Here is a 71,118-nt window from a genome sequence, read left to right as displayed (position 1 = left end):
GGAATGGCTACAGAAAATGCGGAGAGTTAGGATGAGTGAGCGAAGTTATGCTTTGAGGGCGGGGGGGTTAAGAAAATTTGATAAATTATTTTTAAATGATTTAAAATATACAATGATTATTGGGCGTGGAGTAGATGTTTTGTTAAGATAACGGTCTCAGACAGTTGGATATGTGTAGTGATAAATTCTGCTTTATTGTATTTTGTATTATTATTTGCAATGACATTATATAACTTCAATAAAAATCTTAAAGAAAAAAAAAAAGAAAGTCAGATTATGGGGTGGAATCCACAGCGTAAGAAAAGAGTGTTTTTCTAAAGACTTTTATGGTTGAGACGGCCATCATGTGCTGCCTAGGAGGCTTGCATATAAAAGTACAAATCCCATCAATATTTTTATAAAGCTTCTAAATGAAGGTAAATCCAGTACAAAATTTAAAAGAAAGGTCATGTTGCCGGTGCCTATTTTAAGATGAAAGTGCAGGGGCTGTGTCAGTTACTCATGAAATAGTTTATTGGCTATCGATAACCAGTTATAGTGAAGCCGCCAGTGTTAAAGGTCGTACGTTACTGTCTTTGCAAAGATAGTTAAGCATGTGGTAAATATGGAAGACTGGTGGCTGATAGTTTTAGTCGAGGGAAGATGGTCATACCTGCGACAGCAGCATAAGTGGGATATTTGTGTATACTTAGTGAAAACCCCTGTGTTTGCATGAAATCACCAGTGTGCAGTGATGTTACAGGAGAGTGCTTTGATCACTGTCAATTCCAATAATGATGTATCGTATTTTTCAACAAAAAAAATCTAAAACACATGAAAATCAAAGGAATGCTGCTTATTCCATCCCAGGTTACCCCACAGTGCTACTAAATCAGCCAGCCACCCTGACAAAAGCTGAATGCCCTAGGATTGGAGTTAAAAACAGGCCATATTCAATCTTAAAAAATGTCTTAGGAACAACACAATCGACTGAAAATGTATGGACTTTAGCCCCTAACCCTGATAAAACCCAAGATTGGGGATGGGTTCCGGCTGCCCTGTCCTGCAAAAAATCAGACTGACCATACGAAGCATATTCTGCAGACCCAAATTGCAAGGTCCTGGCCCAATTAAGACCCCAAGCATCTCCTCCCACAAATCTCTTAAATTCCTAGTCTCAGTCCTCCATTACACTGTGTTCATGGAACATCAGTGGTCTCCACCAGAAAATCACCAACCTGAAGACGCACTCCTTTACATTTGGGCACAATGTAATAGCCCTTCAGGAAACATGGGCCACCCAAAATTGTCCAGAGACAGGCTTTATTGAATTTTGGAAACCGGCAATTAGAGACTGTCTCTATGGCCACCCTAAAGGTGGTTGTCGAACTACGTTTCAAAAAACCTAAAAGGCCCGATCATGCTATTGAATTTTGACAAAGACTGGTTACTTGGAGTTAAAATCAGCTCATGGAGCAAACAGCGTCCACTCCTACTCCTTATTGTCTACATTAATCCGAGCACACGCACAAAAAAGGACCATCTAACACGCTTAATAAAAATCTTGTGCGACCTGGCTGCGGATCAACCTCATTCAGACTGCATGATCACCGGAGATTTCAACACCAACCTCTTTCAGGGAAACCCTGCTGACTACGAAGGGCTTTTCCTATCTACATTAACAGAGGCAGAGGCACAGTCCAAACCACCAAATCAAACTCATTGCGGTCTGGGAGAGCTTTGTGTGTTGCAACTTTAGAGTGCCGGAATTTTGGTAATGAACGGTAGATCTATGAACGATATTCCACCAAAATGGTCTTGGACAAATGGCTGTAAACAATCTTATCTCGACTATACCATCTGCAACTCAGCCCTGTTCCAACACTTGGGCAACTTCAGTATTCATCCTCGATCGGAAAGCGACCACCGTCCACAGGTTGTTACCCTCAACGTACAGCCAAAGCATCACAAATCTGCCTCAATAACATGCACAGGAACTTATACTGAAAATCTAAAACGTCTAAGATGGAGCGAAGACATCTGCTCCAACGTTATGAAGGCATGTTTGGCCTTCATAACAGGAGGCAATGAGCTGGCGGTCTCTCCCACTGTCGCATGGTCGATGTTCTGTTCCCAATTGATAAGCCTCTTCCCAGATAAACAGCATTCCCACAAGGTTTCCTCTAGTCGCTAGTTTTCAATCTCAAGTCAAACAAGGGTACTGAAGAAATCCAGAAATAATGCCTTGCGGACCCTCATGATATCCCCAGGAAACAACGAGCTCCTGAATGCGTACAAAACCGCTCAAAAATCATTTAGGCAGGCTCTACAAAAAGATAAACAACTTCACCTAGGCCAATTCTGGTGCAAACTATTATGGGAGAGCAAAAACCGCAATTCAAGAAAATTCTGGGCCTTAATCAATCGTCATAACTCTAGTTCATCCAGCTTTGGGTTGGCAAATATTGCAGAAGCTGACTGGTCCGTCTTCCCGACAGACCACTTTAGGTCCTCAGAGGGAACAGTGCCTATAGATACATGTGTTCCTAACCTGACGAAAACACGTCCGAGTAAGAGCTGGAGCAGGCCCACTGGATGTTTAGACCCTCGTAGTGAAGATCTGCAGACCACCCAAGAAATGGTCACCAAAGTATTATCTAAAGCAAGAACAGACGGAGCTCCGGGTCCAAATGGCCTACCACAAAACTTGTTCAAATCAAATATAGTCCTTTGGTTGGGATACCTAACTAACCTCTTCAATTTTGCATTAAGAAGCTCAACCATTCCGGACTCTTGGCGAAGTGCAATAATCCATCCGATCTATAAGTCAGGTTCCCATGCCTCTCCAAACAGCTATAGACTAATTGCCCTCCTAGACATCGAGGCTAAGCACCATGCAGGTATTCTACTGGAGGAGCTGAGAACATGGGCAGAGCAGAATAACCTGATCCCAATGAACCAAACCGGTTTCACCGCTAATTCCGGCACTTTGACTAACTTACTGACACTGTCCATAATTGTTGACAAAGCACTTACTACATCTAGGGCTCTCTTTTGTTGCTTTGTAGATTTTAAAGCCGCCTTCGATCTGGTCCCCAGGGCTGCTCTATGGGAAAAACTAAAAAAATGGGGGATCCCAGCAAAACTCCTGGAGGCGATTATCCAATTGCACTCAGGCACATGGGTTCAAGTGAAGTTGGGGTCCGGCACACATCTCTCTCTGAAAATCATGACAACTAGAGGTGTCAAACAGGGATGTGTTCTGGCCCCACTTCGTTTTAATCTGTTTATAGCAGATTTGCCAGCCACCCTAGAAGAAACAAACAGCCACCCACCCAAGATGGGAGGTTTGCCAATAAGTAACCTTCTATACGCCAACGACTTGGTCCTTTTCAGTCTCACACGGGTAGGGCTGCAAAGGCTTTTAAATAAACTTAAACTACACAGCTATACCACCATGAACAGCTTAGAGGTTAATTTAAAGAAAACCCAAGTGGTTACCTTCGGAAGAAAACGTAACCTCGGTGGCGGATGGCTGTACAACAACATGAGCCTTTCAACAGGAAATACATATAAATACTTAGGGTTCAACTTTGACTCCAGGGGTAACTTTGCCAACAGCGCAATGAAATTTCAGTAAAAGCCATTACCCTTCAGGTGACCCTCTCTAAGCTCTCAAAAAATCTGTCTGGCCCAAGTTCATCACCACTATTGGAAGTTATGAGAGCAAAAATCGGGCCGACTCTGTCGTACGGCATTGAGATTTTCAGGGGTAAACTAAATACAAATTTAAACCAACACGTGACCAAAATCTAAAAAAAAGTCCTGCACATGCCTAAAACTGCCTCTGCCTCCCAGATCAGACTAGAATTGGGCTTATTAAATTATGAAGTTTCTAACATCGGCACATATCTAAATCTGTGCCACAAACTCAGACAAGCAGACACAGGCTCATTGGAGTCATTAGTTTGGTTAGATATCTCCCAGAAAAACCCAGGTGGCTCTTACGGCCGTTTTTTTAAGGATTCCACCCGGGAAATGTCTGCGGGCGACCTATGGGCCCTCAACCCCAGCATGACAGCATTTAAAACCAGCATTAAGAAATGTGTCAGAATGAGGTCCCTTATTATTGATAAAGCTCACTTCGCTAAACGCAGACACGCTTGGGCAATAATGAATTCTTACGGGCGGTTATCTCTTGCTTCCTATTTGTCCTGCACTTACTCCTTGTACTTAAAACTCAGCTTTATGGCTATCAGACTGGGTGACTGGCAATTTCTAAAAGATTTGCCCTCTTGGCGTCGCACAACAGAAGATTTATTGTGTAGAGGGTGTGGCAAGACGGCTGAAACCTTGGAGCATGTGGTCTGTCTTTGCCCCGCCCTTATGTCACAGCGCAGACGAAAACTGAAAACTGAGTGGAATAGGCTGGGAATTCGGACCTGCAGACAGGCAATTATTACAGCTCTGACCCCTGAAAATACAGCTTTAAACATAGGCCTTACAACTTTTATACGTTATGCATACCGTAATTTTACTCAGTAACCGGAAGGGCTCGCCAATGCCTTCTTCTTTTTAATTAATAGTTTACACTAAACTGCACTTTATTTTTATGCTGCTAAAACTGTTTTTATCTGACCGTACCTTATCATAACCTGTTGCTATTTGCTGAACATCAGATTGTATTTACCAGCTCAACATTGATAGTTGTTAGTACCACAAACCTCTTGTGTTTTAACGCCATGTTGACTTTGCTGTTTTGCACATTATGTTTTTTAATCACCCATATGTAATTGAAGCCCCCCATTGCAATTTGGAAGATTCTTACTTTTTTTTTGAAAATTCTTTATTGTCAGGAGCTCAAAAGAGATATTCATACTTTCATTCGTTAGTTGCAGTTACATATCATTAGCATGTGTCCCCAAGAGGATAAAAACTTAACATATTTTGCATCAGCAACTATCAGTGTCGGTCACGGCCATGTATTAGAACAGTGAATAAAAACAATCATATACATATCACGGCCCAGTTTTGCCCCTTATCCATAAAGAATACCCCGATAATGCAATTTTGATACATTTGTCCGACATCAACAATATGAAGTTTTAGAAAAAACAAAAAACATTAAAACCCAACTATAGTCATCATTGTGCAATTGAGTGTGTTCATCTACATATAATTTCCTACAGGCTCAGTTGTTCAGCATTTCGCCTACGTTAGCGGTGCGTACCCGCATCCTCCCGGCCCCCCCTTCATCATGCTGGCATATCCTCTGCTACTAGTCCTCGTCATCCTCTGATTCCGAGTCCTCACCCTCTGGCAAGGCCTCACACGGTTCGCCCCTATATTTGTTCCATGGTGTCCACACCTTATTCCACTTGCGGGGGCAAGCTCTTAATACATACACTGCTCTTTCCTTCACCATTAGGAGGTCCATGTTTCTTATCCACCCTGCCACCGTCGGCAACTCCGGGGCGCCCCACCTCTGTGCAATGTCTCGTTTGGCCACTGTCACCGCCAGTGTGACCCACAGTTGTCCATACCTGTTTAAGTCTGTAGGGTCCCAGATGTTCAGCAGGCACTTACGGGGTTCCGGCAGGACAGATACATTGATGGCCTGTGAGACTGTACGCATAATCTGCCTCCATAGTTCCCTGATTTGTGGACATTCCCATAACGTGTGGAGGAGAGTTCCCTCCTCCCCGCATCCCCTGAGGCAGTATGGGTGTGGTGCCCTCTGTATTCTGTGTAGTAGTGTGCGGGTGTAGTAGGTGCGATGTAACACCTTGAGCTGCACTAGGCGGAATCTAGCCGAAATGCCTACTTCCCGTGTCGAGGCAAGTGCCTCGTTCCATTCCGTATCATCCATTTCACCCAATTCTCCCTCCCATTTTTCTTTAAGTTTTTGTGCGGGATCTGGCAGGTTATTAATCAGTTTTTTGTACGTGAGTGAGGTCGCTTTTTGCTCCATAAATTCGGTCAGTAGCCTGTCTTCCAGTGGCGATGATTCTGGGAGTGCGGTGTCTGGTGGGATTGCTTGCATTAGAGCATGCCTGATTTGTACATATCGGTATGTTTCAGTGGGGCTCAGGCCGTATAGTCGTTGGAGCTGTGGGAAAGGAACAACCGTGCCTTTGTCCCAGAGGTCCCCCACCAACGAGATTCCTATGTCGTCCCATCGCGCAAACCCCTTACATGTCCGCAGGTTACCCAGTGTTTTAGTGTCCCACAACGGAGTTAGCCTGGTGATTTTACCCTTCCATCCTAGGCGTGATTGTGCCGCATGCCAGAGTGTCGCCGTGTGAAACGTTGGGCCAAGTAAGGCTTTCACTTGCGGGTAGTTATACAGCACTCAAAGCATACCCTCAGTCCCCAGTTGTGACCAATCCGCCTTATATGCGGGGTCCTCCCGTGAGACGTGGATCCAATGATTAATAACCTTAAGCTGTGACGCCCAGTAATATAGTTGGAGATTGGGTAATGCAATCCCCCCCTCGTACCAGCTCTTCACCAATTTAGTCTGCGCTATCCGTGCTGGGCCATTACTCCATAGCAAACTGGAAACCAAAGCCGCTACCTGTCGGAAGTACCGTGGGTTAACTACATAAGGGGAGTTTTCAAGCACATAGAGAAATCTTGGGAGAGCCATCATTTTATAGAGCGCCGCTCGCCCTAGGAGGGTCAGCGGCAGTGCAGCCCAATACTTGACATTAGCACGCAATCGTTGCAGAGGTGGCTGTAAGTTTTCGGTATAGAACTGTTTAGCATCGGTCGTCACAAAAATACCCAGGTACTTAAATGAAGAGGTGGTTATCTTGAGGGGACAGTCGGCTGGCAGCACCGGACCTGGGCCCTTGAGGACATAGAGTATGGACTTGGACCAGTTCAAGGTATAGCCCGAGGCCTTGCCATGGTCATCGCAGACGGCCAACAGGGCGGGGACCCCTTCATTCGGTCCGGTCATGTAGATCAGCATGTCGTCTGCATATAAGGAGACCTTGTCCTCCCACCCGTCTTCCCAAGTGATGCCCCGGAATAGCGGCGTCGCTCTGAGCAGGATTGCCAGCGGTTCCAGCACTATCGCAAACAGAAGGGGCGATAGCGGGCACCCTTGTCTAGTTCCCCTCCCCAGTGGAAAGGTTGACGATATGTGACCATTTGCAACCACCTGCGCCACCGGTAGGGTGTAGAGTAGTCGCACCCACGCAAGATATTGTGGGCCAAAACCCATTCGGGTCAGGACAGCAAACAGGTACTCCCACTCTACCAGATCAAACGCCATTTTGGCATCTAGTGAGAGTATCACAGCCTGTTCTGTAAGAAGATGCGCCCGCGCCAGTACCCCATGCACCCTCCGCAGGTTCCGCGCTGTGCTCCTGTGAGGCATGAAGCCCGATTGGTCAGGGTGTATCAGGGTACTCAGATGCTTGGTCAGACGACTGGCCAGGAGTTTCGCCAGGATCTTTGCTTCTGTGTTGAGCAGGGAAATGGGTCGGTACGAGGCGCAGTCTGTCGGTGGCTTGGCTGGTTTGGGGATGGCTACGATGGTGGCCGTGCGTTGGTCGAGTGGAAGCAGTGCCTTTTTCGCGCTGTCTTTGTACATGTCCAAGAGAGGCTTGGCCAGCACCGAGTCCACCGCTTTATACCATTCCACAGGAATCCCGTTGGGGCCTAGAGCCTTGCCGGACTGCAACGCCTGTATCGCTAACTGGATCTCTCCCTCTGTCAGGTCAGCATCAAGTTCCTGCCGTGCTTCAGGTGTGAGCACAGGGATAGAAATGTGACTGAGTGACGCTATGACCTCCTGTTCTGTGACCGGCCGTGTCGGTGTGTAGATCCCCTGGAAGTGGTGAGCTAGTGTGTGGACTATCCGTTCCGGGTGAGTCTGCAGCTGTCCCCCCGCATCGTATAGTCGTTGTATCCCCCTGTTACTGCCGCCCCGCTTGTCCAGCCATGCCAGCATCTTCCCTGCCTTATCACCCACATCGTAGATGCGGTGTGCGGTGTTCGCAAGGTGCCCTTTAGTGATTGTAGTGAGGTGTGCCTGGTGCTGCTGCTGACGGAGCTGTAGCTCATGTGCGGTGTCAGGGGTGGGGTCCGCCATGTGTGCATTGTTCGCCGTGTGTAATGCCAATTCCAAATTAGCCAGTTCAGCTCTGGATTCCCTTTTATACCTAGTAATGGCCGATATGGACGCCCCTCGCAGGACCGTTTTGTATGCCTCCCACAGTACCGAGGGTGAGGTGACCGATCCCGTGTTCTCATTGAAATAGTGTGTCGTTGTCAACTTAAGTTTCTTCCTGATACTGGGTATCTGCAGATAATTGGGATAAATCGGGTACAGTCTAGCTCGCTTATGTTCTTTGGTAGAAAGGTGAAGGGAGATCGGGGAGTGGTCAGAGATGCCTCTCGGCAGAATTTCCAGCCCATCCACTGAGCCCAGCCCTACCCCCAGAAAGAAGAAGAAGTCAATACGTGAAAGGCTATCGTGGGGTGCTGAGTAGTGCGTGTAGTGCTTCGCCGTGGGGTTCAGGTGACGCCATACATCCGTGAGGCCCATGGCCGTCAGGAATCCAGGAAGCGTGGTAGCTCCTCTCTGGCGATCCCATATGGGAAAGGTGTCTAGTAGGGGGTCTGTTATAGCATTGAAGTCTCCCCCAAGGATCATATCACCTTCTGGGAGATCGATGAGAAACTGGCCAAGTGCTGGTAGTGCTGTAGAATGAAGTGCTGGGGGGATGTATACAGATACCACATTCAGGGCCCTCCCCTCCCACTGGCCAGAGAGTGCCGCAAACCGCCCCTGATCATCTGTCTTGTGGCTAGTGACTAAAAAGGATGAGTTGTTCTTGAGGAGTATCCCGGTGCCTCTGGAGCCTGAGGTGAATTCGGAGTGTACTGCCATGGTGTAGCCACGCCTGTTCAGTGCTTTGCAAGTGGTCCCCGCTAGATGTGTTTCCTGTAGCAGCACTAGTTCAGATTTATGACGTTTAATAGTTTGCAGCACCAAACCACGCTTAATTTTGTCCCCCAACCCCCTGACATTCCATGTAAGTAGCTTTAGCGGGGGCACCAGTGTCGTTACAGGAGTGCCCTCAGTGGGTGCTGCTTGGTCTCGTTGTACCATTTGGGTTCACGACCCATGATATCAATGTGCAACAATGTGGTGAAGCCAGTGTGCGGAGCCGCGCGCCGTGATGCCTGTCGCCGGCGGCTAGTAATGTAACTGCGCCTTGTACAATCGCAATGATGACCAGTAAACTTAACTTTAACTTTAACATCACAACTCTTATCCCCCCACCCCCTCCCTGCTCCCCTGCACCACGGACGAAATCCCGCCTGCATCCCCAACTTGGCAGAGTGCTTCTGTCCCCCCCCTATCTAGTCTTACTTGCTTGTGGGGTTGGTGAGTCCCCTACAGGCACCGGCCATAATCCGCCCTACTCAGTTCCATCGGCCCGAAGTCCCAAGGGCTGTGTCCAGATCGTGTTGTATACAGCTCAGGTAGTCAACCCCTGCTAGGCTGACCAGAATCAAACGGGTCCCTCTCAAGATCAGAGTCTATTCCCCCGGCTGCGCCCTGTTCAGTAGCCGGGCTGGCCGCCCCGTGGTCTGTCGTCCTCTCACTGCGGCGGTCTTGGCGCTCCTTGTGCGGTCGTTGGGGTTTGCCCACCGGTCTCCAGCCATTCTCGTGCCACCTCAGGGGTGTCGAAAAACCACGTCTTCCCCTCAGCCACAATCCGCAGTTTGGCGGGGAAGAGCATCGAATAGGGCAGGCCCCTGTCACGTAGCGTCTTTTTAACTTCAGTGAAGGATTTTCTACGTCTGGCCACCTCGGCCGTGTAGTCTGGGAAGAATGCCAGAGTGGAGTTTTGAATTTTCACAGGCGGTGCCACCCTGGCTGCTTGCAGAATGGCGTCCCTGTCCCTAAAGTTGAAGAGTCTAGCCAACACCGGCCGCGGTGAGGCTCCTGGTTTGGCCGCACCCCCAGGGACGCGGTGCGCTCTCTCGATGGAGAAGAAGTTGGACAGGCCTTTAGGCTGCAGTTTGGTCTTGATAAGGTCTTCGATGTATAGGTCCATGGCCCCCTTCCCCTCCGATTCCGGAAGGCCTAGGATGCGGACGTTATTTCTTCTTGAGCACCCTTCCTGGTCATCCAATTTTTCTTGTAGTTGCTTGGTGGTCTTCTCCAGTCGCTCCATCGCCACCTGTAGATCTGAGGTGTCTTCAAGGAGTGACTTTGTGACTACCTCCACTTGAGACACCCTCTCTGACATTTTCTTAAAGTCTGCTCTCAGCAGGTTCACCTCGGTGGAAATGGTGCCCACTGTCGCCTGGACCTCAGTGAGGGTTTTCATAATGGCTTCCAGTGTAACTTTCCCAGTCCCATTTGCGTCTGAGGAGGCACCGGTGGAATGACGCCCAGGCCCCTGCGAGTGGCCGCTCTGGGAATAGGCAAATTTATCAAGCTTCGCTTGCGTCGTTGTGCTCCTCGTGTTTTTGCCTGCCATTACGCTGTGTTTGGCTCCGCACTGTCCGGTCCGTCCAGTGGTTCTTGGCCCGGCCTCCCACCGTTTTCACCGTTCCCTGGGCGTGCGCCGTTGAAGCAGATGGCAAAAGTTCGGATCGTGGCGCACCGCAGCCCCTTGATGCCAGGCCTGGGTCGCACTCCGCTTGGAGTTCAGTCTTATGTTTCAGCCACGTGTGAGGCCCTCGCCTCCGTGGTCACTGCAGTTAGAATCAATATGAGGTCATGCTGCGCCGCCGGCGGCGTCCGCGCTATGGGTACTTCGCAGGTTTCTTTCACTCAGGGCGGTGCCCCCTCCACGTGGGTCGCACTGCCGTTCCCCAAGCCTTTTACGGGTGCTTTGGTCGCAGGCGCCGCTAAGCTGCGAGCGTCCCTCCTTCCCAACGCTGTCTCGGGCCAGAGTTCAGAGCTGCGGGGGGGCTGCGCCGACCCAGGCGCCCTCCGCCCTACCTTGTCGTGCGTGTGAGGCGCCCGCCCGGCAGCGCAGTCTTAGGATGGCTCCTCCGCTGTGCAGGGACTCCTCCGCCCCCGAGGGCGCCTATGTTGCGTCTCGGAGGGACTGGCGGTCGATCCCAGGTGCAGCGCTGTGTTGAGACCTGCCGTCTGGCGGTGAGACGTGGGCGCCGGCTGGAGCCGACTTCCTCCGGCCGGGTAGGGTGGACTTCCGGTCGGGCACCCCCAGTACTTCAGGTCGGTGCTGCTGGGCTGTCGGAGGCCTCACCTCGCCGTCGCCGAACGGAGCACTTCTCGGCGTCGGATTTGCACCGGGGGCGGCTTGATGTGCGCCGCTTGGTTCCTGGAGCCGATTTCACCCCTTCGGGCGGGTTAGTGTACGGATGAGCAGACGGATTTTTGCGCGGGCCGGTCAGCCTTGCGGAGCTCCCGAGTTAAGCTGCCGCCATGTTCGGCAGTTGGCCACGCCCCCCGGAAGATTCTTACTTAATCATTGTTGTTTACGTTGAGTTTCCTCTTTCTTTCTCAATAATGTGTATTGCTGTTGGAATCTTCAAGGTGCTCTTTTAAGGATATTTTATATCCAAATAAAGAGTATTATTATTATTATTATTATTATTATTATTACAAAGGAATGCTGCAAAGCTTTTAACATGCTGACTCAGTAAATGACAGTAAATACAATTCTGTTTTTAAAATACACCTCCTGTCAGCTGAGTGCATTTTGTTCAGAAAGGGCTGCTTGATTTAGTTACTAATAAAATAGTCTGAGGGTTATAAAAACACAGTTGGTGTGAAGCAGCCAGTGTTGAAAGCTGTACGTTACCTTCTTTGCAAGGATATCTAAACGTTTTAGATCTTAATAACAAACTGGTGGCTGACAGGTTGGGGGAAGTCAGTCTTCACTGCAATGGCATTTGTGATATAATACCTACCAAAAACATTCTGCTCAGGCCAAAAGCATTTACATGGAATCAAGCATGCATGCTGGAAATACAAGAGCGCACTTTAATCTACACAAAATCTAAGCAAGATATACTGTATTTCCCATAAAAATCTAGTACATAATATTGCATCAGAAAGGAGTGTAATAAAAAGCAAAATCATGGCATTGCTGCTTATTGACAATATAGTCCATTTTGGAAAAGAGAAAAGCTGTGTACCAAATCCATCACTACCTCTTCCTCGACTGCAAACAGACCAGAACCATCTGTATTTGCGCTTGCCCGAGGCCACGAAGTGGCCATCAAGAGGGCGGGCTCCTAGTCACAGGGGCTGCCCCGCCCCTGTATGACAAGCCTCTCCTCTCCCGGGCAGGCTTTCCCGGTTGGAGGAGGCAGGTCCATGACGCGCGTCCGGGGCGGCTGGGAGGAGCCGCCAGTAGTTCTGGACGTGCCCTAGGCGGAATGCCTCAGCATCTCGAGTTGACTTTATTCTTTAAGGAACTTTCCATTCTCTCTCATATCCCAGCTGCTCCAGGGTACATATGATTTGATTGCGTAGTCTGCCCTTTAGGACCCGTGGTTTACACATCATTGTTTTCCCAAGTTGTTGAAACACGCTTTGCCCAGATTAATTCGGCTGGCACGCGCCATTGGACGCCCTGGGTTAGCCGCTGGTCGGCCTCTGGCTTTGGCTGTCGGTGAGTGTTGTTGTGTCCTTTAGTCCACATTCAAACTTTTGTTAGAATGTAAACGACCAGACTCCTGGTCGTGAGAGTTAATCTTTTACGACTGCCCTTTATGCCTTCCCCCCTTCAACGTGCCCTTCTCCCAACGGCTCCCCCCGCTCTAACCCTAGGTGGCCGCGAATCATACCTTACGTTGTAGTCTTGCACGTGGTGCAGAAGGGCAGGATGTTTCGGAGTATGGGTGTAATACATTGTATTTAAAGCCTCGGTAAGTGCCACTCTATGAACACCGTGTGTGGCGGTTCATGGGTGATACTTACGTGTGGAGTTTGATGGACTGGAGAGGGATGGGATGTTGTTAACTTGCATTTATATATTTTAATCGCGGGTATGATACTTTATTGCATGGATACCGGTTTTCCGACAACTCTAGTCATTTATTACCAGTTCGAATCCTTTGATTCGATCCCATGTCGGCGGACACGTTGAGATGTCTGGCGGTCGCGTTAATGTTTAGGCTTTCATAAACAGGGCTACTAATCACTCTGGTTTATTGCTGCAATATGTCTCAGACCCAGGCTCTTGTCTCCTGCCCTATTAGCCCAGTGGGGGCTAGGCCAATTACTCACACAGTGGGTCACAGTAGGTCTTGCTTCTACACCGGTCTCTGACTGGAATTTTGGTCAGGGTGATTCAAAAGATGATTGTAGGCATAGGGTGTCTTAACTATGATGGGTTTTAGATGGCCACGCAGGGGGTTTACCCCTAACGGTTGTCTAGTTGGTCGTATGGAGACTAGTTGAGCAGCAGTGGCTGAGCGTGAGAGTAACTGTATTTTGAAGTAGATGCTCGAGCTGGTTTGTTTTCTCATACCTGATGAGCTTGCTTAGAATAGTCACACTTGCCAGCGGGGGTGCAGCTCACTACCATGTGTATTGAGCGGCGCTAACGGTAGCTCTATCAACCCTAGATAGCCAAGTGGGTTTTCGGTTTTTGGTGTTGCAATCAGTGTTTTCTTAGGCATGTTTTCTGTTATTAAAGCTGCTGTCTTTCGTGGGCTGGTCCGTTTTCGCCACAGTAGGGGCTAGCCGCTAACTGGTATTTTGTCGAGGTATAGTAGGTGCGTGTTTTTATACTCCTTCCGTTACCTATGAGTGCATATCAGGTTGGGTATCTTCCTTATCTGGGGGGGGCAGGTGCGAGGTGCTTTGTCTGTCGACTGCGTACGTGCGGTATGGTAGCTCCTTTGTCTGCACTTGCATAGGTCATGGGGTGCTTTTAGCCAGGGTACCTGGGTCTGCACTCAGGCCATGAACATCATGGACCGTGTGTTTCGCCAGCCTCTCACAGGCTAGCAGCGCAAGCAGTTGCAGCGTGTCGCTATGTGGTTCAGTCTCTGTTACAGTACTCGCCCCGGTAGTGAGAATCCTTTCACCCCCCCCTCCATTCTCAGCTTTGGTGCCACCCCCTCCAAACATCAGGCATAGCGTCTGCACTGGGTGCCCCTCCTTGGTAACGGGCAGTCCTGAGTAGCAAGGCTGTCCTGCTTTGGCGCCGGGGTGGTGCGCACTGCGAGAAGCCTGTTTTCGTGGTGCCTTTCCTTCGGTAGTTGGAATCTGGGGTCCAGTTGTGGCGTCGGGTGGCGTGCTGGGTGAGAAGTTGTTTCGGATTTGGCTTATGCAAAATCTCACTGCTTGGCTTCATGGTCCGCGTGCCACCAGGTGTCAGGCATGTGGCCCTCCGGCATGTCCTATTGCAGTTGGCACCATTAATGCATTCTTTATGGCTGTGTGGAAACCTATATTTGCCAGCTGAATTTCTTACGTATAGCAGATTTGCCGCTGGGCCTTCTCCTGTGGCGCAAAATCGGTAGGGCCCCCCCCCACCCACTTTGGCCAGCTTTCGTTCCATACTGTCTTGACAGGGTATGACGGTTTGGAAACCCGTCTAGGATATGCCTAAATTAGGATATTTAGCAATTTCTAGGTCTAGCCCTGAGCTGATAGGATCACTCCCCCCCTTGTGCATATCAAACTCCGGGGGCCTTAACCAAGAGGTATAGTCAGTCTTTATACGAACAATTCTGGGTCCGGCACTGTTGGAATGGAAGAGAAGGCCTCGGGCAATTGTCCATTCGCTCTTCCTTATACTGCTGTCTGTTTATCCAAGGCTTTGGAACTTGGAAGGCAGCCCATCTGCTGTGCCATCAGTTCCGGAGCACATGCTGCTTCTCAGTGGTATGTAGAGTCTCTGTTGCAAGCCCTAGTGGTGCATGGCAACCACAGCCCGTGCCTGGACTGCCAATGATTACTGCATGCGTGGCCCCCAAAAGACTCTCAATATGGAATTGCTCACGAAGTGATTTTCAGCGGTTAGGTTAACCCAGATTACTCTGATTGTTCTATCTGGTATCCTACCCCCCCTTTCTTTTTCGCGTCTTCGCTACGTTTGGGGGGTGGCTTTGCACAAGGGGCCCCTATCTTGATTGGACACACGGCTTCCCTTTCTCGGTTAGGGTGGTTGGGCGCCCCTGGCGTGCGAGGGAGCAGCCTTTTGCATGCACCTAGTTAGCTTTGGTTTCCTGTTGCCCCTCTCTAGGTGAGTAGTTGGCCTCAGGTGGGTATCTCCGATTTGGGAGCACCTTGGTTCAGCTTTTAAATGCCTTTGGGCGAGGGTCGAAGTCGACCTATAGACAAGCTTTTGCTAGGTAGCTTGGTCTTGCTGCCTCCAAGCTATACTAGGGGACAGGTGATTTCAGCTGCTTTCCTTGGCAATCGGTATATTTATATGTGAATCCACCACACAAGTTTTGCTGAATCTGAAATAGCCCCTGTACTTTGCTCGTGCATAGTTGCACACGCACACTCAAAGCACAGTTCCCAGCTGCTTTGCGAGTTAGTAACCTATAGACGAGCTTTTCTTATGTAGCATGGTCTATGCTGCCGCCAGGCTATTCTAGGGGACATGTGATTCAGCTGCTTTCTTTGCAATCCTGTATATCAAAGGTAAATCCACCACAGAAGTTATACTAAATTAAGCATTTAGCACTGAAAGATCCCCTGTACTTTGCTTGTGTATAGTCGCACAAGCACACTCAAAGCGCAGTTCACAGCTGCATTGTGAGTATCAAGTTTCGGCAAAAGTTGTACACCACGGGGTGTAGTTTGCTAATGCTTGTGCGAAGGCGTGTGGTGGGTCCCAGTGGCAGGCGCTGGCCCTTCGGTTTAGATTAAGTAGCAACAGCAGTAGGGGAGGCCTCCTCTTTACTTCTTTTGTCTCCAGGGGCTATGTCCCCTTGAACCTGGGTTGGCCTACACTTCGGCAGGCTTGTCATGTTACAGGCTGGGATCGAAAGGGGCTCCTGGTTCCAGTCCTAGCTACCCCCTTTTGAGGTGGTTGTAAGTCAACCACGCAGTTTATCTATTTTTAGGTAGCGTGGCCTAGGCTGCTTCTAGACTTAATTTTGTGGCCAGGTGTTAATACCTTTTCAATACTGTATACCTATATCAGGACAGTGTCCAAGTTATAGTTTATGTATTGTTCCCTCCTAAGCCCCGGTGCTCCTGAGTTATCAGCACAAGCGTCACATAGGCACACTGTTTGTGGAGACCTGTGTTACAGTAGTACTTGCAACTTAGCGGGGCGTAGCCCGCTGACGCTTTGTTGGAAGGGTGAGGTTGAGTTTCGGGGCATGTGCTGGAACGCCTTTGGTTTATTTCAAGGTACCTTCAGCAGTAGGTGCCCCTCCGCTTCACTTTGTCGTTTACCTGGTAGCATGTCCTCACAAACCAGGGTTGGTTTGGTGGGGCGCTAGCATAGTGAGGCAATTTTTGAGACCCTGGAAGAGAATCTACAGTGCCTTGATAGATTCTCCCAACGTAGGGGCCTGGTTTTCATCAAAAATGAAACGATGCAGGACGAGGTTGGGCTTAGCAGTTGGCATTCATCTCACGCCTGTGGGGCTTAGACCTGTCCCTCCTCGGTCGGAGAGAGGAAGCGCATAAGGGGACCTAGAGACGGTCTGGATGCGCTGCTTTTCATGGTAAAGGAAGGAAGCAGTTATTATTGCACTTCTGAGCAAAGGTTGCAGGTAAAAGAGAGTAGCAGTGGTGGGGGCCCGTGCAGCAGCGGGTACCACCGCACGGACTGTGGCGGAGTTACTGGGCGATCCGGAAGAAGAGAGGTGCAAAAACTGTACTTCGGCGGGCACATAGGGGTGCCAGAGCATAACCTCAGAGCCTAACCTGTAACCTTATGGGAGGTGCAGGAACTCGTGTCGGCGCCCCAGTAGTCCTTCGGGCGGTTGTGGGCCTGTGCCACCGGGGGTTTGCCAAGTCACGCCCGCAATGGGCGTGTCAGTATAATTATGGTAATTGTGCAGCAGTTGGGTGGTTTGCCACTGTGCTGTTTGGCTCAACAGGCGGGCAGGTGGCGAGAATGCGGCCTGCCCTAGGATCGCCCATAAGTTAACCCACCATCATTACATATGTTGTATGTAATAAACCTGCAGAAATTTTTTCCCAAACTTAACACTTGTGTCTGTGTGTTATTTGCGGGTTTGGGCATTGTGGGGCGGGGGTTCTGGTGGCCCTGATGTGACTATGCGCTTGCCCGAGGCCACGCAGTGGCCATCAAGAGGGCGGGCTCCTAGTCACAGGGGGCTGCCCCGCCCCTGTATGACAAGCCTCTCCTCTCCCGGGCAGGCTTTCCCGGTTGGAGGAGGCAGGTCCATGACTCACGTCCGGGGCGGCTGGGAGGAGCCGCCAGGGGTACTTTACTCCTCTGCCCCTGTTGGGAGGCCTCTGTGCCGCTCCGGACGCCGTCGCACGGTCTCGTTGGGACACTCTTTACCCACCCTTCCTCGAACCCAGAGTGTCTGATTGAGGGGGGCTCTTGGGGAGCTTTAATGTGTTCCTTTATCGTTGCAGGCAGAGTTACTGGGCGATCCGGAAGAAGAGAGGTGCAAAAACTGTACTTCGGCGGGCACATACGGGTGCCAGAGCCTAACCTCAGAGCCTAACCTGTAACCTCATGGGAGGTGCAGGAATTCGTGTCGGCGCCCCAGTAGTCCTTCGGGCGGTTGTGGGCCTGTGCAACCGGGGGTTTGCCAAGTCACGCCCCGCAATGGGCATGTCAGTATAATTATGGTAATTGTGCAGCAGTTGGGTGGTTCGCCACTGTGCTGTTTGGCTCAACAGGCGGGCAGGTGGCGAGAATGTGGCCTGCCCTTGGATCGCCCACAAGTTAACCCACCTTCATTACATATGTTGTATGTAATAAACCTGCAGCAATTTTTTACTAAACTTAACACTTGTGTCTGTGTGTTATTTGCGGGTTTGGGCATTGTGGGGCGGGGGTTCTGGTGGCCCTGATGTGACTATGTTTTATTGATGTTTGTCTGCTGAGGGCAAAGGGGGCAGAGTGGCTAGCCGTAATCGAAAGCTCCCCATGGACCAATATAACCCCTTTAGAATTGCAAACCCTCTGCTGAGATTAACAGAGGCTGACATAAATCAACACATGCGCTGACATTATAGAAGAGACTCTTTGTTCCCGACAAATAAACAAAGGAAATTTCAAAGCCTCACATGCTAACTTAATATCAAAATGTAATGAACAAAGTGGAATATAAAAAAAACAAATCTCTCATCAATCGTGCACCTTAACCCCTTCGCCGGGTGGCAAATTCCGCCATGGTGCGAGGGGGGGCAGGGCTGGGCGTGGCGCTCAGGTACCCAGGGCGGCTTCCGGCCATCATAAATCATGGTGGGCGTGTTATCATGATGGCCGCGAGCGATCCGAACTCCGCCCACTGATTAATTCTCCTGCACAGGCGGGGAATTAACTGCGTGTGGGCGGAGCCGCAATGTTCGGCCGGCTGCCGGTGTTCTAACTATATCACCACCCCCGTCGTTTTGTACACCCCCTACGTCAGAGGGGTGCCGATACATGCATGTTCTGCCTGTATAGTTGCGCTCCCCCATCTGGTTCTGTACCCTCTCCTTGCGCATGCGTGAACAGGCCCACTACTACCACGGGGCACTTGGAAGCCAGGAGGGCAGAGCATGCAAAGGCAGCGCCGCTGCTGAGGAGGTGGAAACAGGCCTCTTCAGCAGCGCGGGCGGCACCTGGCCGCACTATGCTTTAAGATGCCCCTTGGTTCAGCCCCCCCTTCCCTAGAGGAGCCTGAACCAAGGGAGGGGGGGGTAGTGATAGGGAATGGAGGCAGGGAAGGAGCTGGACCAGCAGACCCCAAGTCATAAATCTCATCTTAGGACTTCGGCAGGGAGATACGGTGGGTTATTGAAGCGCAGGCGTCGGGCACAGGGCCCTCTTTCTCCTGGGAATGGTACCAGAGACGAGAGGTGCTGTTACTGCATACTGTGAGGTGAGGAGGGGTGGAGAGGGCTGCAGGAGCACTGGGGCTTGGGTGGGATGAAGTGCCGAGGAACAGGGTGAAAAGGCGGGAGAGACGTGGACAGCTTGCAGGGGGTGCTCTGGAAAAATGTGCAGAAAAAAGCGCCTTCCACAAACTATACTTTCATATCACAAAACTGACGTTTGGTTGTCAACCTTGAGGACTAAACTGTCTCTATATTTTTATAATTAACAATTGAACTTTGTGAGGACACCTTCCTGTGGGAATTAAGTCACCGCTTGTCCAAACATCAGGACAAGAAGCACAGATCCTGAGGTATTGTGAAATAAAAGCATTGTTGGGAAATAATAACTGTGTAACATGGTTGTCACATGAAGACTGCAATTCAGAGCATAGCCTTGCAAGCAGGGGTTGTCATCATTAAGTGAACAATGGCCAAGCTCAGCAGAGGTGAACTGCAGTGAGAGTGCAAAGCAAGTAACTCAGTGCCATACAGAGATGGCACCTACCATGGCGTAGAGATGGTGTGCTGAAGGTGGTACCTACCATGTTGCTCTCTTGTTTCAACAACTGTAAACCAGGATGTCTAGTACTCTGGGGGTGGGGGGGCGGGGGAGGTGGAGGGCTCTTTTCTGCTCTTTATATTTATGGTCCTGACAGGATTCCGCGGAAGCGTCTGATCCTCACATGCAGTCGGTCTAACACCGCTTACACATCAAGTTTGTCCAAAAAAGAGTAGCGTGTGCAGTATTTTTATTTCTACATCTCCTGGCTATGATGATGTCTGTTTTCGAAGGGGAAAGTGAGCGGCTCTCCAAATCAGACAAGACCCCTCCCAAGCCCAGAGGCCGCCGTGCCTTCGATATTAAAGTACAGATTCCTAGGTGATGGCAGGTCCCAGGATGTGACTTCTTGCAACCACAGGTGTAGTGACGTTTGGATACCACTCTCTCCCCTCAAATGTCTTATACGTGATAATGCGCCCGAGTCGGGCGGGAGACTCCCGATTTTTACAGCAGGAAATAAGAAACTTTTTGTTGCTTCACACCTGAAATTGCCTTCACTACAATGGAAGTCAGTGGAAAAAATAAACTCCCCCGTATTTTCTACAAAACTTTCCTCTTCTCAAATGTTGGCACATATGTCAGGTGCACGGTTTTCTGGCTGCAGGTGAATTTAACTGGTTTTCGCCTTATGTGGGATGATGAAATGCGGAGGGTGGTCGACATAGGGGTTAAACCCTCTGCAGACATCTGTGTGCTACTTGGAGGTCACCGGCTCCACATATCTGGTGGTCCTCAGTCTGAGGTGATAGCGTGCCACTGGGGGTGTAAAGGCAACACCTGTTATTTACAGCATTACAAAAACGCAGCATCCATGATGACAAGCATCTTATGCCGAATCAAACATTGTTATTCGTCACAGGAGGTCATGTTGAGTTTTTTAGTGTAGGAGTATATAAGAATATTCAGAATCTGTAACTACTACTTGAGGTACACCGGCTATTTTACTCAGCTGAACATACTCTTAACCCCATTCCGTCCAAAAGATGGACCTCGTTTTATTCTGAAATTGATAAGGAAACAAACCCTTTAAAGGCAGCTTTTTGGGCGCCTTTTATGGCTACGAACCCCTAGAGGTCATATTTGTATTTGTATTTATTTATTTGTAAAGCGCAAACATTCATCCTGAGAGGACATCACGGCGCTGAAGAACATTGCAAGTGATTTGGCATCGGCTCTGTTTGAAAATTATTGATCTGACCTGGGGAAGGTCATATGGTGGCATAGAGTTGTTACCTTGGCTAAGGCAAGCCTTTAGCTGTATCCAGGCCCTAATGTGACTGTGTCTGGCCAGCATCATGGATCCTTTGGTGCACCTTAAAAACCAGCATTGCAAAAAGCCAATACCAATAAATCTGGCTGTAATCTGTGAAGGGTTTCCAAGACCCTTTCTGCGTGACCAGGTTGGCATTTTTAATTATGCCACTACTGTTAGTTTTGTCAATACTTGTTTTGCACACAGCACACACAATTACAACACGGACCCAGATACAGCTAACATTTAACAAGCATTGGAAATGCAATAGGTCGCGGATTTATTTGAGTTAGAGCTAATCGCATTGTAAATGGCAATGTCTTTTATCCATGTGTTATGGAGTGTATGCATGTGGTGTGTAGTGGAATTATGTGGGTTGGATTTGAGTTGTAGCAATTGTGGCATGCTGCGCTTTAGATGAAAATGTGTAAAAGTAAAGTGCACCATATTGAGATTGCTACAATAGTTAATTGTAAATGCGTTAACAATTGATGTGTGCACTGATGGCTGGTGGTGTGTGTGCCTGTAGAAATTGTGCACTGATGGCTGGTGGTGTGTGTGCCTGGTGGAAGCGTGCACTGACGGCTGGTGGTGTGTGTGTGTGTGGTTGTGTGTGTGGTGGTGAGTGTGTGGTGGTGAGAATGTGGTGTCCGAGTGTGTGTGTGGTGGTGTCTGTGTGTGTGGTGTATGTGGTCTTATGTGTGTGGTCTTATGTGTGTGTGGTGGACTTAGTTCCAGTTTTTGTACCCTGCACACTCACACACTGCCCCTACACACCCACACAATGTTCACCCTGCACGCTCACACAATGTTAACCCTGCATACTCACACACTGCTTACCCTGCACACTCACACACTGCTCACCCTGCACACTCACACACTGCTCACCCTACGTAATGCGAAAAGACCTAGCTCTGCCCTTTGGCCTGTGTTGTAATCGTACAGTAGGTTGTGAGTAGTTGGACTTTAAAAGTTGGGGCATTCCTCACAGAGGGCCGGCTGCCTTTATGAAGCTCCCAAGACACGTGTTCCCCTGTTGATTGTTTTAGCTCCTGTGTGTCAGTGCACTGTGTAAGCGCACACGCATACCATGCTCTCTCTGGAACACTCACTCTGCAGAGTCACTCTCACTCTGCAGTCACTCTCACTCTGCAGTCACTCTCACTCTGCAGTCACTCTCACTTTGCCGTCACTCTCACTCTGCTGTCACTCTCACTCTGCTGTCACTCTCACGTCACTCTCACTCTGCTGTCACTCTCACTCTGCTGTCACTCTCACTCTGCTGTCACTCTCACTCTGCTGTCACTCTCACTCTGCTGTCACTCTCACTCTGCAGTCACTCTCACTCTGCTGTCACTCTCACTCTGCAGTCACTCTCACTCTGCAGTCACTCTCACTCTGCAGTCACTCTCACTCTGCAGTCACTCTCACTCTGCAGTCACTCTCTCAGACGGCTGGTGGTGTGTGTGCCTGGTGAAAGCGTGTAATGAAGGCTGGTGTTGTATGTGCTTGGTGAAAGCATGCACTGATGGCTGGTGGTGTGTGTGTGTTCCTGGTGAAAGCGTGCAGTGACGGCTGGTGTTGTGTGTGCCTGTTGAAAGTGTATACCGACGGCTGGTGGTGTGTGTGTGTGTGTGTGCCTGGTGAGTGTGTGGTGGTGAGTGTGTGGTAATGAGTGTGTGTGTGGTGTTGTGTGTGTGTGGTGTTGTGTGTGTGTGTTGTGTGTGGTGTTGTGTTGCATCTGTGGTGTGGTGTGTGTCTGTGTGGTGTGTGTCTGTGTGGTGTGTGCCTGTGTGGTGTTGTGTGATCCTCTGTGAGACACCGGGGTCTGTCGTCTGGAATGGAAGCTTTGGTCAGATGGGGGAGCATGGAAATGTTGCGCTCCTGTGAAAGAGCTGGCAGGTGATTGGGGTCCCCTTAGAAGGCAAAGACTCTGAAAGCAGTGCCCCTGTCTTTAACACCACCATACCAGTGTGCCTCAAGTAGCATGTGCCAGGTCTTCTACAACGCTGGGGCAGAGAGGAGAGGAGAGGCAGGACAACGCAGGGGCAGAGAGAAGAGGCAGGACAACGCAGGGGCAACGAGGAGAGGCAGGACACAACGCAGGGACAGAGATCAGAGGCAAGTGACAACGCAGGGGCAGAGAGGAGAGGCAGGACACAACACAGCGGCGGAGAGGAGAGGCAGGACACAACGCAGGGGCAGAGAGGAGAGGCAGGTGACAACACAGGGGCAGAGAGGAGAGGCAGGACACAACGCAGGGGCAGAGAGGAGAGGCAGGACACAACGCAGGGGCAGAGAGGAGATGCAGGACAACGCAAGTGCAGAGAGGAGAGGCAGGACAACGCAGGGGCAGAGAGGAGAGGCAAGACACAATGCAGAGGCAGAGTGGAGAGGCAGGACAACGCAGGGGCAGAGAGGAGAGGCAAGATACAACGCAGGGGCAGAGAGGAGAGGCAAGACACAACACAGGGGCAGACAGGAGAGGCAAGACACAACGCAGTGGCGGAGAGGAGAGGCAGGACACAACGCTAGGGGGGAGAGGTGAGGCAGGACACAACGCAGGGACTGAGAGGAGAGGCAGGTGACAACGCAGGGGCAGAGAGGAAAGGCAGGACACAACGCAGGGGCAGAAAGGAGAGGCATCTGGAGGGGAGAGCTAACTATGGGAAAGGGCAGGGACATGAGCGGCTTTGAGCGGCTTTGAAATGGGGCTGGGGCTAATGGGGACATTAGCAACATAAAAGGGAATTAAGAAGGTAGAAATAAATGAAGTGAAATTAGAGAAAAGGTCCCCCTTAGAAGGCAAAGACTCTGAAAGCAGTGCCCCTGTCTTTAACACCACCACACCAGTGTGCCTCAAGTAACATGTGCCAGGTCTTCTACAACGCAGGGGCAGAGAGGAGAGGAGAGGAGAGGAGAGGAGAGGAGAGGAGAGGAGAGGAGAGGAGAGGAGAGGAGAGGAGAGGAGAGGCAGGACAACGCAGGGGCAGAGAGGAGATGCAGGACAACGCAAGTGCAGAGAGGAGATGCAGGACACAACGCAGGGGCAGAGATCAGAGGCAAGTGACAACGCAGGGGCAGAGAGGAGAGGCAGGACACAACGCAGGGGCAGAGAGGAGATGCAGGACACGCAAGTGCAGAGAGGAGATGCAGGACACAACGCAGGGGCAGAGATCAGAGGCAAGTGACAACGCAAGTGCAGAGAGGAGAGGCAGGACAACGCAGGGGCAGAGAGGAGAGGCAGGACAACGCAGGGGCAGAGAGGAGAGGCAGGACACAAAGCAGGGGCAGAGATCAGAGGCAAGTGACAACGCAGGGGCAGAGAGGAGAGGCAGGACACAACGCAGGGGCAGAGAGGAGAGGAAGGTGACAACGCAGGGGCAGAGAGGAGAGGCAGGACACAACGCAGGGGCAGAGAGGAGATGCAGGACAACGCAAGTGCAGAGAGGAGAGGCAGGACAACGCAGGGGCAGAGAGGAGAGGCAGGACAACGCAGGGGCAGAGAGGAGAGGCAGGACAACGCAAGTGCAGAGAGGAGAGGCAAGACACAACACAGGGGCAGACAGGAGAGGCAAGACACAATGCAGAGGCAGAGTGGAGAGGCAGGACAACGCAGGGGCAGAGAGGAGAGGCAAGACACAACGCAGGGGCAGAGAGGAGAGGCAAGACACAACACAGGGGCAGACAGGAGAGGCAAGACAATTTAGGGGCAGAGAGGAGAGGCAAGACACAACGCAGTGGCGGAGAGGAGAGGCAGGACACAACGCTAGGGGGGAGAGGTGAGGCAGGACACAACGCAGTGACTGAGAGGAGAGGCAGGTGACAACGCAGGGGCAGAGAGGAAAGACAGGAAACAACGCAGGGGCAGAAAGGAGAGGCATCTGGAGGGGAGAGTTAACTATGGGAAAGGGCAGGGACATGAGCGGCTTTGAAATGGGGCTGGGGCTAATGGGGACATTAGCAACATAAAAGGGATTTAAGAAGGTAGAAAAAAATAAAGTGAAATTAGAGAAAAGGTGGTGAGAGGAAACATACCAGAAAGATAGAGGTGTGCTATTGGAATGAGAGGGGGTGCTTGAGGCGTGGAAAGAGAAGGAAGAACATGGAAACTGGAAAACGAGAAGAAGAGCATTGGCAGGTGGAGAGGCAGGGACTCAGAAAGGTGGGTGCCTTTTACAGAGTAGGAGAGGGCAAGGAAAACTAGAAGGGAGAGCGGCACGCGGGGAAAGAACCCGATAGAGCTGAAATTGTGCATTCAGGAGAGCAGAGAAGGCCAAATAGGGAAGTGAGGGGCGGGGACAGGGAGGAACAGGACGGGAATGGGCAGAGCAGGCCTATAATAGGGAGAAAAACATGCGCAGAAATATAAAAGGGCGGGGGAGAGACAGACAGGCAGAATAAAAAAGAAAAGGTGGTGCGAGGCAGAAAATGTGCAATAGGGTAGATGGTCTCTTGTATCCTGGAGAAGATAGGGGAAGAAAAAGTGGAATAAGATACGGCTTGTGGTGAAGAGCAGGGCAGGCGGGAGACAGGGACGTGGAACTGGTGAGAGGAAAGGGGCAGTGTAGATCGCACAGAAGGCGAGGGAGAGAGGATAAGCGAAATCAGTGGTGAGGGAACGGGTTGCAGAGAAGGTGCTGAAGAGAGATAGAGGGAGAAGGGTGGTGGTGACCGGTGCGGGGGCTGGGGTTGGACAGGCGGTTAGGGAGGGGTAGGATTGCAGCAAGAGAAGCAGAAGGGTGGAAGGGGGCGAGAGGGAAGGAGAGCTGCAGCCCTGGAAGATACAGCATTTTGTTTTACACTCAACATGTTCATTGATAGAAATGTCCCTGAAAAGGAGCAACCTCTCTGACCTTGCTGGTCCGAGTAAGAAGCGATCTACAAATCCTGCGTGGGTTGCATTTGCCAAGACCTGTTAACTCCGATCCGGAAGCCGACACCACCGACAGCGATAGCCTTTGTGGCACAGCTCGTGCTCCACTCCTGGTCATCGTCCATGCCCCAGAGTCCACGTGGCAGCGGAGACAAGCTTCACGACAACCACCTGAGTGCGCACGACATCGCCTGGTTCCTTCCTGGTCCCATCCTGGTCACTGGATAGTGACCCAGACTCTGTCCCCTCTGCTTTCAGGTACTCTACATCTCCCATCCACCCTTGGATCCAACCGGACTCTTCTCTCCTGTCCGCCTGCAGCATCTTCATCTCCAGGCTCCATAGATCTCCACGACGAAATCCGACACACTTTGGCACCTATGCACCCGCTTCCTGTGGGTGAGGTAACGATCTAACACCAGTGCTCCTGTAGTGGTTTACACCTCTAGTGTCCTAGTTTGAAGTGGTTTAATTCTATTCCAGTCGGAAGACTTCCAAAACAGTAACTTTCTAACTTTTACGCACCATTGACTGCATTGGTACATGCGTGTGCTTTTAGCGGTGCACCCGAAACCGGCAGCCAATACTCCTGTCCTAACTGCTGTTAGTCCAGTGTAGTCCCAGCGATTCACAAGGCCCTAGGCCTTACCATTGTTTGAGAAGTGGTTCTTATACCACCTATTTAGTATATGGTTTGAGTGGCCACCGGCCCTATCCATAATCGTGCAACTTGTGTATGTTTAACTGTGCTTTTGTTTAAACGCTTGTGCCTCTGGACTCATAAAGAGTACAGAGGATTATTCTAGTAATAAATACATATATTTTTATAATATATAACCTGTGTGGTGTCCTTCGTTTGGTATTACAGGATTGCATATGGTAAAACAGCTGGCTTCACATGCCCTCTTGAGTTAAGCCTAAGACTGCTTAGTCCATGCTACCCCTAGGATAGCTGGTCTATAAGGTTGACTTTACAACCACCACCATAAGGGATTGTTTGGACTGATACAAGGTGCTCACTAGAATAGTGAACATCATACATCAGGCCAACTTCTCACAGGAACTGTCTACAGTATATTACCACGGAGAACGCGTAGCATCCTAGGGCATGTGTATGATAAAAGTCACGTATATTAGCCATAGGGCTCTGTACTCGAGGTGGAAGGCGGGAGGCTGGCAGCATTCTGGAACATGATAGTGCCCTATTATTATTACCACCACCCATTTATAGGTCGACCTGTGCAGCGCATGCGTTGCTCTGCGAGGCATAGTGTATTCAGGTGGGCACTTGAAGCTTCACTCACTCTCTGCCCATATTTTTCATTGGCTTGTGTCATTGTCCTTTGTGGCCGCCATCTTAAGGTCAGGCAGCTGGGTTCAGGTTGGTCCGTGCTGAATCCCCCAGAGTCAGGGTATATTCCGAGGCACACACTCACAATGTCAGGGGGGCCCTCAGCATCCGTGGGAGACCCCAACCACCAACATCAGAGGTCTCCTACTGGTGCGCCCTGCAGGGGCTATGTATTGACCGCTACAGGCAGGCAGTTGCGCTGATTGTTATCACGCTGCAATAGCCACTGGATAGATGGGAGTCTCTGTCGCTTTTTTATTTCAGAGTGCTGGGTTGGAGTTAATTGGATGCTGGGTTGGAGATGGATGGATGCTGGGTTGGGGATGGATGGATGCTGGGTTGGGGATGTATGGCTGTTCCTGGGACTTCAACCGCTGCCGTGGGGAGTTTCAAATAAAAAAACATATTATATCGTGCGCATGCGTGCAAGGACACGCATGCGCACTAAAACGGCAGAACACGGGGAGCTTAAAAATACTTGTATGAAGCCAAAAGTACATTGTGTGGTTGCGTAGGATAGTGCGCATGCGCACACAAGAGTGGGGAGCGCATACAGACGGGGAGCAGGGAACCACGGAACACCGGCACGTTTGTGAGACAAACGCATGCATGGCTTCTGTCACGTGGATCCCAATAACCGTTTTAGCTTTGTTGTGAAGGACGCGATACTCTAGCCCTTATGCGTTGTGCAAGAGCAGAGACTACTTTGGCATCCATCTTTGTGAGGGATGCGGCCTGTTATTTCGATGAGAAGACCAAATTTTCAGCGGCCATCTTTTTGTGTGACGCCTGCCTCCCCGGCCGCCATCGTAGCATGGGGAGCGCGGCCGCTCGTCTACCACCCAAGAAGCCATTGTTATGCGGGGCGTGCGACGCTGCGACCGGTTACCGTTAGAAAGAAATGAAGGACTTCGACATCATATTAGATAAATGCGCCGGTTATGGGCGCTCCTGGAAACGCACGCACGTGAGTGTGGACTATCTGTGGATCAGGCTTTCCCGGGGGTATAAATGGGGGAGGGGGGGTGATAAAGATAAGAGATGAAAAGTGACTCCCGGTTCTCTTCTCCTGTGACGATCTGCTGTTCTCTTCCACCCCGCCTACATCTTTAACTCCCTGTTCTCTTCTCATGTGCTGTTCTGCTGTTCTCATCCACCCCACCTCCTTCTTTAACTCCCTGTTCTCTTCTGCTGTGCTAATCTGCGGCTCTCTTCCACCTCACCTCCTTCTCTAACTCCCTGTTCTCTTCTCTTCTCCTGTGCTGATCTGTTGCTCTCTTCCACCCCGCCTCCTTCTTTAACTCCCTGTTAACTTCTGCTGATCTGCTGCTCTCTTCCACCCACCTCCTTATCTAACTCCCTGATCTCTTCTATTTTCTCGTGCTGATCTGCTGCTCTCTTCCACCCTGCCTCCTTCTCTAACTCCCTGTTCTCTTCTCCTGTGCCAATATGCTGTTCTCTTCCTCCCCGCCTCCTTCTTTAACTCCCTGTTCTCTTCTCCTGTGCTGATCTGTTCCTCTCTTCCACCCACCTCCTTATCTAACTCCCTGTTCTCTTCTCTTTTTTCGTGCTGATCTGCTGCTCTCTTCCACCCTGCCTCCTTCTCTAACTCCCTGTTCTCTTCTCCTGTGCTGATCTGCTGCTCTCTTCCACCCGCCTCCTTCTTTAACTCCCTGTTTTCTGCTCCTGTGCTAATCAGCTGTTCTGTTCCAACCGCCTCTTTCTCTAACTCCCTGTTCTCTTCCCCTGTGCTGATCTGCTGCTCTCTTCCACCCACCTCCTTCTCCAACTCCCTGTTCACTTCTCTTCTCCAGAGCTGATCTGCTGCTCTCTTCCACCCCACCTCCTTCTTTAACTCCCTGTTCTCTTCTCCTTTGCTAATCTGCTGCTCTCTTCCACCCCACCTCCTTCTTCAACTCCCTGTTCTCTTCTCCTGTGACGATCTGCTGCTCTCACCCACCCACCTCCTTCTTTAACTCCCTGTTCTCTTCTCTCTTGCTGATCTGCTGTTCTCTTCCACCCCACCTCCTTCTCTACCTCCCTGTTCTCTACTCCTGTGTTGATCTGCTGCTCTTTTCCACCGCCTCCTTCTTTAACTCCCTGTTCTCTTCTGCTGTGCTGATCTGCTGCTCTCTTCCACATGCATCCTTCTCTAACTGCGCACACACACATACAACTACACACACACAACCGCACGAACACACACAACCACACCACACACACAATCGCACACACAACCACACACACAACCACACACACAATCACACACAACCACACACACAACCACACACACACAACCGCACATACAACCACACACACATACAACTACACATACATACAACCACACGCACAAACACACACACACAACACACACACACACACACAACCACACACATCTATCTATCGCCCTCACTCTATCTATCGCCCTAACTCTATCTGTCACCCTCACTCTATCTATCCGTCACCCTCACTCTATCTGTCTGTCGCCCTCACTCTGTCTGTCGCCCTCACTCTATCTGTCGCCTCACTCTATCTGTCGCCCTCACTCTATCTATCGCCCTCACTCTATCTATCGCCCTCACTCTATCTATCGCCCTCACTCTATCTATCTATCGCCCTCACTCTATCTATCGCCCTCACTCTCTATCTATCAATCTATCTATCTATCTATCTGCCTCGCTCTATCTATCTATCTGTCTATCTATCTATCGCCCTCACTCTACCTATCTATCGCCCTCACTCTATCGCCCTCACTCTATCTATCTATCTATCGCCCTCACTCTTTCTATCTATCTATCTATTGCCGTCACTATCTATCTATCTATCTATCTATCGCCCTCTATCTATCTATCTATCTATCTATCTATCTATCTATCTATCTATCTATCTATCTATCTGTCTATCTATCTATCGCCCTCACTCTATCACCCTCACTCTACCTATCTATCGCCCTCACTCTATCGCCCTCACTCTATCTATCTATCGCCCTCACTCTATCTATCTATCTATCTATCTATTGCTGTCACTCTATCTATCTATCTATCGCCCTCTATCTATCTATCTATCTATCTATCTATCTATCTATCTATCTATCTATCTATCTATCTATCGCCCTCATTCTATCTAGCTATCTAACTATCTATCTATCTCCCTCACTCTATCTATCTATCACCCTCACTCTATCTATCTATCGCCCTCACTCTATCTATCTATCTATCTATCTATCTATCTATCTATCTATCTATCTATCTATCTATCTATCGCCCTCACTCTATCTATCGCCCTCACTCTATCTATCTATCGCCTTCACTCTATCTGTCTATCTATCTCTCTATCGCCCTCACTCTATGTATCTATCTATCTATCTATCTATCTATCTATCTATCTATCTATCTATCTATCTATCTATCTATCTATCTATCTATCTATCTATCTATCTATCTATCTATATCTATCGCCCTCACTCTATCTATCGCCCTCACTCTATCTATCTCATTCTGTACTCCACCACCTGGTCTTCTAAAATTACAGCCCTGCCACCTTACATGCCTTCTCCAAAGGTGCCAGGATACAGGAATCCTGCAATGATCTATCATCTCCAATGTTGCCTTCAGAGGTTTCTGGGAGAGGGGATCTTTGAAGTGGATGCAATTTGTTTTTATAGCTGACCCACTCCACAGTGTCAGAAATTAGGCCAAATTAAATGCAGGGGTGCAGGTTGTCAGCTGGTTGCCATGCCTGCTTCCAGCAGGCAGGTCATAGCTGCTGAGTCCGCCAGTGGTGCCAGTCAGCAGTTATTATAGACTGATTGGCCATGCGATGGGGGTTTCAGGCCAGTGGTGGATTGGATATTTGTATAGCCGTGCTGTCCCTGTGGTCCTGTCTTTTGCTGTGCAATGCCTGTTTAGCAGAACACAGCACCACTGTTTGTAGATGGACATTTCCGAGAGTTTTCATTTCTATTACCTACAAACATAGCACCTACTTTAGTAGACTGCAAGTACAACCCCCAGAGTTTGGTTGTCCTATTGAATGGTCAAAGATCCTCTGTTCAATGGTACTCATTTTATCGACCTTAGAAGTATGAAAAGCTATGTAAACTCATGTGGAATCAAACAAGTGAACATGTGAGTATAGGAGAGCAAACACAGATCCTTGGTGTAGGCACATTAGCTCCTTGGGCCACCAGTGTAATACATAACTGTTACCATACCACATGTCCCAGTAAGATAGCGGTGTTCGGACTGTGTAGTGACACACACAGTAGAGTGTTTTACTGCTACTGCCTGTCTTCAGAGCAGCCTGTGACCGAAAAGGGGGCTCTCTGTAAGCTCACTGGCTCCTAGCAGCCACTGCAAACCATCCTGAGTGCTCGGGTGGCAGCTATATAAATATTCCATTGCCACCAGCTGAAACCGTAAAAGTCAGCAGTTCAGTATTATATTGATATAGCTCTCCCTACCAAGTGTACCTCCCTGAACCCGCGGCGCCGGTATATAGTAGTGCAGCTGACTTGCTGTGGCTGCTATTAATAAATACACTTGATGCTTTCATCGTTCTGAGCTGCCTGTGCCTCTGCCTTTAGTTTACTGTGTCTGCCTTGGCTGGCAGCTATGTGGTAAACGCTGCTCAAGCAGGAGTAGTGTTCGCCGCTGGATCTTGAAAGCGCATGCGTGCAATCACACGCATGCGCACTAAACGGCAAGAAGAGTGGGGAGCTTAAAAATACATGCAGCCAAGACATGGGGTTTCCACGCATGCGCATAATGATGCGCATGCGTGGAAACGCGGGGGTGTAAAGACAGATGGGGTGGGTCTATTGATAGTACACCGGCTGTCATGAGCACACGTCTACTGTGACTCATGACGGCCGGGAGCCGTCCTGTGCATGGATGTGGTTAAAACACATATGAAAAAAAATGAAAACCTCACAGCGTTTACAGGGTGACTCAAAAAATAAATGTAATCATAATAACAATAAACAACGAGGTCATTGGCAAATCTTCAGGACATGGGGCTTTGTGTTTTTATTTAATTAAGACACAATCTGACACACTAAAACTCTAGCCTACAGAGGTCACTGCACACTATTCACCTCCAATTCCTCTGCTGCCGGCTTCTCACAAATTTCTGAATCCACTGCATCAAGTTCTAACAGCCTCTCATGTAAGCACCACATAGATGCCGACATTTTAAGACAGGGACGTGGGACATTTAAAATAAAAAAATCAGGAGAATGAAAATCCCCCATTCACTTCTATTGTAAAAAATGCAATTTCAGGCGGGAGACAGCTCAAATAATGCCATTTTCTGCTTGAAAAATCCGTAGCCTCCCGCCTGAATCGGGTCCATTGGTATGTACGGCACCAAAGAGCTTGAAAACGTCCCAGACAAGCCGTGCATGGACGCATAAAGCCCAAGGAATAAAGTTACTCATAACAGTGCCCTTTTTTATTAGAAATGGCACCATTTGTTTTCCTTAATTTTATGTGAGTATATATATCAGTCTCCTATTCTCGTACTTGGTCGAAGCAGCTTTAGAGACTCAGCAGAGGCACCCCCCACATGGTCGCACCGCCCGAATCCCAATAAATTCAGACCACACCAGTTTGTTTTATGGAAGAATTGAGGCCGCAGTTTATTAGGCATTATCACTTACAAGCGATCCTTTACACGCCATTATTTCTGTCTGGCGACTGTGCGCTCTTACACCACCAGCTCTGCACTGTGCCCTACATTCAGTGCGGCTCTCTTTTCCAAAGTGACTTGTCCCCGTCCTTAACCACCAATGCCTCTGCACTGAGCCCTACATTCAGTGCAGCTATCATTGCCAAGGCAACCCCCCTCACTGGGACACACCTTTTCCTTTCTCTCCGGGCAAGCTTCTGCTTCCGGCCCGACCTGGTAACCTTTTACCTCCGGTTTCCACACACTCCTTGGGTAAGCGTCTGCTTTTGCATCCGGTGTCCACTCACTCCCGGGTAACCAGCCGGTTCCCACCCGGCCGGGTGACCTTTTCACTTCCGGGGCCCACACATTCCCTTCCGGTTTGGCGTTTGACCCCGCCCCCGTCCGAGTTGCGCAATTAATTGTTTACTTCCGGTTCACCTGAACACAGGGAGCTCGGGGAGCTTGCCAGTGACCCACTGGGTCCTGACTGCCCCATTTGTAGTCTGAGCCCGCTGTGCCACCTGCTTTTTGTATTCTTCTTGGATCGCTTTGTAAGTACCGCCATGCCTCGCCGGGAGCTATCGCTGCCTGCGAGGCCCCCCCCATGCCTTAACTGCGGCCCCATTCCTGCAAACTACCAACAGCCCCTTGCATACAACACTGCTAGCTTATTTTGTAGCAGGACATCCGTCCCAGTGTCAGAAAGGTACACCCCATCTGCTCTGTAATAGTGCGGCTGCCGCAAGTTAATCAGAGTGTGCCTGATAATCCCTAAGCCTGCCCCCTTTAGAAATTTGGCCAACAAGCTATGTAGCCTCTTCCTTGACAACTCCATGCCATTTTGGGAGCGCGCACCAGCCAATACCATTCTAGGAATGATCTCGGACCATACCATTTCCGTTGAGCCCATGCACTTGGCTAACTTGGTGAGATCCTTCTTTAATGTGTGAAGCAGGTCACCCCACACCATCTCTGGAAGATCATTTCCCCCTAGATGAATTACTAAAATACTCAGATCCTTCGCACCTGCGTGCAATTCCTCAATGACACCCCACAATTCTCACCAGCGCAAGTCCTCTTTTCCGAACCATTGCACCCTTGTCCGTTGAAATGGGAACGTAGCATACCACCCAAGACAGTGAGCTCTGTTGGGCGCCCTGGACACGTATGAGTGTCCGATGACCCACACTGTTTTGTATTCTGTGGATTAGAACAGAAGCACGGAAATGTTGAGTACACGTCACCCATCATCCTTTTATTATACGTAAAGCTTTCTGTACAGAATGTATATCAGATCCTCTAATTGAATCGCCTCAACCCATGTCTTTTCCAATTCATTATTTGTCTGATGTTGAGCGAATCTACACCTTAAACTTGTCTGATTCCCATCTGCCTATCTTTTTTATTCCTTTAGCGGACATGCCCTCCTGGAAGGCTGTGGTGGCTGCCCCAATGCGAAATGAATGTGTAGTGTAGGGACACCTTTGGAGCCCGGCTATTTGCACCGTTGCTGCTAACACCCTTTTAAACTGATAAAGTGTTAACGGAGTCCCATCCCTGTGACTGAGGAGGTAGCTGTTGCTGTCAGCACCTTCCCGCTCCTGCATGTACCCTGTTAAAAGTGTCACTGGGCAATACGAGCTGTGCCTCTCCATCTTGTTCAGTGTGATGCACTGTCCCCTTCCCACCTGATCTGTCTTAGATTGTCGCACCTGAAGGGAAACCTGGTGTGTGCCTATGGATATGTCCCTCACTAACATGGCCCTGCTGCTTTTATCCCCTTTTGCCCTGGCTATTAGTTCACTGATGCGAAAGGCCCCAAAAAAGGCCAGGGAAAATGTTAGCCTGAACAACTTACTCTCATATTCAGAGTAACACACCCTAGCGATGGTGTCCATTAAAATTTTTAGTGTGTTAAAATCAATTGGGGACATGTTGTCCTGCTTCTTGCCTTCCTTTTTGGCCTACCCTTTCAAGGCTGCCCTAAGCACAAAACCCTTAGTCGGATCCTCCAAACCCCTTTACTTTGAATAGTATGCCATTGCCGCGAGGTGCTCCCCCACCCATGACCTGGATTTTCCGGCCCCCTTGGCCCATACCACAAACTTTTTGACCCGCATCCCCAGTTGCTGCCCATTGTCCGGAAGCCCGGGGGCCTCCGGCGTCATGTTTCGAAAAGTGTCCACACAGCGCCGATACCGTTGTCTTGTTCCCACCGCTAAAGCCTCTTCAGCCATATTCTGTAGTTCCTTTTCTAATGCATTAGTCTCCAGTAATCCTCTTTGAAGGGAGTCATTTCTTGCCCATTAATTCTTGAACGTCTTTCAATGTTGCCTTCTCCTTTGCCAATACCTTTTTGATAGCTGCTGCAAAGTCCTGTACTTTCCCCACTGGGAGGCGTGACTCCCCTTCCTCCGAATCTAACTCTATCTCCAAGAATGTCAACTTAGTTGTGGGGCCTTCAGTTTTTTCTGCTGCTAATGGAACTCCCAAGCCCTGTGATACGACCTTGAAGGCCTCCAACGCCTGAGCACATTCGGTTGAGTCGGCCTCACCTACAAACAAAAAGTCATCCAGATAATGGAGCTTGCCACCCACTGGTTGGACTTTGTTCGTGGCCCACTCTTAAAAGGAACTAAATGCCTCAAAGTAAGCGCACGAAACCGAACAACCCATGGCATACACTTGTCATAATACAACCTATCCTTGAACTGGAACCCCAGCAAATGAAAGCTGTCTGGATGCACTGGTAACAGCCTGAAAGCTGCCTCAATATCAGCTTTTGCCATAAGGGCTCCCTTCCCCGCCTGCCTGACTAACTCGATGGCTTCGTCAAATGTTGCATAGGAGACCGTGCAAATATCCTGGCTTAGCCAGTCATTTACTGAGTTACCTTTGGGATAAGAGAGGTGGTGAATCATTCTGTATTTGCCTGCCTCCTTTTTTGGAACAATGCCTAGCGGAGAAACAATGAAGTTCCCTAACGGGGCGGAGTCAAATGGGCCCGCTATTCTTCCTAGCTGCAGCTCCTTTTGTATTTTTTTCTGCCACCACTTCTGGAAGTTCCTCCGCTGAGCGGAGGTTCTTAGATGATCTGCCCGCTAAAGGACCACTGTAAGGTATTTTGAACCCTTCCTTGAAACCCCAAAACAGGAGTTCCCTCTCCTCAATCTTTGGGTATCCATTCAAAAGTGTTGCTAGCAATTCAAAATTTATTGGGGATGGGCCTTTTGTAACCTGGCCCAGACTATGGCTGGCCCATGAAGGTGGTGCCCGCTGCAACTCTAACGAGTGTTTTGCATGCCACAGCGGGATGGTCTCCGCCACACTGGGCGCACCCATGCCGAAATCTGCATTGTACCCCCCAGGTGCAATTGCCAGCGTTGAACAGCCGGCATGTATTATCCCTTTGTTTACGTTGCAGCGGCTGTTTGAAATCGTCTGCCCCCTTTGGCCCTCGAAATGCCTACTGTTGCTCCTGTGGGGGCTGCTGCTGCCTACCCATCATCTGCCCCTGTCCTATCCCTGACCCTGAGGCATTATCCATTGTCCTCATGTAGTTTTGACTCTGCTCCCCTTGATGACCCGCTGTCATTTGCCCTGCGCCCGTTGGGAAGCCTACCGTCCTCAGTGGCTGCTGGCCCCTGCCCCGGTTGAATTGCCCATGTGCGAGCCCATCGCTGCCTTGTTGTAGCTGCCCCCCCCGCCTGCATTGTGGACGTTGGACACCCGGTGCCCGCCTGCTGGTCAGGCCCCACCTGTGTGAACTGTTACCCTACTGATCCCAATTGCTGTTGCAGCGTCTGTCCTCCACTTGCCTGATGCTGCATTGGACCTGTCCATGTATGTTGCTGCCCCCGCTACCCAGATGGGACTGTTGACACGCCCCAACTACCGCCCCTTGATCCTGGGACCCCACCATTGATCCATTGCCCGCGTATGCTACCCCCTGCTGAAACTGTACCTGTCCCATTTACTGCTGTGTGCCTCTTGCCCTTACTTGTTGACCCAACCCATATTGTGCGCTCACCAGCAAATGTGCCTGTGTATTATTAGCCTGCCAACCCTGTCCCGCCGACGTTGCGCCCCAGTGTTGTACACCATTGTCTGCGCCCGCCAAACCTATACCATAACCTGCTTTGGACTCCATCTGTTCCATCCATTCCTTAGCCTCTCTTTCATCCCACGACATTGCAGGTGACTCCTCCATGCGCTGGCGGAAGTTGAGGTCGTATTGGAGCCATCCCATGCCTCCATATCGCCTGAACCTGTCCAGGATGGCCTGGTTGTATCTATTCAACGCTGGACCCTGCTCAGGGAACTTCTCTAACATTATTGCTGCTAGCAGTGCAAAGGCGTCTAACCAGTTGTTAATGTTCTCCTTTGGCCTGATCCTCTTCCTATCCTTGCCTTCTCTGCCGGGTCCAGAAACCCGTAGCGTGTCTACCTCCCTGCGCACATGCTCCAGTAGTGTGAAAATATCAATGAACTCCCTCCTCCAAACTCTCTCTTTCACCTCCAGAGGTATGTGCCATGCTTCTGACCGTGTCTTGTTCAGCCCCCATAGCCCTACCTTCCTTGGCAGTGTTGTATTTCTGTCAATATCTTGTGATGCCCTTGACAAGGGATCTCTTCCCAGGATTGTGGAGCTACTTTTTACAGCCTGAGCCGCCCCTCTCCTTCCCGCCCCTACCTCGCCCCCCTGTTCCCTGCTCCCTCTCTCCCAGACTTGCATTGGGGAACCCTCCTGTGACCCGCCTTTTGTTGTCTCTTCATCAACCACCGCCGCCTCCCCATTCTTTTTACCAGAGGGCTTATGCTAATTATCCACCAGTTTTCTAATGACTTCTGAAAACTCACCTAAGGAACCCCTTTTCGCTGTTAATGCCCCTTGTTTACTCGACTGGTCTTTGTCCTCTACCATTTGCCTAATTGGCCCGAACGCCCGCAAACTTGCCGCAGCCTGTGCATCATCACCCATAAATGCCGTTGCTGTTATGTCCTCTGTAGGCAACCTTGCCTTTTTGGCTCCTGCGACAGCACCACCCCGCCCCCTCGCCTTCTTTTCCATACGCCGTTTTTCCCCACGTGTCGCAGCATAGGTATGGCCATTACTAGGAAAAACGTCCCCTTGTAACTCCTCTACGTCCTTGCATTGTCCAACGCCTTCTGGAGCCTGTCCTTGCATTTGCGCCATTGCCAGCTCCCAATCTTCCCAATTCTTTGCCTTTGCTATTGCTGCAAAGGTGGCCCACAGTTGTTGTTCATACTGGCCGCCGCGGTATTCCAACCCCGGGACCACCGCGCTAGGTCCAGCCTCCTCGTATGCTGCTAGTTCCAATGCACCGCAGTGAAACATTCCCTCCTCTCCCATCCTTATCAGGTGTGCCTGGAACAATCCAGTTTCTGTTGCTGACCTAAAATTGAAAAACTGTGTTAACCTTGCAAGCAGCTGTTGTTAATGCCTTTTCTGCATGCGAACTCCTTTAGCCCACTGGTGGTGCCGCCCCGACCTCAGAGGTGCCCCGGCCTTGCTGTGGTGTCCTCCGCCCCCCCTTCCCCGCGGTGTTCCATGACTTTGCCTCGCATCACCCCCTTGTCCTTTGACTCACCTTCCGTCACGTCACGACCCCTTGTGCTCGTTCCTGACCCTTTGCCCCAGTCAGTGACCTCCGCCACTACTGGCCCCACTCTGTTCGTTGCTCTGCCCTTCGCCGTCCACTGTCTTCGAACCGCGCTCACTCTATAATAGAAACCACATGTTAGTTCTGGCCATTGGACACCCATATGTATTGCTGACACTTTTTTTTGTTGTTGTCCCCAACCCTTGCGGCAGCCTCTCTGTCTGTGCCTATGACACACCCTTAACCCATTATTGTCCTTCTCCCTGCCCCCCCTGCGCCCCCCCCCCTACCCTTGCCGGCCCTGGTGGAGTCGCGCTGGGGAAGGGGGCGGGGGGGTGCTAGGAGTTCACCATTCTCCCAACTCGCCCCCCACCCCAAACCCCCGGCCTGAGCCTTGCCCGCTCTCCCCAGTGCCGGATACCACCTCCGCTCCCGTGCCCCCCCCCCCCCCCCTCCGCAATTGTCATCCCTGTTGCCCTTCCTTCTTCGTGAAGCGCTCCCCTTGTTCAGTCAAGTCTGCCCTACACAGAACTCGCCCCCACCTCCCGTGCCGTCTGTGGGCCAGCAGCCCTGGCTGCTACTCTTTCATGCGCACACACGTTGCCCCCCCAAGTACCCAACCGGTCTTTGAAGACCATCTGCGCATTCACGATACTCTGTTCTTCCTGCCCTTCTAAGAGGCCCGAGGCTCCACTCTGCCTATTACTTAAAAATACAGCCCCCCCTCGGCTGATATTAACCTGCCGAGAATTACCGAGTAATTCGCGATGACAGGCACAGCCGCTGGGAAAGTGGGAAGTGTTTCATTATTTCGGTGTATCTTTGGAAGCATTGCTATTGTCTCCACTGTGTGCTTTCTGCCAGGTGCGTCCTTGCAAAGGCAGCTTTGCGCCAGCCTACACGCCCGCACGCCCCCTTGCCGTGCTGGGAACGATCCTTTGGCGCCTTCTCCCCCTTGGTTAATGATTTTTTTTTTTTAGCCTTACCTCCAAGGCTCGCCCCCCCCTCACCCCCCCTGAGGACCCACCCACCGTGGCCCCCCCTCACTGCGCCATACCGCCCCCCCAGAATTCCTTCCCCCCCCCCCCCCCCCCCCCCCCCCCCCAGAAGACTCTCCTCTTTTATTCATTCTTGGCGCCCCGCCGCCCCCGGGCAAAGCCCGCGCCACACCAACACGCACATACAATTAATTAATGGCTTGCAATCCCCCCCCCCCCATGTGCTTGGCTGGGGTGAGGTGAGCATGGCAGGGAGGAAGGGTGGGGGGGGGGGTCCTGCGCCCAGCCGGGGTGGTCCGAGGTCTAAGAGGTGGGGGTGTTTAGCAATGGACATGTGATTGGCACCTGCAGCTCGCTCCATCCACCCGCAGCAGGGGTGGGTGATCTGGGCAGGTCCTGGCGGTGCAGTGGGCTCTAGCGCAGGGCGCCTAGAAGCGGGGCTGGTGCAGGCGCTGCAGCGCGCTAAGTGTGCGGAGGACATCACTTAGAATAATTCCTGCGTGTGTCGCTCGTGTCTGTACTTTAAAGTTTGTGTTGTTTCTTTGGCTCTAGTTCCCCTCTAGTTGTTATCCCCCCCCCCCCCCCCGCTCCGGTTCTTTTTCACAGTGTTTATCCCCCCCCCCCCCCTGTCCGACTGGCGGTAATTCTAAACCGAGATTCCCTATAAAGTGATTTCTCCGGCTGCCTTTCCACTATCTCTTCCCGTGGCCTTGAAGGGGACGTTCTCGCGCATCCAATACTCCCTCCGCATCTCCTCTCTATCCCTGAAATGATAACGCTGCGCCTGCAAACATACTGCAGGACCCAGTGAGTGATACTAGTCCAGGTGTGAAATCGAGGCAGCAGACCTCCGCATCACACGCCTGTCCCTCCCGACCCCCTTAAACAGCCCTTTTTGGGTTTTCGTATTTCTGTCTCGTGTTAGCCCCCACCCCACCGTGGCTCGCACCTCTGCCATTAAAAACAATAAGCACATGTGTCGGCATTCTCTGTTGCGTTGTTTCTTTTGACGTCATTTGAATTAAAAAGAATCGAATCGAGCAAACTTTTGAAATAGGTAGAATGCGGCTGCAGCGCGGAGGACGATGGACGCGCCTAGATGCAAATGTTTCCACCTTTATTCATGTGAAATGTAAACAAGTTATGCATCGAAATATGAACCTAACTTTACACCAGATGTAAAAGTGTGCACTAATCGGGTCAGGGTGCCGTTTAATGTCCTCATGTGCTCCTTTCATACATGCGGGTCCCCCAGTAAGCGGCGTTCGGCTGCCATGGCTTGTTATTCTGAGTCGGGTGCTAAAAGGGGGTGGGGGGGGGCTGGCCACTAGTTTGGGGGGTGGGGGGGCAGTGTACAGAGACCCTAGGGTACAGGGAGTTGTATTGACGCGAACGATGGTGGCCCAGAGGCTAAGGAATGACAATGGCTCAGCATTTCAACCCAGTCTCCTCCTATTATCCCACTCGTTACCCCACAGCATGGGTCAGACGAGCCTTCCTCTTGTGTTAACACGGCTCGTATTACGAGGAGTAGCCCCTGAACTTTTAAGACCAGAACCCCGGGGCCCCCTGGGGTCGGAGTGTCTCTCACAGACAGTGACTCGCTGACGTTGGCAACCCCCCCCCCCCTACCTAATGCTTCAAAGCGCATTGAAACCCAAAACATTCAACTCTTAAACACCAAAACCAACTGAGCATCCGCAGCGATACTGTACCCAAAGAAAACACGAAAGCACAGACGGCAGCCCGCGCATCAGCTGTGTCGAGCAGCACGCGCCGAACACCATCCCACCGTGAAGGGTATCGAGTGAACTGCCTGTCGTGTGTACTTTATTAGTTCGGAGGGAGTTTCGTTCAATTTGCCCAAAGTCGTCATATTCCCCCTCAACACCTCCACGTTACACACCGGGGGCCTTATTTATGAAGGGCTTGCGCCACCGGTGCGTCACTTTTTTCCATTTTAAAAGTGACGCACCGGCGGCGCAGGACCTTCGTAAATAAGGCCCAGGGTGCGCACGTCCCCTTCCTACCTTTCCTTTCCTGCTAAATCCGAGTGATACTTTGGCCCCAGTCCTCGCTTGTGAGTGGATCGAGACCCTAGTAATGACCCTTGGTTCGGCCCCCCCACTCCCCAGGGGGAGGGGGACAGTGGCTGGACGGGGGTCTCAGTGGAGGCCACAGAGGGTGGAAGTAATATGCCCCTTGGTTCGGCCCCCCCACTCCCCAGTGGGAGGGGGACCGTGGCTGGACCGGGGGTCTCAGTGGAGGCCACAGAGGGTGGAAGTAATATGCCCCTTGGTTCGGCCCCCCGACTCCCCAGGGGGAGGGGGACCGTGGCTGGACCGGGGGTCTCAGTGGAGGCCACAGAGGGTGGAAGTAATATGCCCCTTGGTTCGGCCCCCCCACTCCCCAGTGGGAGGGGGACCGTGGCTGGACCGGGGGTCTCAGTGGAGGCCACAGAGGGTGGAAGTAATATGCCCCTTGGTTCGGCCCCCCGACTCCCCAGGGGGAGGGGGACCGTGGCTGGACCGGGGGTCTCAGTGGAGGCCACAGAGGGTGGAAGTAATATGTCCCTTGGTTCGGCCCCCCCACTCCCCAGTGGGAGGGGGACCGTGGCTGGACCGGGGGTCTCAGTGGAGGCCACCCCCGGGGGCAGAACCCGAGCACCAATGATTGGCGGGAGATAAGGGGAGCAAAGGCAGGAAAGAGACAGAGCGGCCCACCAAGCATTGGGGCCGGGCCAGCTCAGCCATAAATTTAAGGTCGGAATGTGGTGGGGGATAGGGGCTATTTAAGGGGGGGCACCGGGCTCAAGGCCCTCTTTCTCCGGGGAATCTTGGCAGGAGAAGAGGTGCGGCGTCGACAGAGTGCGAGGTGAGGTGGGGGGAGGGAGGGATCTGGGGTGGGCCTGCAGTGTAGTGTGTACAGAGGAGAATGTGTGGGTAGCAAGGGTGGGGGGCGGTGCGGGGGCTGGGGGCGCAGATGAACAAGGGGGGGAAGGGATGCCATGAGAGAGTCTGCAATATTGTGAAATGGAAGGAGGGGTGGGAGTAGCAAGTTAAAGACTCCCGCAATATTAACAAGCGATGGATGGGGGAAGGGGACTTCTGTGGAAGTGGGGGGCGGGGGGGGCGCTGGGGTCCGTGGTGCGGGCTTTAATGGCACGTGACGGTGGGGTGAGGCTCCTACAGCGGAGGGCGAGGCGGCGTGTAGGGGAAGGGTGTCAAGGTGCCCAGGCACCAACAATAGCAGAGGGGGGGGGCGAGCACGAAGTCCTGGGGAGGGGGGGCCCACGGGAGGACTCGAGCGCAAGGTTAGAATAAGGAAGGGCATGGAGGGAGGGGGGGCCAGGAGTAGAGGGTGTGCTCTTCCATGGGGGGGCTGAAGGATATTCAAGGATGTCAAGGATTGGGGATGTGAGCCAGCATAAGTGTGTAAAAGTGTACCCCCCCCCCCCCCCCTCAGGCGGCGGGTAGAAGGAGGTCGGAGTGGGAGGGCTGGATGCTGGTTTAAAGGTGACTGAGATGGGGGCGGGTAGTAGATGCCTCTTAGTGTCATGGGGCTGAGGATCGAAGTTGGCGTATCAAGAGGGGGGGCTGGTTCTGGGCACTGGGGGCTCTGTTTTTGAGGGAAGGCGCAGCCTCCGGGCGTCAAGCGGATGAGTAGGAATAGCAGAGGGAACTGTCACTGTTCTGTCCGGCGGTATGAAGGTGGAGAAATAAAAATAGGTTTAAGTTAAAAGTCGAATAAGTACCAACGCATAAAGGGCGGCACCAAGCGGAACTCACATACAGGCTTTTCATTGGCGATAAACTGCCCCCCAGCGAACTCACTCTGTGACCTTCTCGAGGCTGAAAGGCTAAGTCGCAGTACGTTGATTTGCCTTCATTTACAGCGCTTAGAGGATGGGGGGAGGTTGGGGGAGGGTGGGTAAGGAAGGTGCGGAGGGACGATGGGAGGCGCAAGAACGGACATACAAGGAGGGCGGAAAAGGGCGCCAAGAGAGGAGGCATAATGGGGGTCGGATGGCAGGGCAAAGGAGGGATGAAGAGGGTTTGGGGTCGTCCAGGAGAAAGACAGTGGTGAGATAGGGTTATGGGCGCGGGCGAGAGACGTGCAGTGAAGTGTCATTCGGAGAATAGGCCTCCAATGCGAAGGGAGTGGAATTAAGAGGAGCTAAACATGTGTCGCATCAGCAGTTGTGTGATTGGCGCTCGTGGCGAATAGGCACTAAAGGTATATGGCAGGAATGAGGCATAGATGGGGTAGCACGGAACTTGGTGGCCTTTGGGGGGTCCTAGCAGAATGAACGGAATAAGTTTCACCTCGCCATGAAGGGATAACACGAAGTTGAACTATGGAGGCTTAGAATGTCCGGCGCGGTCCCAGTGAAATTCAGGCGGGTTTGGGCTGAGGGGGGGGGGGGGGGGGAGGGTGCGAGAGGAACAGGGGGCGGGGGCCGGTAGGGGTCGGGACGGGGCGGCCAGGGAAGACACAGCGTAGGGGTTAGTGACAGGAGACAGGGAATGAGGGTAAGGGCTGGTGAATTGGGGGGGGGGGGGGGCGCTCCACCAGGCATGGCAGGGAGCGGTAGATAAGGGGAGTGGGGGGGGGGGCGGAGGGATGCAGGGAGCCCTGGAAGTGGCGGCAAGGAGTTGGGAAACCTCCTCTCACCCCCTCCCACCCACCCCCCCCATAGTCGAATAAGGAGGCAAGTGTCAGCAGAAACACAGATCGGCAGTTGTAGTGAAGGGAGTGTGTAACGCGGATGTGCGGGGGGGGGGGGGGGGGGGGGGGGGGGAATGACGACTTTGTGCAAATTGAACTCCTTCCGAGTTAATAAAGTACATAACGTTCATATGTGGGATGGTGTTCGACGCAACTGATACGCGGGCTGCCGTTGTATCTCGTGTTTTTCTTTGGTTACAGTATTGCTGCAGATGCGCAGTAACATTGGTTCTGGTGTTTAAGAGTCAATGTTTGGGTTTCAAGGCGCTTTGTAGCATTAGGTACGGTTCATGCATTCTAATGTTAGAATGTTATTCACCATGTTATTCATAGATGAATAAATGAAGGTGTGATGAGAAGTGCGCATTCGTCGGCGGGGGGAGGGGGGGGGGGAGCTGGGCAGCTCTCGAAGCAGTGGGGGCTCTGTTTTCGAAGGGGGGCCTCGGGAGATGACGAAAGGTGGAGGGGCGCAGTGCGGGCGGCGGCAGGGTCCCGGACTGCGGGGGTCGAAGGAAAGATATGCGGGAGGGCTGTCGTCGGCGGGGGGGGGGGGGGGGGGGAGCTGGGCAGCTCTCGAAGCAGTGGGGGCTCTGTTTTCGAAGGGGGGCCTCGGGAGATGACGAAAGGTGGAGGGGCGCAGTGCGGGCGTCGACAGGGTCCCGGACTGCGGGGGTCGAAGGAAAGATATGCGGGAGGGCTGATGGACGAAAGTCAGGGGTTATTGGATTGTGCATTTTGTGTGGCGCGGACTTTGCCCGGGGTGTCAGGGCGCTTCACGAAAGGGGGCAGGGGTGAAATATAGCGAGGAACATTGCAAAAGAGCGGATTGCGAAGGCACACGTTACGTTACAAAAGGTGGTGGTGACAATTGCGAGCAAGAAAAATACATGAGGCTGCGGGGCGAGCGCAATAAGCGAAAGTTGAACTCGAAAGCATTGGTCCCAGGAAGGGGGGGGGGGCACAGATCGGCAGTTGAAGTGAACACAAGAGGGGGCAGAGAGAAGATGGCATGGCACACCGCTGGCGGCATCAACGCCCCACTGCCCCCCTAGGGTCCTCTGCGGACACCAGTGAGGGTGGGGGCCCTGGGGGGAGAGCTGCCTGGTCCGATCGTAGGAATGGGCTGGAGCGGGCGGCGGGCAGCACCTGGGTTACAGGCCGCGGCTCCGGGCATCCGCGGGATAAAGGAATGGACAAGGGGTGACGGGCGTCGGCGCGGGCCCTTCATTCCTCCTGGCTAGATTGGGATGGGCTTCAGTGCTGGGGGCGCTGGGGGGGGGGGGGGGGGGGTCAATGCGGGGTCCGGCGCTGTCGCAACGCCTTCTTTGGGCCACTGTCAGTGCGCGTTGATGCATAATTGTTGTACGTTTCTGTGAGGTTTCAACGGCGACAGAGGGGAGGAGGGGGATCAAAGGGAGGGTAGGTGCGAAGTCGTGGATAGGGGCGTACACGTGAAGGCCTGGACGCGCCAATAAGAGCTTGAGAAGGGGGGGGGGGGGCGGATTCGAGTTGTGGGCGAGCTGGTCGGTTTGGAGGATGCGGGGATGGCGAGGCGCGGGAGCACAGGGGCGGAGTTTCAAGGCGAAGGGACGTGCAGTTTTATTTATGTCATTGGCGCGTTTTATATAGTGCAGACTTTACCCAAAGGTGTGAGTGCTTCACAGATAAGGTTAATAGTGTGGCTTGTGGCGTTTTTGGATGAGGAAGTCTCTGCAGAAGTGCGCCAAGGAAGACAACATTAAGAAAACAAGCATTGGAAATGCAATAGGGCTCGCATTAGGAAAGTTTGAGCTATTGGTCTTATAAATGAATTTTTTTTTATTTATGTGTTATTTTTTAAACTAGCTAAATTAATAGCTTTGTCATTTACAATGCCAATAGTTATAACTTTCGCAAACACCTATAGCATTTGTAATGCAACATGTTTTGTATTTACGTGACTTAGATGTATTGATATTACAAATAACAATGCTTTTAATTTTTGTAAATAATTAATACTTAAATAAGTTATTTAATTTGTAATGGCAATAGCTTAAACTTTTGTAAATAACTTTTGTCAAGATTATGTTCAGTGTTTTATATTGTGACAAAAATCCAAGAACAGAAGTGAAATATTAACATCTTTTTGTGATTTGTAATAAAGCATGAAAGCTTGAAAACGCTTGAAACATTGAAAGAACATATTTGAACCAGTGATGCTGTGGTTGGGATGAGTGATGCTGTGGTTATGCTGAGTGATGCTGTGGTTGCGCTGAGTGATGCTGTGGTTGCGCTGAGTGATGCTGTGGTTGCGCTGAGTGATGCTGTTGTTGCGCTGAGTGATGCTGTGGTTGCGCTGAGCGATGCTGTGGATTCGCTGAGTGGTGTGTGCATCGGTGGAGCTTAGTGGGTGCATTGGTGGAGCTGTGTGGTGGGTGCATTGGTGGAGCCTAGTTGGAGCATCGGTGGAGCTGTGTGGTGGATGCTTCGGTGGAGCTGTGTGGTGGGTGCCTCGGCAGAGCTGTGTGGTGGGTGCATCGGTGGAGCTGTGTGGTGGGTGCCTCGGTGGAGCTGTGTGTTGGGTGCATCGGTGGAGCTGTGTGTTGGGTGCATCGGTGGAGCTGTGTCGGTGGAGCTGTGTGGTGGGTGCATCGTGGAGCTGGGTGGTGGGTGCATCGGTGGAGCTGTGTCGGTGGAGCTGTGTGGTGGCTGCATCGGTGGAGCTGTGTGGTGGTTGCATCGGTGGAGCTGTGTGGTGGGTGCATCGGTTGAGCTGTGTGGTGGGTGCATCGGTGGAGCTGTGTGGTGGGTCGTTCGGTGGAGCTGTGTAGTGGGTGCATCTGTGGAGCTTTGTGGTGGGTGCCTCTGTAGAGCTGTGTGGTGGGTGCATCGTGGAGCTGTGTGGTGGGTGGCTTGGTGGAGCTGTATGGTGGGTGGCTCGGTGGAGCTGTGTGTTGGGTGCATCGGTGGAGCTGTGTCGGTGGAGCTGTGTGGTGGGTGCATCGTGGAGCTGGGTGGTGGGTGCATTGGTGGAGCTGTGTCGGTGGAGCTGTGTGGTGGCTGCATCGGTGGAGCTGTGTGGTGGTTGCATCGGTGGAGCTGTGTCGTGGGTGCATCGGTGGAGCTGTGTGGTGGGTCGTTCGGTGGAGCTGTGTAGTGGGTGCATCTGTGGAGCTTTGTGGTGGGTGCCTCTGTAGAACTGTGTGGTGGGTGCATCGTGGAGCTGTGTGGTGGGTGGCTTGGTAGAGCTGTATGGTGGGTGGCTCGGTGGAGCTGTGTGTTGGGTGCATTGGTGGAGCTGTGTCGGTGGAGCTGTGTGGTGGGTGCATCGGTGGAGCTGTGTCGGTGGAGCTGTGTGGTGGCTGCATCGGTGGAGCTGTGTGGTGGGTGCATCGGTGGAGCTGTGTGGTGGGTGCATCGGTGGAGCTGTGTGGTGGGTGCATCGGTGGAGCTGTGTAGGTGGGTGCATCAGTGGAGCTGTGTGGTGGGTGCATCGGTGGAGCTGTGTAGGTGGAGCTGTGTGGTGGGTGCATCAGTGGAGCTGTGTGGTGGGTGCATTGGTGGGCGCATCGGGGGAGCTGTGTCGGTGGAGATGTGTGGTGGCTGCATGTGTGGAGCTGTGTGGTGGGTGCATCAATGGAGCTGTGTGGTGGGTGCATCGGAGGAGCTGTGTAGGTGGAGCTGTGTGGTGGGTGCATCGGTGGAGCTGTGTGGTGGGTGCATTGGTGGAGCTGGGTTGTGGGTGCATCGGTGGAGCTGTGTCGGTGGAGCTGTGTGGTGGCTGCATGGGTGTAGCTGTGTGGTGGGTACATTGGTGAAGCTGTGTGGTGGGTGCATCGGTGGAGCTTAGTGGGTGCATTAGTGGAGCTGTGTGGTTGGTGCATCGGTGGAGCTGTGTGGTTGGTGCATCGGTGGAGCTGTGTGGTGGGTGCATCGGTGGAGCTGTGTAGGTGGAGCTGTGTGGTGGGTGCATCTGTAGAGCTGTGTGTGGGTGCCTCGGTGGAGCTGTGTGGTGGGTGCATAGGTGGAGCTGTGTGGTGGGTGGCTCGGTGGAGCTGTGTGTTGGGTGCATCGGTGGAGCTGTGTCGGTGGAGCTGTGTGGTGGGTGCATCGTGGAGCTGGGTGGTGGGTGCATCAGTGGAGCTGTGTCGGTGGAGCTGTGTGGTGGCTGCATCGGTGGAGCTGTGTGGTGGTTGCATCGGTGGAGCTGTGTGGTGGGTGCATCGGTGGAGCTGTGTGGTGGGTGCATCGGTGGAGCTGTGTGGTGGGTCGTTCGGTGGAGCTGTGTAGTGGGTGCATCTGTGGAGCTTTGTGGTGGGTCCCTCTGTAGAGCTGTGTGGTGGGTGCATCGTGGAGCTGTGTGGTGGGTGGCTTGGTGGAGCTTTATGGTGGGTGGCTCGGTGGAGCTGTGTGTTGTGTGAATCGGTGGAGCTGTGTCGGTGGAGCTGTGTGGTGGGTGCATCGGTGGAGCTGTGTCGGTGGAGCTGTGTGGTGGGTGCATCGGTGGAGCTGTGTGGTGGGTGCATCGGTGGAGCTGTGTGGTGGGTGCATCGGTGGAGCTGTGTGGTGGGTGCATCGGTGGAGCTGTGTGGTGGGTCGTTCGGTGGAGCTGTGTGGTGGGTGCATCGGTGGAGCTGTGTGGTGGGTGCATCGGTGGAGCTGGGTGCATCTGTGGAGCTGTGTGGTGGGTGCCTTGGTGGAGCTGTGTGTTGGGTGCATCGGTGGAGCTGTGTCGGTGGAGCTGTGTGGTGGGTGCATCGTGGAGCTGGGTGGTGGGTGCATCGGTGGAGCTGTGTCGGTGGAGCTGTGTGGTGGGTGCCTCGGCGGAGCTGTGTGGTGGGTGCATCAGCGGAGCTGTGTGGTGGGTGCATCGGTGGAGCTGTGTGGTGGGTGGCTTGGTGGAGCTTTATGGTGGGTGGCTCGGTGGAGCTGTGTGTTGGGTGAATCGGTGGAGCTGTGTCGGTGGAGCTGTGTGGTGGGTGCATCGGTGGAGCTGTGTCGGTGGAGCTGTGTGGTGGCTGCATCGGTGGAGCTGTGTGGTGGGTGCATCGGTGGAGCTGTGTGGTGGGTGCATCGGTGGAGCTGTGTGGTGGGTGCATCGGTGGAGCTGTGTGGTGGGTCGTTCGGTGGAGCTGTGTGGTGGGTCGTTCGGTGGAACTGTGTGGTGGGTGCATCGGTGGAGCTGTGTAGGTGGGTGCATCAGTGGAGCTGTGTGGTGGGTGCATCGGTGGAGCTGTGTAGGTGGAGCTGTGTGGTGGGTGCATCAGTGGAGCTGTGTGGTGGGTGCATTGGTGGTGGTGGGTGCATCGGGGGAGCTGTGTCGCTGGAGATGTGTGGTGGCTGCATGTGTGGAGCTGTGTGGTGGGTGCATCAATGGAGCTGTGTGGTGGGTGCATCGGAGGAGCTGTGTAGGTGGAGCTGTGTGGTGGGTGCATCGGTGGAGCTGTGTGGTGGGTGCATTGGTGGAGCTGAGTGGTGGGTCGTTCGGTGGAGCTGTGTGGTGGGTGCCTTGGTGGAGCTGTGGGGTGGGTGCCTTGGTGGAGCTGTGTGGTGGGTGCATATGTGGAGCTGTGTGGTGGGTGCATCTGTGGAGCTTTGTGGTGGGTGCCTCGGTAGAGCTGTGTGGTGGGTGCCTCGGTAGAGCTGTGTGGTGGGTGGCTTGGTGGAGCTGTATGGTGGGTGGCTCAGTGGAGCTGTGTGTTGGGTGCATCGGTGGAGCTGTGTTGGTGGAGCTGTGTGGTGGGTGCATCGTGGAGCTGGGTGGTGGGTGCATCGGTGGAGCTGTGTCGGTGGAGCTGTGTGGTGGCTGCATTGGTGGAGCTGTGTGGTGGTTGCATCGGTGGAGCTGTGTGGTGGGTGCATCGGTGGAGCTGTGTGGTGGGTGCATCGGTGGAGCTGTGTGGTGGGTCGTTCGGTGGAGCTGTGTGGTGGGTGCATCTGTGGAGCTTTGTGGTGGGTGCCTCTGTAGAGCTGTGTGGTGGGTGCATCGTGGAGCTGTGTGGTGGGTGGCTTGGTGGAGCTGTATGGTGGGTGGCTCGATGGAGCTGTGTGTTGGGTGCATCGGTGGAGCTGTGTCGGTGGAGCTGTGTGGTGGGTGCATCGTGGAGCTGGGTGGTAGGTGCATCGGTGGAGCTGTGTCGGTGGAGCTGTGTGGTGGGTGCATCGGAGGAGCTGTGTGGTGGGTCGTTCGGTGGAGCTGTGTAGTGGGTGCATCTGTGGAGCTTTGTGGTGGTTGCCTCTGTAGAGCTGTGTGGTGGGTGCACCGTGGAGCTGTGTGGTGGGTGGCTTGGTGGAGCTGTATAGTGGGTGGCTGGGTGGAGCTGTGTGTTGGGTGCATCAGTGGAGCTGTGTCGGTGGAGCTGTGTGGTGGGTGCATCAGTGGAGCTGTGTCGGTGGAGCTGTGTGGTGGGTGCATCGGTGGAGCTGTGTGGTGGGTCCTTCGGTGGAGCTGTGTGGTGGGTGCATCGGTGGAGCTGTGTGGTGGGTACATCGGTGGAGCTGTGTAGGTGGGTGCATTAGTGGAGCTGTGTGGTGGGTGCATCGGTGGAGCTGTGTAGGTGGAGCTGTGTGGTGGGTGCATCAGTGGAGCTGTGTGGTGGGTGCATTGGTGGTGGTGGGTGCATCGGGGGAGCTGTGTCGGTGGAGATGTGTGGTGGCTGCATGTGTGGATCTGTGTGGTGGGTGCATCAATGGAGCTGTGTGGTGGGTGCATTGGTGGAGCTGGGTTGTGGGTGCATCGGTGGAGCTGTGTCGGTGGAGCTGTGTGGTGGCTGCATGGGTGTAGCTGTGTGGTGGGTACATTGGTGAAGCTGTGTGGTGGGTGCATCGGTGGAGCTTAGTGGGTGCATTGGTGGAGCTGTGTGGTTGGTGCATCGCTGGAGCTGTGGGGTTGGTGCATCGGTGGAGCTGTGTGGTGGGTGCATCGGTGGAGCTGTGTAGGTGGAGCTGTGTGGTGGGTGCATCTGTAGAACTGTGTGGGGGTGCCGCGGTGGAGCTGTGTGGTGGGTGCATAGGTGGAGCTGTGTGGCTCGGTGGAGCTGTGTGTTGGGTGCATCGGTGGAGCTGTGTGGTGGGTGCATCGGTGGAGCTGTGTGGTGGGTCGTTCGGTGGAGCTGTGTAGTGGGTGCATCTGTGGAGCTTTGTGGTGGGTGCCTCTGTAGAGCTGTGTGGTGGGTGCATCGTGGAGCTGTGTGGTGGGTGGCTTGGTGGAGCTGTATGGTGGGTGGCTCGGTGGAGCTGTGTGTTGGGTGCATCAGTGGAGCTGTGTCGGTGGAGCTGTGTGGTGGGTGCATCGGTGGAGCTGTGTCGGTGGAGCTGTGTGGTGGCTGCATCGGTGGAGCTGTGTGGTGGGTGCATCGGTGGAGCTGTGTGGTGGGTGCATCGGTGGAGCTGTGTGGTGGGTGCATCGGTGGAGCTGTGTGGTGGGTCGTTCGGTGGAGCTGTGTGGTGGGTGCATCGGTGGAGCGTTGTGGTGGGTGCATTGGTGGAGCTGTGTAGGTGGGTGCATCAGTGGAGCTGTGTGGTGGGTGCATCGGTGGAGCTGTGTAGGTGGAGCTGTGTGGTGGGTGCATCAGTGGAGCTGTGTGGTGGGTGCATTGATGGTGGTGGGTGCATCGGGGGAGCTGTGTCGGTGGAGATGTGTGGTGGCTGCATGTGTGGAGCTGTGTGGTGGGTGCATCAATGGAGCTGTGGGGTGGGTGCATCGGAGGAGCTGTGTAGGTGGAGCTGTGTGGTGGGTGCATCGGTGGAGCTGTGTGGTGGGTGCATTGGTGGAGCTGGGTTGTGGGTGCATCGGTGGAGCTGTGTCGGTAAGGCTGTGTGGTGGCTGCATGGGTGTAGCTGTGTGGTGGGTACATTGGTGAAGCTGTGTGGTGGGTGCATCGGTGGAGCTTAGTGGGTGCATTGGTGGAGCTGTGTGGTGGGTGCATCGGTGGAGCTGTGTGGTTGGTGCATCGGTGGAGCTGTGTGGTTGGTGCATCGGTGGAGCTGTGTGGTGGGTGCATCGGTGGAGCTGTGTAGGTGGAGCTGTGTGGTGGGTGCATCTGTAGAGCTGTGTGGGGGTGCCTCGGTGAAGCTGTGTGGTGGGTGCATAGGTGGAGCTGTGTGGTGGGTGCATCAGTGGAGCTGTGTGGTAGGTGCCTCGGTGGAGCTGTGTATGTGGGTGCCTCGGTGGAGCTGTGTGGGGGGTGCATCGGTGGAGCTGTGTGGTGGGTGCATAGGTGGAGCTGTGTGGTGGGTGCATAGGTGGAGCTGTGTGGTGGGTGCATAGGTGGAGCTGTGTGGTGGGTGCATCAGTGGAGCTGTGTGGTGGGTGCATCGGTGGAGCTGTGTAGGTGGAGCTGTGTGGTGGGTGCATAGGTGGAGCTGTGTGGTGGGTGCCTCGGTGGAGCTGTGTGGTGGGTGCATAGGTGGAGCTGTGTGGTAGGTGCATAGGTGGAGCTGTGTGGTGGGTGCATAGGTGGAGCTGTGTGGTGGGTGCATAGGTGGAGCTGTGTGGTGGGTGCATCAGTGGAGCTGTGTGGTGGGTGCATCGGTGGAGCTGTGTAGGTGGAGCTGTGTGGTGGGTGCATCTGTAGAGCTGTGTGGGGGTGCCTCGGTGGAGCTGTGTGATGGGTGCATAGGTGGAGCTGTGTGGTGGGTGCATCAGTGGAGCTGTGTGGTAGGTGCCTCGGTGGAGCTGTGTATGTGGGTGCCTCGGTGGAGCTGTGTGGTGGGTGCATCGGTGGAGCTGTGTGGTTGGTGCATCGGTGGAGCTGTGTGGTTGGTGCATCGGTGGAGCTGTGTGGTGGGTGCATCGGTGGAGCTGTGTAGGTGGAGCTGTGTGGTGGGTGCATCTGTAGAGCTGTGTGGGGGTGCCTCGGTGGAGCTGTGTGGTGGGTGCATAGGTGGAGCTGTGTGGTGGGTGCATCAGTGGAGCTGTGTGGTAGGTGCCTCGGTGGAGCTGTGTATGTGGGTGCCTCGGTGGAGCTGTGTGGGGGGTGCATCGGTGGAGCTGTGTGGTGGGTGCATAGGTGGAGCTGTGTGGTGGGTGCATAGGTGGAGCTGTGTGGTGGATGCATCAGTGGAGCTGTGTGGTGGGTGCATCGGTGGAGCTGTGTAGGTGGAGCTGTGTGGTGGGTGCATCTGTAGAGCTGTGTGGGTGTGCCTCGGTGGAGCTGTGTGGTGGGTGCATAGGTGGAGCTGTGTGGTGGGTGCCTCGGTGGAGCTGTGTGGTGGGTGCATAGGTGGAGCTGTGTGGTGGGTGCACCGGTGGAGCTGTGTGGTGGGTGCATAGGTGGAGCTGTGTGGTGGGTGCATAGATGGAGCTGTGTGGTGGGTGCCTCAGTGGAGCTGTGTGGTGGGTGCATCGGTGGAGCTGTGTAGGTGGAGCTGTGTGGTGGGTGCATCTGTAGAGCTGTGTGGTGGGTGTATAGGTGGAGCTGTGTGGTGGGTGCATCAGTGGAGCTGTGTGGTGGGTGCATCGGTGGAGCTGTGTGGTGTGTGCATCAGTGGAGCTGTGTGGTGGGTGCATCGGTGGAGCTGTGTAGGTGGAGCTGTGTGGTGGGTGCATCTGTAGAGCTGTGTGGTGGGTGCATAGGTGGAGCTGTGTGGTGGGTGCATCAGTGGAGCTGTGTGGTGGGTGCATCGGTGGAGCTGTGTGGTGGGTGCATCGATGGAGCTGTGTGGTGGGTGCATCAGTGGAGCTGTGTGGTGGGTGCATCAGTGGAGCTGTGTAGTGGGTGCATAGGTGGAGCTGTGTGGTGGGTGCATCAGTGGAGCTGTGTGGTGGGTGCATCAGTGGAGCTGTGTGGTGGGTGCATAGGTGGAGCTGTGTGGTGGGTGCATCAGTGGAGCTGTGTGGTGGGTGCATAGGTGGAGCTGTGTGGTGGGTGCATCAGTGGAGCTGTGTGGTGGGTGCATCTGTAGAGCTGTGTGGTGGGTGCATCAGTGGAGCTGTGTGGTGGGTGCATCAGTGGAGCTGTGTAGTGGGTGCATCAGTGGAGCTGTGTCGGTGGAGCTGTGTGGTGGTTGCATCAGTGGAGCTGTGTGGTGGGTGCATCGGTGGAGCTGTGTGGTGGGTGCATCGGTGGAGCTGGGTGGTGGGTGCATCAGTGGAGCTGTGTGGAGCGTGCATCGGTGGAGCTGGGTGGTGGGTGCATTTGTGGAGCTGTGTGGTGGGTGCATCTGTGGAGCTGTGTCAGTGGAGCTGTGTGGTGGTTGCATCAGTGGAGCTGTGTGGTGGGGGCATCTGGAGCTCTGTGGTGGGGGCATCTGTGGAGCTCTGTGGTGGGGGCATCTGTGGAGCTCTGTGGTGGGTGCATTGGTGGAGCTGTGTCGGTGGAGCTGTATGGTGGTTGCATCAGTGGAGCTGTGTGGTGGGTGCATCGGTGGAGCTGTGTGGTGGGTGCCTCGGTGGAGCTGTGTGGTGGGTGCATCAGCGGAGCTGTGTGGTGGGTGCATCGGCGGAGCTGTGTGGTGGGTGCATCGGCGGAGCTGTGTGGTGGGTGCATCGGCGGAGCTGTGTGGTGGGTGCATCGGTGGAGCTGTGTGGTGGGTGCATCTGTGGAGCTGTGTGGTGGGTGCCTCGGTGGAGCTGTGTGGTGGGTGCCTCGGTGTAGCTGTGTGCTGGGTGCCTCAGCGGAGCTGTGTGGTGGGTGCATCAGTGGAGCTGTGTGGTGGGTGCATCGGCGGAGCTGTGTGGTGGGTGCATCGGCGGAGCTGTGTGGTGGGTGCATCGGTGGAGCTGTGTGGTGGGTGCATCGGTGGAGCTGTGTGGTGGGTGCATCGGTGGAGCTGTGTGGTGGGTGCATCTGTGGAGCTGTGTGGTGGGTGCCTCGGTGGAGCTGTGTGGTGGGTGCCTCGGTGTAGCTGTGTGCTGGGTGCATCGGTGGAGCTGTGTGGTGGGTGCCTCGGTGGAGCTGTGTGGTGGGTGCCTCGGTGGAGCTGTATGGTGGGTGCCTCGGTGGAGCTGTGTGGTGGGTGCATCGGTGGAGCTGTGTGGTGGGTGCCTCGGTGGAGCTGTGTGGTGGGGGCATCTGTGGAGCTCTGTGGTGGGAGCATCTGTGGAGCTGTGTCGGTGGAGCTGTATGGTGGTTGCATCAGTGGAGCTGTGTGGTGGGTGCATCGGTGGAGCTGTGTGGTGGTTGGATCAGTGGAGCTCTGTGGTGAGTGCATCGGTGGAGCTGTAGCGGTGGAGCTGTGTGGTGGGTGCATAGGTGGAGCTGTGTGGTGGGTGCATCGGTGGAGCTGTGTGGTGGGTGCCTCGGTGGAGCTGTGTGGTGGGTGCCTCGGTGGAGCTGTGTGGTGGGTGCCTCGGTGGAGCTGTGTGGTGGGTGCCTCGGTGGAGCTGTGTGGTGGGTGCCTCGGTGGAGCTGTGTGGTGGGTGCCTCGGTGGAGCTGTGTGGTGGGTGCATCGGTGGAACTGTGTGGTGGGTGCATTGGTGGAGCTGTGTAGGTGGAGCTGTGTGGTGGGTGCCTTGGTGGAGCTGTGTGGTGGGTGCCTCGGTGGAGCTGTATGGTGGGTGCCTCGGTGGAGCTGTGTGGTGGGTGCATCGGTGGAGCTGTGTGGTGGGTGCCTCGGTGGAGCTGTGTGGTGGGGGCATCTGTGGAGCTCTGTGGTGGGAGCATCTGTGGAGCTGTGTCGGTGGAGCTGTATGGTGGTTGCATCAGTGGAGCTGTGTGGTGGGTGCATCGGTGGAGCTGTGTGGTGGTTGGATCAGTGGAGCTCTGTGGTGAGTGCATCGGTGGAGCTGTAGCGGTGGAGCTGTGTGCTGGGTGCATCGGTGGAGCTGTGTGGTGGGTGCCTCGGTGGAGCTGTATGGTGGGTGCTTCGGTGGAGCTGTATGGTGGGTGCCTCGGTGGAGCTGTGTGGTGGGTGCATCGGTGGAGCTGTGTGGTGGGTGCCTCGGTGGAGCTGTGTGGTGGGGGCATCTGTGGAGCTCTGTGGTGGGAGCATCTGTGGAGCTGTTTCGGTGGAGCTGTATGGTGGTTGCATCAGTGGAGCTGTGTGGTGGGTGCATCGGTGGAGCTGTGTGGTGGTTGGATCAGTGGAGCTCTGTGGTGAGTGCATCGGTGGAGCTGTAGCGGTGGAGCTGTGTGGTGGGTGCATAGGTGGAGCTGTGTGGTGGGTGCATCGGTGGAGCTGTGTGGTGGGTGCCTCGGTGGAGCTGTGTGGTGGGTGCCTCGGTGGAGCTGTGTGGTGGGTGCCTCGGTGGAGCTGTGTGGTGGGTGCCTCGGTGGAGCTGTGTGGTGGGTGCCTCGGTGGAGCTGTGTGGTGGGTGCCTCGGTGGAACTGTGTGGTGGGTGCATTGGTGGAGCTGTGTAGGTGGAGCTGTGTGGTGGGTGCCTTGGTGGAGCTGTATGGTGGGTGCCTTGGTGGAGCTGTGTGGTGGGTGCATCGGTGGAGCTGTGTGGTGGGTGCCTCGGTGGAGCTGTGTGGTGGGTGCATCGGTGGAACTGTGTGGTGGGTGCATCGGTGGAGCTGTGTAGGTGGAGCTGTGTGGTGGGTGCCTTGGTGGAGCTGTATGGTGGGTGCATCGGTGGAGCTGTGTGGTGGGTGCCTCTGTGGAGCTGTGTGGTGGGTGCATTGGTGGAGCTGTGTCAGTGGAGCTGTGTGGTGGGTGCATCGGTGGAGCTGTGTGGTGGGTGGCTCTGTGGAGCTGTGTGGTGGGTGCATCGGTGGAACTGTGTGGTGGGTGCATCGGTGGAGCTGTGTAGGTGGAGCTGTGTGGTGGGTGCCTTGGTGGAGCTGTGTGGTGGGTGCATCGGTGGAGCTGTGTGGTGGGTGCCTCTGTGGAGCTGTGTGGTGGGTGCATTGGTGGAGCTGTGTCAGTGGAGCTGTGTGGTGGGTGCATTGGTGGAGCTGTGTGGTGGGTGGCTCTGTGGAGCTGTGTGGTGGGTGCCTCAGTGGAGCTGTGTGGTGGGTGCATAGGTGGAGCTGTGTGGTGGGTGCATCGGTGGAGCTATGTGGTGGGTGCCTCGGTCGAGCTGTGTGGTGGGTGCCTCGGTGGAGCTGTGTCTTGGGTGCATCAGTGGAGCTGTGTGGTGGGGTCATCTGTGGAGCTCTGTGGTGGGTGCATCGGTGGAGCTGTGTCGGTGGAGCTGTGTGGTGGTTGCATCAGTGGAGCTGTGTGGTGGGTGCATCGGTGGAGCTGTGTCGGTGGAGCTGTGTGGTGGGTGCATCGGTGGAGGTGGGTGCATCAGTGGAGCTGTGTGGTGGGTGCATCTGTGGAGCTGTGTGGTGGGTGCATCGGTGGAGCTGGGTGGTGGGTGCATCTGTGGAGCTGTGTGGTGGGTGCATCTGTGGAGCTGGGTGGTGGGTGCATCTGTGGAGCTGGGTGGTGGGTGCATCTGTGGAGCTGGGTGGTGGGTGCATCTGTGGAACTGTGTGGTGAGTGCATCGGTGGAACTGTGTGGTGGGTGCATCTGTGGAGCTGTGTGGTGGGTGCCTCGGTGGAGCTGTGTGGTGGGTGCCTCGGTGTAGCTGTGTGCTGGGTGCATCGGTGGAGCTGTGTGGTGGGTGCCTCGGTGGAGCTGTATGGTGGGTGCCTCGGTGGAGCTGTGTGGTGGGTGCATCGGTGGAGCTGTGTGGTGGGTGCTTCGGTGAAGCTGTGTCGGTGGAGCTGTGTGGTGGGTGCATCGGTGGTTGTGGGTGCATCGGTGGAGCTGTGTGGTGGCTTCATCGGTGGAGCTGTGTGGTGGGTGCATCGGCGGAGCTGTGTGGTGGGTGCATCGGTGGAGCTGTGTGGTGGGGGCATCTGTGGAGCTCTGGGGTGGGGAGATCTGTGGAGCTGTGTCGGTGGAGCTGTATGGTGGTTGCATCAGTGGAGCTGTGTGGTGGGTGCATCGGTTGAGCTGTGTGGTGGTTGGATCAGTGGAGCTCTGTGGTGAGTGCATCGGTGGAGCTTTGTCGGTGGAGCTGTGTGGTGGGTGCATCGGTCGAGCTGTGTGGTGGGTGCATCGGTGGAGCTGTGTGGTGGGTGCCTAGTGGAGCTGTGTGGTGGGTGCCTCGGTGGAGCTGTGTGGTGGGTGCCTCGGTGGAGCTGTGTTGTGGGTGCCTCGGTGGAGCTGTGTGGTGGGTGCCTCGGTGGAGCTGTGTGGTGGGTGCCTCGGTGGAGCTGTGTGGTGGGTGCCTTGCTGGAGCTGTGTGGTGGGTGCCTCGGTGGAGCTGTGTGGTGGGTGCATCGGTGGAACTGTGTGGTGGGTGCATCGGTGGAGCTGTGTAGGTGGAGCTGTGTGGTGGGTGCCTTGGTGGAGCCTCGGTGGAGCTGTGTGGTGGGTGCCTCAGTGGAGCTGTGTCTTGGGTGCATCAGTGGAGCTGTGTGGTGGGGTCATCTGTGGAGCTCTGTGGTGGGTGCATCGGTGGAGCTGTCTGGTGGTTGCATCAGTGGAGCTGTGTGGTGGGTGCCTTGGTGGAGCTGTGTGGTGGGTGCATCGGTGGAGCTGTGTGGTGGGTGCCTCTGTGGAGCTGTGTGGTGGGTGCATTGGTGGAGCTGTGTCAGTGGAGCTGTGTGATGGGTGCCTCGGTGGAGCTGTGTGGTGGGTGCCTCGGTGGAGCTGTGTGGTGGGTGCCTCGTTGGAGCTGTGTGGTGGGTGCCTCGGTGGAGCTGTGTGGTGGGTGCATCAGGGAAGCTGTGTCGGTGGAGCTGTGTGGTGGTTGCATCAGTGGAGCTGTGTCGGTGGAGCTGGGTGGTGGGTGCATCTGTGGAGCTGGGTGGTGGGTGCATCTGTGGAGCTGTGTGGTGGGTGCATCTGTGGAGCTGTGTGGTGGGTGCATCTGTGGAGTTGTGTGGTGGGTGCATCGGTGGAGCTGGGTGGTGGGTGCATCTGTGGAGCTGTGTGGTGGGTGCATCTGTGGAGCTGTGTGGTGGGTGCATCTGTGGAGCTGGGTGGTGGGTGCATCTGTGGAGCTGGGTGGTGGGTGCATCTGTGGAGCTGGGTGGTGGGTGCATCTGTGGAGCTGGGTGGTGGGTGCATCTGTGGAGCTGTGTGGTGGGTGCCTCCGTGGAGCTGTGTGGCGGGTGCTTTAGTGGAGCTGTGTGGTGGGTGCATCGGTGGAGCTGTATGGTAGGTGCCTCGGTGGAGCTGTGTGGTGGGTGCATAGGTGGAGCTGTGTGGTGGGTGCATAGGTGGAGCTGTGTGGTAGGTGCCTCGGTGGAGCTGTGTGGTGGGTGCCTCGGTGGAGCTGTGTGGTGGGTGCATCGGTGGAGCTGTGTGGTGGGTGCATCGGTGGAGCTGTGTGGTGGAGGCATCTGTGGAGCTCTGTGGTGAGTGCATCGGTGGAGCTGTGTCGGTGGAGCTGTGTGGTGGTTGCATCAGTGGAGCTGTGTGGTGGGTGCATCTGTTGAGCTGTGTGGTCGGTGCCTCTGTGGAGCTGTGTGGTGGGTGCATAGGTGGAGCATGTGTGGTGGGTGCATTGGTGGAGCTGTGTGGTGGGTGCATCGGTGGAGCTGTGTGGTGGGTGCATCGGTGGAGCTGTGTGGTAGGTGCCTCGGTGGAGCTGTGTGGTAGGTGCCTCAGTGGAGCTGTGTCTTGGGTGCATCTGTGGAGCTGTGTGGTGGGGTCATCTGTGGAGCTCTGTGGTGGGTGCATTGGCGGAGCTGTGTCGGAGGAGCTGTGTGGTGGTTGCATCAGTGGAGCTGTGTGGTGGTTGCATCAGTGGAGATGTGTGGTGGGTGCATCAGTGGAGCTGTGTGGTGAGTGCATCAGTGGAGCTGTGTGGTGGGTGCATCAGTGGAGCTGTGTCGGTGGAGCTGTGTGGTGGGTGCATCAGTGGAGCTGTGTCGGTAGAGCTGTGTGGTGGGTGCATCGGTGGAGCTGGGTGGTGGGTGCATCAGTGGAGCTGTGTGGTGGGTGGAGCTGGGTGGTGGGTGCATCTGTGGAGCTGCGTGGTGGGTGCATCTGTGGAGCTGCGTGGTGGGTGCATCTGTGGAGCTGCGTGGTGGGTGCATCTGTGGAGCTGTGTGGTGGGTGCATCTGTGGAGCTGGGAGCTGGGTGCATCTGTGGAGCTGTATGGTGGGTGCATCTGTGGAGCTGTGTGGTGGGTGCCTCGGTGGAGCTGTGTGGTGGGTGCCTCGGTGGAGCTGTGTGGTGGGTACATCTGTGGAGCTGTGTGGTGGGTGCATCTGTGGAGCTGTGTGGTGGGTGCATCTGTGGAGCCGTGTGGTGGGTGCCTCGGTGGAGCTGTGTGGTGGGTGCTTCAGTGGAGCTGTGTGGTGGGTGCATCGGTGGAGCTGTGTGGTGGGTGGCTCTGTGGAGCTGTGTGGTGGGTGCCTCGGTGGAGCTGTGTGGTGGGTGCATCGGTGGAGCTGTGTGGTGGGTGCATCGGTGGAGCTGTGTGGTTGGTGCCTCGTTGGAACTGTGTGGTGGGTGCATCGGTGGAGCTGTGTAGGTGGAGCTGTGTGGTGGGTCCCTTGGTGGAGCTGTATGGTGGGTGCCTTGGTGGAGCTGTGTGGTGGGTGCATCGGTGGAGCTGTGTGGTGGGTGCATCGGTGGAGCTGTGTGGTGGGTGCCTCGGTGGAGCTGTGTGGTGGGTGCATCGGTGGAGCTGTGTGGTGGGTGCCTCAGTGGAGCTGTGTGGTGGGTGCATCATGGAGCTGTGTGGTGGGTGCATCGGTGGAGCGGTGTGGTGGGTGCATCGGTGGAGCTGTGTGGTGGGTGCCTCGGTGGAGCTGTGTGGTGGGTGCATCGGTGGAGCTGTGTGGTGGGTGGCTCTGTGGAGCTGAGTGGTGGGTGCCTCGGTGGAGCTGTGTGGTGGGTGCATCGGTGGAGCTGTGTGGTGGGTGCCTCAGTGGAGCTGTGTGGTGGGTGCCTCGGTGGAGCTGTGTGGTGGGTGCCTCGGTGGAGCTGTGTCTTGGGTGCATCAGTGGAGCTGTGTGGTGGGGTCATCTGTGGAGCTCTGTGGTGGGTGCATCGGTGGAGCTGTCTGGTGGTTGCATCAGTGGAGCTGTGTGGTGGGTGCATCGGTGGAGCTGTGTCGGTGGAGCTGTGTGGTGGGTGCATCGGTGGAGGTGGGTGCATCAGTGGAGCTGTGTGGTGGGTGCCTCGGTGGAGCTGTGTGGTGGGTGCCTCGGTGGAGCTGTGTGGTGGGTGCCTCGGTGGAGCTGTGTGGTGGGTGCATCTGTGGAGCCGTGTGGTGGGTCAAAAACAAAAACGTGTGGAGGGTCAAGGGGAAATGTTTAATGACCTGTCTACTCGTGCCCCTAAACACAATATAATACACAACAAGAGAAGACCAGGTCAAGGAATGGCGTGTAACCATGACGGAGACAGTGAAATAGTCAGGTGTGTGTGTATATCAGCAAGTGTCATTGCTTGACTGAAGCTCAATCAGTAGCTGGAACCCGTCCCATCAGACCACCCTCGTGGTGGTAATTCATCATGTGGGAGGTGATGGTCACTCTAGACCTAACCCAACCATATAGTGTCGGGAATCAAAGCCGAAATTCTAGCCATGATACTTATCAAATAGTGAGAAGTGAAAAATAAAGTACAGTGCTGGGGTAATCGTGATGAATAAAATTAACTACTAGGACTCAGAGAGTGTTCATACTGAAGTCTAAGTGTTAAAAATTAAAAACACGCCGAGTAGTTAAAAATTGAAGCTACTCATAGGCGCTGTGTAGGTGGTCGACATGTTTCAGCCGATATGGGAATCTGCCCCGGCTTTCTTCAGGACCTTTAATGTTAAATCGCTACTGCTACTAACCATGATTTGTTGACTCATAGATATCATAACAAGTGTATATCTACCAGGAGCTTGATACTCCAATGTTCACTGGATGCAAAGACGTGACTTGTTCCTGTCATAAAACACAAAAAAATTATATACTAATAACTTGGCAATGCAAAGTTGCCCACACACAACTGCATAAGTACACTGTCATCATACATTTAAACACGCCTGCGTGAATAATTTACATTCCGCATCATACAACTAGCATACTAGCTTCATCACACAGAGGCATTTCCTCTAAGTGATACTCACCCAGCTTTGTGTGGGTGAAGACCTCACCTCACCCGGCAACCGCTCGGGGGAATGAGGCCCCGCTCTGTAGTGTAGAAATAAGTCACAGTTAGCACATACACTTAACCGTGCTTAGCCAAATAGCTCTACACAGCAACCCAACAAACGTGTGATAGACGCCTATCTGTCTGTCCAAAAACTCTACCTCTAGAGGTGTGTCCCCTGTTTCACACACATTATAGATGCTAATAAGTGTCTCTAACTTATGAGACCAAATATCCACTGTAGGACACTCATTTTAATACATGAGTCAAGTCTATGTCTGATCTTAGGTACAAATAATTGCTGTTGAAGTTTGGGAAAAGAGCCCAAAAGGCTAGAGTAAGGCTCCAGACCAGTTTTAAAAATGGCTAATGGTGCACTCCCTTCAGCAAAAATCGTTATATGAACACAGCATTATTTACTGAACATATCTGGACTGAACTACATCAGTTTACTGAAAAAACGACTAAGTAAAGCAGTAAGACTGTCTGGCATCTTACCTATCCGTCGGTGCCCCTCATTGTGACCGAGCGGAAGTGGAGGTGTGGGGGATACCGCCCTCTTTCTTTTTGTAACGGTCAACCGGAAGTAAATGAACCCCGGGGGTTTCAAAAGCGCGCCATAGTTGGCTGTGAAAGTATTGGTCCCCCGTTTGAAAAACGGATCACATGAGACCACGGGGAGACTTAGAAACTGTGGCTGTAAACCGCGTCCATGAGCCCAAATGCGGACCCGGACGTGTACCGGCGCGTAATCAGAGTCACTACTAACTCGCGCATGCGCACCCGGGCGTGTGCAGGCGCGTCATGAGAGTCACTACTAACTCGCGCATGCGCAATAGCAGCGAGAAAACGCGAACGCGATGTTGACAATATGTGTTCAAATATCGCCCCTGTCGACCAGTTCAACAATGTGCACGCATTTACAATCATAGATGAAGGCCCGTCAAAGGAACCACAAATGCATGGGACATGCATCAGGACCAGGAAAGTTTATATTGGTCTAGTGCTTGCCTTTATTTAACAAACTATGACCAAGCCAAAAATTAGTCAAATTGACATACGCATGTTAGGACCACAGGCAAGGTACTTATGAGGGGATTAAGGAAGGGCGATGCCAGCGCTTACAGGGAGGTGTAGTTATCTGGAAACGGCATAGGCCGAACAATAAGCCATTATCTGGTGGAGCTTGACTGGTCCTATAGATTGGACATTTAGCTAATAGTGGGGAACCTTCCCTGATATTGGCCGTGGGAGTCCCCTGGAAGGGAAATATTCCGATGTAGTTATCATCACATGTAACAACAGGGGAAGATGGAATGAGGTAGGCAGACTTGGCAACATACACAATTAAGTTGGGTGAGCTCAAGGATGTAAACAAAGATGTGTTTACATATAAACAATGACCCGCAACTGAACCGTTGCTCTAAATACTCAAAAACAAAAACGTGTGGAGGGTCAAGGGGAAATGTTTAATGACCTGTCTACTCGTGCCCCTAAACACAATATAATACACAACAAGAGAAGACCAGGTCAAGGAATGGCGTGTAACCATGACGGAGACAGTGAAATAGTCAGGTGTGTGTGTATATCAGCAAGTGTCATTGCTTGACTGAAGCTCAATCAGTAGCTGGAACCCGTCCCATCAGACCACCCTCGTGGTGGTAATTCATCATGTGGGAGGTGATGGTCACTCTAGACCTAACCCAACCATATAGTGTCGGGAATCAAAGCCGAAATTCTAGCCATGATACTTATCAAATAGTGAGAAGTGAAAAATAAAGTACAGTGCTGGGGTAATCGTGATGAATAAAATTAACTACTAGGACTCAGAGAGTGTTCATACTGAAGTCTAAGTGTTAAAAATTAAAAACACGCCGAGTAGTTAAAAATTGAAGCTACTCATAGGCGCTGTGTAGGTGGTCGACATGTTTCAGCCGATATGGGAATCTGCCCCGGCTTTCTTCAGGACCTTTAATGTTAAATCGCTACTGCTACTAACCATGATTTGTTGACTCATAGATATCATAACAAGTGTATATCTACCAGGAGCTTGATACTCCAATGTTCACTGGATGCAAAGACGTGACTTGTTCCTGTCATAAAACACAAAAAAATTATATACTAATAACTTGGCAATGCAAAGTTGCCCACACACAACTGCATAAGTACACTGTCATCATACATTTAAACACGCCTGCGTGAATAATTTACATTCCGCATCATACAACTAGCATACTAGCTTCATCACACAGAGGCATTTCCTCTAAGTGATACTCACCCAGCTTTGTGTGGGTGAAGACCTCACCTCACCCGGCAACCGCTCGGGGGAATGAGGCCCCGCTCTGTAGTGTAGAAATAAGTCACAGTTAGCACATACACTTAACCGTGCTTAGCCAAATAGCTCTACACAGCAACCCAACAAACGTGTGATAGACGCCTATCTGTCTGTCCAAAAACTCTACCTCTAGAGGTGTGTCCCCTGTTTCAACACACATTATAGATGCTAATAAGTGTCTCTAACTTATGAGACCAAATATCCACTGTAGGACACTCATTTTAATACATGAGTCAAGTCTATGTCTGATCTTAGGTACAAATAATTGCTGTTGAAGTTTGGGAAAAGAGCCCAAAAGGCTAGAGTAAGGCTCCAGACCAGTTTTAAAAATGGCTAATGGTGCACTCCCTTCAGCAAAAATCGTTATATGAACACAGCATTATTTACTGAACATATCTGGACTGAACTACATCAGTTTACTGAAAAAACGACTAAGTAAAGCAGTAAGACTGTCTGGCATCTTACCTATCCGTCGGTGCCCCTCATTGTGACCGAGCGGAAGTGGAGGTGTGGGGGATACCGCCCTCTTTCTTTTTGTAACGGTCAACCGGAAGTAAATGAACCCCGGGGGTTTCAAAAGCGCGCCATAGTTGGCTGTGAAAGTATTGGTCCCCCGTTGTTACATGTGATGATAACTACATCGGAATATTTCCCTTCCAGGGGACTCCCACGGCCAATATCAGGGAAGGTTCCCCACTATTAGCTAAATGTCCAATCTATAGGACCAGTCAAGCTCCACCAGATAATGGCTTATTGTTCGGCCTATGCCGTTTCCAGATAACTACACCTCCCTGTAAGCGCTGGCATCGCCCTTCCTTAATCCCCTCATAAGTACCTTGCCTGTGGTCCTAACATGCGTATGTCAATTTGACTAATTTTTGGCTTGGTCATAGTTTGTTAAATAAAGGCAAGCACTAGACCAATATAAACTTTCCTGGTCCTGATGCATGTCCCATGCATTTGTGGTTCCTTTGACGGGCCTTCATCTATGATTGTAAATGCGTGCACATTGTTGAACTGGTCGACAGGGGCGATATTTGAACACATATTGTCAACATCGCGTTCGCGTTTTCTCGCTGCTATTGCGCATGCGCGAGTTAGTAGTGACTCTCATGACGCGCCTGCACACGCCCGGGTGCGCATGCGCGAGTTAGTAGTGACTCTGATTACGCGCCGGTACACGTCCGGGTCCGCATTTGGGCTCATGGACGCGGTTTACAGCCACAGTTTCTAAGTCTCCCCGTGGTCTCATGTGATCCGTTTTTCAAACGGGGGACCAATACTTTCACAGCCAACTATGGCGCGCTTTTGAAACCCCCGGGGTTCATTTACTTCCGGTTGACCGTTACAAAAAGAAAGAGGGCGGTATCCCCCACACCTCCACTTCCGCTCGGTCACAATGAGGGGCACCGACGGATAGGTAAGATGCCAGACAGTCTTACTGCTTTACTTAGTCGTTTTTTCAGTAAACTGATGTAGTTCAGTCCAGATATGTTCAGTAAATAATGCTGTGTTCATATAACGATTTTTGCTGAAGGGAGTGCACCATTAGCCATTTTTAAAACTGGTCTGGAGCCTTACTCTAGCCTTTTGGGCTCTTTTCCCAAACTTCAACAGCAATTATTTGTACCTAAGATCAGACATAGACTTGACTCATGTATTAAAATGAGTGTCCTACAGTGGATATTTGGTCTCATAAGTTAGAGACACTTATTAGCATCTATAATGTGTGTTGAAACAGGGGACACACCTCTAGAGGTAGAGTTTTTGGACAGACAGATAGGCGTCTATCACACGTTTGTTGGGTTGCTGTGTAGAGCTATTTGGCTAAGCACGGTTAAGTGTATGTGCTAACTGTGACTTATTTCTACACTACAGAGCGGGGCCTCATTCCCCCGAGCGGTTGCCGGGTGAGGTGAGGTCTTCACCCACACAAAGCTGGGTGAGTATCACTTAGAGGAAATGCCTCTGTGTGATGAAGCTAGTATGCTAGTTGTATGATGCGGAATGTAAATTATTCACGCAGGCGTGTTTAAATGTATGATGACAGTGTACTTATGCAGTTGTGTGTGGGCAACTTTGCATTGCCAAGTTATTAGTATATAATTTTTTTGTGTTTTATGACAGGAACAAGTCACGTCTTTGCATCCAGTGAACATTGGAGTATCAAGCTCCTGGTAGATATACACTTGTTATGATATCTATGAGTCAACAAATCATGGTTAGTAGCAGTAGCGATTTAACATTAAAGGTCCTGAAGAAAGCCGGGGCAGATTCCCATATCGGCTGAAACATGTCGACCACCTACACAGCGCCTATGAGTAGCTTCAATTTTTAACTACTCGGCGTGTTTTTAATTTTTAACACTTAGACTTCAGTATGAACACTCTCTGAGTCCTAGTAGTTAATTTTATTCATCACGATTACCCCAGCACTGTACTTTATTTTTCACTTCTCACTATTTGATAAGTATCATGGCTAGAATTTCGGCTTTGATTCCCGACACTATATGGTTGGGTTAGGTCTAGAGTGACCATCACCTCCCACATGATGAATTACCACCACGAGGGTGGTCTGATGGGACGGGTTCCAGCTACTGATTGAGCTTCAGTCAAGCAATGACACTTGCTGATATACACACACACCTGACTATTTCACTGTCTCCGTCATGGTTACACGCCATTCCTTGACCTGGTCTTCTCTTGTTGTGTATTATATTGTGTTTAGGGGCACGAGTAGACAGGTCATTAAACATTTCCCCTTGACCCTCCACACGTTTTTGTTTTTGAGTATTTAGAGCAACGGTTCAGTTGCGGGTCATTGTTTATATGTAAACACATCTTTGTTTACATCCTTGAGCTCACCCAACTTAATTGTGTATGTTGCCAAGTCTGCCTACCTCATTCCATCTTCCCCTGTTGTTACATGTGATGATAACTACATCGGAATATTTCCCTTCCAGGGGACTCCCACGGCCAATATCAGGGAAGGTTCCCCACTATTAGCTAAATGTCCAATCTATAGGACCAGTCAAGCTCCACCAGATAATGGCTTATTGTTCGGCCTATGCCGTTTCCAGATAACTACACCTCCCTGTAAGCGCTGGCATCGCCCTTCCTTAATCCCCTCATAAGTACCTTGCCTGTGGTCCTAACATGCGTATGTCAATTTGACTAATTTTTGGCTTGGTCATAGTTTGTTAAATAAAGGCAAGCACTAGACCAATATAAACTTTCCTGGTCCTGATGCATGTCCCATGCATTTGTGGTTCCTTTGACGGGCCTTCATCTATGATTGTAAATGCGTGCACATTGTTGAACTGGTCGACAGGGGCGATATTTGAACACATATTGTCAACATCGCGTTCGCGTTTTCTCGCTGCTATTGCGCATGCGCGAGTTAGTAGTGACTCTCATGACGCGCCTGCACACGCCCGGGTGCGCATGCGCGAGTTAGTAGTGACTCTGATTACGCGCCGGTACACGTCCGGGTCCGCATTTGGGCTCATGGACGCGGTTTACAGCCACAGTTTCTAAGTCTCCCCGTGGTCTCATGTGATCCGTTTTTCAAACGGGGGACCAATACTTTCACAGCCAACTATGGCGCGCTTTTGAAACCCCCGGGGTTCATTTACTTCCGGTTGACCGTTACAAAAAGAAAGAGGGCGGTATCCCCCACACCTCCACTTCCGCTCGGTCACAATGAGGGGCACCGACGGATAGGTAAGATGCCAGACAGTCTTACTGCTTTACTTAGTCGTTTTTTCAGTAAACTGATGTAGTTCAGTCCAGATATGTTCAGTAAATAATGCTGTGTTCATATAACGATTTTTGCTGAAGGGAGTGCACCATTAGCCATTTTTAAAACTGGTCTGGAGCCTTACTCTAGCCTTTTGGGCTCTTTTCCCAAACTTCAACAGCAATTATTTGTACCTAAGATCAGACATAGACTTGACTCATGTATTAAAATGAGTGTCCTACAGTGGATATTTGGTCTCATAAGTTAGAGACACTTATTAGCATCTATAATGTGTGTTGAAACAGGGGACACACCTCTAGAGGTAGAGTTTTTGGACAGACAGATAGGCGTCTATCACACGTTTGTTGGGTTGCTGTGTAGAGCTATTTGGCTAAGCACGGTTAAGTGTATGTGCTAACTGTGACTTATTTCTACACTACAGAGCGGGGCCTCATTCCCCCGAGCGGTTGCCGGGTGAGGTGAGGTCTTCACCCACACAAAGCTGGGTGAGTATCACTTAGAGGAAATGCCTCTGTGTGATGAAGCTAGTATGCTAGTTGTATGATGCGGAATGTAAATTATTCACGCAGGCGTGTTGAAATGTATGATGACAGTGTACTTATGCAGTTGTGTGTGGGCAACTTTGCATTGCCAAGTTATTAGTATATAATTTTTTTGTGTTTTATGACAGGAACAAGTCACGTCTTTGCATCCAGTGAACATTGGAGTATCAAGCTCCTGGTAGATATACACTTGTTATGATATCTATGAGTCAACAAATCATGGTTAGTAGCAGTAGCGATTTAACATTAAAGGTCCTGAAGAAAGCCGGGGCAGATTCCCATATCGGCTGAAACATGTCGACCACCTACACAGCGCCTATGAGTAGCTTCAATTTTTAACTACTCGGCGTGTTTTTAATTTTTAACACTTAGACTTCAGTATGAACACTCTCTGAGTCCTAGTAGTTAATTTTATTCATCACGATTACCCCAGCACTGTACTTTATTTTTCACTTCTCACTATTTGATAAGTATCATGGCTAGAATTTCGGCTTTGATTCCCGACACTATATGGTTGGGTTAGGTCTAGAGTGACCATCACCTCCCACATGATGAATTACCACCACGAGGGTGGTCTGATGGGACGGGTTCCAGCTACTGATTGAGCTTCAGTCAAGCAATGACACTTGCTGATATACACACACACCTGACTATTTCACTGTCTCCGTCATGGTTACACGCCATTCCTTGACCTGGTCTTCTCTTGTTGTGTATTATATTGTGTTTAGGGGCACGAGTAGACAGGTCATTAAACATTTCCCCTTGACCCTCCACACGTTTTTGTTTTTGAGTATTTAGAGCAACGGTTCAGTTGCGGGTCATTGTTTATATGTAAACACATCTTTGTTTACATCCTTGAGCTCACCCAACTTAATTGTGTATGTTGCCAAGTCTGCCTACCTCATTCCATCTTCCCCTGTTGTTACATGTGATGATAACTACATCGGAATATTTCCCTTCCAGGGGACTCCCACGGCCAATATCAGGGAAGGTTCCCCACTATTAGCTAAATGTCCAATCTATAGGACCAGTCAAGCTCCACCAGATAATGGCTTATTGTTCGGCCTATGCCGTTTCCAGATAACTACACCTCCCTGTAAGCGCTGGCATCGCCCTTCCTTAATCCCCTCATAAGTACCTTGCCTGTGGTCCTAACATGCGTATGTCAATTTGACTAATTTTTGGCTTGGTCATAGTTTGTTAAATAAAGGCAAGCACTAGACCAATATAAACTTTCCTGGTCCTGATGCATGTCCCATGCATTTGTGGTTCCTTTGACGGGCCTTCATCTATGATTGTAAATGCGTGCACATTGTTGAACTGGTCGACAGGGGCGATATTTGAACACATATTGTCAACATCGCGTTCGCGTTTTCTCGCTGCTATTGCGCATGCGCGAGTTAGTAGTGACTCTCATGACGCGCCTGCACACGCCCGGGTGCGCATGCGCGAGTTAGTAGTGACTCTGATTACGCGCCGGTACACGTCCGGGTCCGCATTTGGGCTCATGGACGCGGTTTACAGCCACAGTTTCTAAGTCTCCCCGTGGTCTCATGTGATCCGTTTTTCAAACGGGGGACCAATACTTTCACAGCCAACTATGGCGCGCTTTTGAAACCCCCGGGGTTCATTTACTTCCGGTTGACCGTTACAAAAAGAAAGAGGGCGGTATCCCCCACACCTCCACTTCCGCTCGGTCACAATGAGGGGCACCGACGGATAGGTAAGATGCCAGACAGTCTTACTGCTTTACTTAGTCGTTTTTTCAGTAAACTGATGTAGTTCAGTCCAGATATGTTCAGTAAATAATGCTGTGTTCATATAACGATTTTTGCTGAAGGGAGTGCACCATTAGCCATTTTTAAAACTGGTCTGGAGCCTTACTCTAGCCTTTTGGGCTCTTTTCCCAAACTTCAACAGCAATTATTTGTACCTAAGATCAGACATAGACTTGACTCATGTATTAAAATGAGTGTCCTACAGTGGATATTTGGTCTCATAAGTTAGAGACACTTATTAGCATCTATAATGTGTGTTGAAACAGGGGACACACCTCTAGAGGTAGAGTTTTTGGACAGACAGATAGGCGTCTATCACACGTTTGTTGGGTTGCTGTGTAGAGCTATTTGGCTAAGCACGGTTAAGTGTATGTGCTAACTGTGACTTATTTCTACACTACAGAGCGGGGCCTCATTCCCCCGAGCGGTTGCCGGGTGAGGTGAGGTCTTCACCCACACAAAGCTGGGTGAGTATCACTTAGAGGAAATGCCTCTGTGTGATGAAGCTAGTATGCTAGTTGTATGATGCGGAATGTAAATTATTCACGCAGGCGTGTTTAAATGTATGATGACAGTGTACTTATGCAGTTGTGTGTGGGCAACTTTGCATTGCCAAGTTATTAGTATATAATTTTTTTGTGTTTTATGACAGGAACAAGTCACGTCTTTGCATCCAGTGAACATTGGAGTATCAAGCTCCTG

At 52.5% G+C, this 71,118-nt stretch overlaps 1 pseudogene; it reads right to left on the bottom strand.

Moving 5' to 3' along the window:
* Positions 1 to 34,045: 34,045 nt before the first annotated feature.
* LOC147700531 (uncharacterized) lies at positions 34,046 to 37,017 on the bottom strand (annotated as a pseudogene).
* Between the last annotated feature and the right edge of the window lie 34,101 nt (positions 37,018 to 71,118).

This window comes from Lissotriton vulgaris, chromosome 7 (assembly GCF_964263255.1).
Source record: "Lissotriton vulgaris chromosome 7, aLisVul1.2, whole genome shotgun sequence".
NCBI lineage: Eukaryota > Metazoa > Chordata > Amphibia > Caudata > Salamandridae > Lissotriton > Lissotriton vulgaris.
This window is presented reverse-complemented; position numbering and strand designations above follow the sequence as displayed.